We start from the raw sequence: 64,939 nt of genomic DNA, 5'->3' as shown, positions 1-64,939 counted from the left end.
CTATTTGTATGGAATTTTGGTTACTCTCTTGTGTCAAAGCTTCCTTTGCTAGAGCATCATTTAGCTCTTTTGTCACCTGAGCTAAGCTTATCTTTGACAATTTCCCTTCCTTATCAGAGTGCTGTTTTTGGTTATCATTTTGATTTCTGGCTTCTCTCATCACAGTATTGCTTTCATTACCCCCTTTTACAGTAAAAGTGATTTTCAAGAGAGTGTCACCCTCCTTATATGCTTTAAGAGTTCCTACATTCATTGGCTCATATTGGTCTGATCTGCCTTCTCCATTTTTGTCTTGTTGGGATCCTCCTCTTGCAGTACCTTTTGCCTTATCTGTCATTCTTCTATGCCTTTCTTTCATTTGAAGGTGACCCTCTGACCTCTCCTGCCTGTCTATCCCTTGAGCTTGTGTTTGTGGCTCATTGCTTTTTACATGTTTAGGAACCAGTTCCCCATTGCTAAATCCCTAATAGCTTCTCTCAGGATTGCACCTGTTATGTGGTTCTTTTGTGGGGACGCCTTTCCACCATTTGCTCTTAACCATGGACCAAATTGGTTTTCTAACTTCCTTTTGCTTACAAAGATGAAAACTTTACAGTTTCTTTCACTGTGCTCAACTATTCCACATTTGTAGAAAAAATCAGGAGCCCTTTCATATTTAAAGCTCAATAATTTGGTAATTCCATTCATTTTAACAGTTGTTCCCCTCAGTAATGGTTGAGATAAGTCAGCAGTCACTAAAATTTTCAAGTGCCTTCCCTCTTTCCCTCCTACTTGAGGAACAATTACATCTCTAACCTCATGGAACACCTTGCCAATTTTCCTTCTAGCCTCCTTTGATATCCACTACACTAGTAAGTTCCAAATTTGCAGCCACAGTGGTGCCAAGTTAAAGGCTTCTTCATTCTCTTCGACCCTATCATACCAGTCCCTGAGCACTAGTATTTGGTTGTCCAAGACCGAAGGACCATCAGCTAAAATTCTTTCTCTGTCTTCCTCACAAGAGATGTAGAACTGGAAAAGATTTGGACCTAATTCCATTATCCTGATTTCTTGAGGATAACCCCAGGCTGAATTCACAAAATTTTTCACCCCAATAAAGTTCACTATTTTCTCACCTTTAACTTTCCCTACAAGAGTAACTTGACACTCTTTAAGGCCAAAATGTATGTCTCAAATATCCAGGTTAGCACCTCCTAGCTCCTTCTTCGAGAGATCGAATTTTTCCATTATTTCTGCTAGTTCTTCTGCCATTAAGATACCAGAGTCTACTACTAAGGAATACCATACTCAAAAGACAACTAATATGGAATAACACTAAGAACGGGAAAAAAAAAGACACAAGCAAGCTAGTTACAGCACAAAACAATAGAAAGATAAAAAACACGCACTAACACTAAAAATCAGTTACCAGGAAAAAAAAAAAGGCATAAACAGTCAAAGTGGGAGTCAACTTCCTTACTGAGTTGATTTGGAACTTTTCAAACCTGTTCGACTACCTCTAAGCTTACTTTGACAAATATGCTACCTTTCACCTCTCTAGATTATCACCATGGTGCCATTTAGTTTCCTCAGCCCCGCCATTCTTGTCTCAACTGAGCTAATTTGTTCGGTAGAGGAATCCAAATCAGTTTATCTCTTTTACTTGGAGTTGAAACTTGTTTTGCTAAATGCAATCAATGTACAAGCGTCGTAAATGCACTTGCAAGCATAATTGAAGATCTGGTCTTGGTTTGTAAGTTGGGTTTCCGACAGATTTTGTGGGATTTTGAAAAGTTTTGAAAGTTTCAAAGTTTCAAAAATGATTATGCTCTGCTTGGATTTCTCAGCTTTTGAAAAACAAGTTTTTCATATACAATGTTACAATAATACACAAACAAAACAATTCCAAAAACACCAGATCCATACAATATATCAAAAATAACTCCAAATATAAAAAAAAATACACCACCACTACCATCTTACTGCCACTACCCCTAGACTCATGACCCTTCCTCCTCTCTCATTCTCTCTCTCTTTCTCCCCTCTCCCATCTTTCTTCCCTCTCTCCTTCTTTTCCTCCTTGTTTCTCTCATTCTCCTTCTTCCCTTCTCCCTTCCCTTTCGCTGCCCCCCAATTCCCCCATCCCTCCATTGACCATAACCTTCCTAGTTGCAACCAAAAGCCCCAACTCATGATTTCTAGTCGCGACCTTTCTGATAGTGACAAATAAGGTCGCGGCTAAAATGATGACTAGAGTTGCAGCCTCCACCCACGAGTGGAAGAGGGGTTTTGGGTTGGGGGAAAGGAGGGGAGGAAGAGGGTAGTGGTGAATGGTGTAAAATTTTAAAAAAAAACCCCAAAAAAGTTATAAATTATAAAAATACCTCAAAATATATTTTAAACATACTTCTAAAAACAATCTAAAAAACATCTACAGTAAAAGTTTTTCATATGTACAGTTACAGTAAGTTTTTGAAAAATACCTCAAAAATAACTAATTCAAATACGGCCGAGCCGAAGAACTCTCAAAAAGAGAGAAGGCACTCTTACCAAGAGAGAGGGAGACTCTCACACAGGAGGGAAAAAAACTGTTGGTTCCTCTTATGGTTCCGTTGTAGTAACTCTCGCAGTGTGTTGTGTTTGAATTCTGTGGGGGCGGGGGTTTGATCGCTTTGACATATCTATCAACTTGAATGTAAATGAAGATGTTATATTGTGGGAAGAAAAAATTGTTACTCGTGCACCGCTTGCCTATTGGCATTGCAACTCCTCCTCTCTTTGCGACTGTATTTGATTTTTTTTCTTGGGGGTGGGAACGGAAAAGCCAATAAGCTGACAGGGTGGCGGCGTTATAATCCACAAGTACACGTAGGAGAAGACGTGGCTTCCTTCACGTCCATTCTTCTCCTTTCTCATCATTCTCGTCCGTCTGGAAATTGAATCCCAACTCCCAACCAAAAGCAAATCGCTCTTCTTGTAGACATATAACTGAGGAGCATTTTTTTTTCTTTTTTTTTTTTCGAGTTTGCCTTAAAATGAAAATGGCCTCCTCCTCCTCTTCTGTGTTACAACATGCAATCAATTTCAGAATTCAGCAGCAGCAGCTGGAGACCACCAACAATTCCAATTCCAGTTCCAGTAGTAGCAAGGGAGTTATTAGTTCATTGTCCTGGCGCCGCACTTTAGCTAATAATGCTCTGCCTTGCTCTTCTTCTTCTTCCTCTTCTTCCGCTAGAAGACACAGAATTAGAAGAATGACGAGGTGTAACGCTGCGGCGACGGCGGAGGTGGTGAATTTGGGACCCGGTACGCCAGTGAGGCCGACCAGCGTCCTGGTGGTGGGGGCCACGGGGACGCTGGGAAGGCAGATAGTGAGGAGGGCCCTGGACGAGGGTTACGACGTGAGGTGCCTGGTCAGGCCTCGACCTGCCCCTGCTGATTTCCTTCGCGACTGGGGCGCCACCGTCGTCAATGTATTCTTCTTTTTTTAAAAAAAAATTTAAATTTAAATCTCTGTTTCCATTCTTCCCTCTTCTTTCTTTTCCGGCTGATTCATTGTTTTTCCTGAGCAGGCTGACCTGAGCAAACCCGAGACGATTCCTGCAACCTTGGTTGGCATTCACACTGTCATCGACTGTGCTACTGGCCGTCCTGAGGAACCTATCAAAACTGTATCCACTTCTATCCATGCTACTACTGCCCCCCTCCCGGTCCGCGGGCCCGGAGGGAGCCGTTGCCGTTGCTGCTTATTCCAAACCCCCTATTACTACTATATGCTATTACTACTTGGTCCATTCACATACCTGTTCCATTTCTGTTGATTGCTCTTCGATTTTTAACTAGTTCTAGTATTTTACTTCCACCTTCTACATTTTAGGTAGATTGGGAAGGCAAAGTTGCTCTTATCCAGTGTGCAAAAGCCATGGGTATTCAGAAATTTATTTTCTACTCCATCCACAACTGCGACAAGCATCCCGAGGTTCCCCTCATGGAGATTAAATACTGCACTGAGAAATTCCTCAGGGATATTGGCCTCAACCACATTATTATTCGCTTATGTGGTTTCATGCAGGCAGGTTCCTCTACCTATCTTCATTTCAAGCTTCCTCTTTTTTTTTTTTTTTTTTTGCTTTAACTACCTAATTCTCTTACACATTCTGCAATGTTTCCTCTCAATGCTTATAGCCTTTTGCAATAAACTTGTTTTTATGTAAGTGTTTTTTTTTTTTATCGCTTAACTTTGTGATTTTGTTACTCCTCCTTCCGACACCACCAATTTGTTTGAATCTGAATCAAGCCACCAGATGTCGCCACACTGACTATAACATTTTCCTATCCGAGGGCCTTGTTTCTTCTTCTTACATTTGGATCCCCTTCTCATTTCCCCACTTCTTGCTTCCCCCACCTCCACTTCCCCTTCCCTTTCTTAAAAATAAAATAAAATAAAAAATAATACACGTAAAGTGTTTGAATCTAATTACACTAGATATTGCCTTACACATTTCATAAATGCTTGTGGCAGCCAGTATGAAGCAAAGGAAGTTTCGTAAGAATTTTCCGGCAAATTCGATATTGTATTTTCCGCTTCAATTCTTTCTGTGCATTCAAAGCGTCCCGTGTGCTATGTTCCTTTTTTCCCAAAAAACAGAAGAATAATCGAAACACTGATTCCAACAACCTTCACTGACACCTGATTACACATCTCTTTGTCCAGGGCCTGATTGGGCAATATGCTGTCCCCATCTTGGAGGAAAAATCTGTGTGGGGAACTGATGCTCCTACACGAATAGCATATATGGACACACAAGTAAATTTGTATTTCGGTAGGATCGAACATTGTTCGGTTTCTTTAACACTATTGATACCTAAAAATGCGCTTCTGTGTTGCAGGACATTGCTCGATTAACATTTATAGCTCTTCGCAATGAGAACATAAATGGGAAGCTTCTAACATTTGCAGGGCCTCGTGCATGGACGACCCAAGAGGTAAAGATGGATGCTTCAAACCATGAAATTCATTTTGGAAAGTACATGCACGGTTGTGGTTTCTTGTCACTCTTGACGCTTTGACTACCTCCCAAATTAAGTATTTTATTCACCAAGAATCGACTAGTTTAAAAGCTTTCTCCATTCAAATATACTCTGTGTAAATTCCTTCCCAGTTTCCTGTTCTCTTAGCTGAATTCCTGTGTAAGCATGCTTATGGTTTTCAAGAACATGTAGCGTAAAGAACGCCTAAAGCATCTTTGCTGACTCTTGTGAGCTGTATTTCATTTGCTATAAAGTTCACTGCTGAAGTGAGTATTGTACATTTAGATATACTAATATATATATCTGTTAAAATGTATCCAGTTAATTCCATGGGTGTTAAGTTTGTTCTTATGTTAAGGGCTTCTTCTTTAATTACAGGTGATAACATTGTGTGAGAGGCTTGCCGGGCAGGATGCAAATGTGACCACAGTGCCTGTCTCAATCCTGAGATTGACACGCCAGCTGACTCGATTATTTGAGTGGACGAATGATGTGGCTGATAGATTGGCATTTTCAGAGGTAATTTACTTTCTATCCCATTTCGTTTCACTATTTTATGCGCCGAGGATGTTAATCTGCTTTGAAAGGAACGAATCTTATCATGAAAATGAACTTGAGATTGTAACACACTGAAGATTTACTTTGGTTTTTATCTACAAGTATAACCCAAAATTCAATAGAAAATAAAATGGAGAACAAATAGCGCTGTGCTTCTTAGTTTGTATTGTAACTACCAGATTCACACACACAGATACACCCCTTCCTCTGCTAAATTTCACCTTAACATGATGCAGTGAGGTGCTCGCTTTAAAGTGAATTTTTTTTTGTTTTTTTACCGTCAAACATTGGTGAAGATTACTGCATTTCTACATGTCTGTATACCGCTGCTTAGAGAAGAACCTTTTGCCAAACTTCTGTTTAGAAATCAATGCTAATTTTTCCTGTTTTGACATCCCTAGGTACTCACAAGTGATACCATCTTCTCAGTGGCAATGGCCGAGACATATTCACTTCTTGGTGTTGATGCAAAAGACATCATCACACTAGAGAAGTATCTGCAGGATTACTTCGCAAACATACTAAAGAAGCTGAAAGACATTAAAGCACAGTCGAAGCAAACTGACATTTACTTCTGAAATGGAGTTTCTCTGTACAAGTTGTACATGCGAACTGTCAAGATACCTTGAAAACATTGAGCAAGAGGTGCGGTACTCCTTCAGAATTTTCAATTTTACTGGATCACAGTTAACCTCAGAAGACTGCAAGATACTTCTGACAGACATAACCAATGAAAAACAATGGCCCAATTCACAGGATACCTGGAGAGGAAACATGCAAAGATTCTCACGTCTGCCTGTTGTCTAGTCTGTATATAGGGAATTCACTGTATGTTTTACACACCTTGGTGTTGAATTTTCAGATTGGGATGTGTGTCTCTATATATATATACACACACACGTGTGGGTTCAAGGGAATTCTAAGCTTTACAAAAAGAAAGGAGAAAATTTGACAAATTAGGGAACTCATTTTTTTTTAACCCGGAACATGTCTCGATCCGAGCTTTTTGGACCTGAGCCAATACATCAAACTGGAGGGAAACGCTGCGGTTCCACACAACGTTTTTTCGGGCGAGTCACAGGTGCTCCAAAATGCAGTTTCGATCTCAGGACCTTTTATGTTCCAAAGAACCGCTGTTATCATTGGATCAACCTCGTGGGTGCTAGGGAACTCATGTTTAGCTTGAATAATATCCCTACAAGCTGAATTACCCCTTTTTTTTTCCTTTTGCCCCTTTTCAGTTCATGTTGAGAAAGTGTACATTTGATGTCAGGGCCTCAAATTGTTAAATGCGGACCTCATCTTTGCCTGGGAAATGTGGAACTCTACTCTATTCGTTAAATTGGGCCTTGAGTAGTCATTTTCAGAACACTTTCCGAGAGAGAAAGAAACAAGGACAGGAATTATGAAAAGAACTGGCCCAAAAGTTGGATCAATGTTTGTTTCCATGTAACGTGGGCTCATCAGTCTCCTAATTGAGGTGGCTCTGTGGGTTTGGAACTCATGGCCGACTTGTGGCCTCATTATTCTTTCCAGAAAACCGATGTGAAAACAAGAAAAATTCAAACAATCTGGCATCAAAACTCGCCATCGTGTGTATTGATCGTTAAAGAGAAATAAATTTTAAAAAAAAATCCTGAAGGCAAAGGAATTGTTTTGAGCTGCGTTTCTAAACTCGTTCCGAACTGATCAATTTGATCGAAAACTGAAAAGATGTCCCGTTCGAATTTCACAAAAAAAAAATCGAAAAAAAAACCGGATTAGAGCGGGAACCAGAGAAAACCGGGCTTGAGATATAATCTTTGGTAAATCAAATAATATTAAATTAGTGTGTTTAGATAGTAAATTATTTGAGATAATTTTGTGAAAAAATACTGTAACACTTTTTTTATGTGATGTATGTAAGATAAAAAGGTGATTGAAAAATGTGTTAATGACACAAGCAGTTCAGTCAGTGTATGTAAATAAGTAACGTGCATTCCAAACATATACTCCCTCCGTCCGACTTTGATAGTCCTGTAATCCTTTTTCATCTGTCCCAAATTGTAGTCCACTTTCCAATTGAAGAATGTAGTTGTATTTTAATTTTTCTAAAATACCCTTATTCAATGTAAGTAGTTGTTACTATAAACCTACCCCATTTAATGAGAGTTGATTCTTTTTTTACCATCAATTCAAGTTCCCATAAAGTTGTACCATATTTAATGTCAGGGTATTTTAGGAAAATAACAATCTAAATTTACTTTTCCAACAAAGTTAATTATTTTTTCTTAAATTGTGTGGAAAAAAAAACAGGACTATCAAAGTGAGACGGAACAAGTATTATTACTATTTGTAATACCATCTCGATTTCCATATAATTCCATGTAATGATGAAACAATGAGACCGAGAGAGAGAGTGGCGAAATTTGGTGGAATCATTGGTCCTCACATTTTCACAACAATAGATTAAAAAGTTGGACGTGACATAAGTAGGCGGGCCAACACTAAAGACCAAAAAATTCCGTGGGCCCCCTCGTTCGGCCTTTGGGCTGATTGGCGGATCTATTCCTCCCAATTATTACCTTGTAAATACCACTACTTTTACTGTTCCGGGACCATGAATCATGATTGGTTCAAGGATTAATTTAGATTTAATAAATAGGTATGAAATGAATGGTTGAAAAGAAATTGTGGGCACACCACACAAAAAGAAAAGGGAAAATAACCTGCTTTATCTCTCACATTTCGCAAAAATATTCTTTTAATCCCTCATTTTTAAAATGAAGCAAATTCGTCTTTGACATTTAAAAATTAAAACTTTTATATCTTTTCATGCACCGTTAGTATATTCGCTTGCGAATCTGGATATGTATCATAAATATAAAATTTGGTGTTTAAATTTAAATTAAAATGATATGACGGTACATAAAACCGTCAGCGTATACAATTTGGAAAGATTTATCTTTCTTTTTTATGTTATAATTTTTTATTTTTTCTTTTTAGGTTCATTAAATTTCACACGAATACCAAGTTGAGTTAACCAAATGATCTACCAATTACACCCCCAAAATTTGCAATCAGGTTGATTAGTGGTTTGATTGAAATTTGGGTTCGAAAATGTAATAATTTCAGTTTTTAAATGTCAAGGACGAAATTTCTTCATTTTAAAAGTGAGGGACGAAAAGAATATTTTTGTGAAATGTAAATGATGAAACCGATCATTTTCCCAAAAGAAAATGAACAAGTACACATAAAAAAAAAAAATTTTGGGTTGTTGCTATCATTTATGTTCAGGTTCTTCATGAGTGATTATACACATAGCTAGAGAATTTTGTCCTCTCCAAACCAAAACAGCCCAAATTTTACCCTTTAAGCTGTCAAAATTTGACGGAATACTTGACAAGTACTCCACTTTGCACCGAAGCATGAGCTGTGAAACCGAACCGTAAGATGGGATGAATTATAGGGCATTGAAAAATATGTCCAGAAAGGATATAAAAATTTTTTTGTAAAAAATCACAATCCAAACATGATCTTACGCTGAAACGGCGATTGGATGCATAATACACAGCAGCCCTAGAAGTGCCGAAGGGGGGGACGGTGATTGGCCTAATTGGGCGTCCCGTGGCCTAAAATAGTTCTAAGAGATTAATATGAATGCCTGGATCATAAGATGATGGGCAGGAGACAGGATATATACACGCTATCGCAGATTAATAATTAGCCTTCTTGTTAGTAATAATTAGCAGATTATTGTGGGAATGAGGCCAAGCACCGGCCATACCGACCATCGTTCTTTATGAGTGCCCTTTGTACCGCGCACCGACCATATCACCATAGCCACAATATTGCTAAAATCTCAATAAAAAATTAATTAATTAATTAAGGTGCACACAATAAACTAGTAGACTGGCAGCAGTAAGTTAACTAGTATAGAGGGACGGATTAGGTGACACGACGGGAAATCTCGAATTTGAGATTTCGTGCCTAAAAAAACAAAGAAAAGAGTAGTAACTCGAGTTGACAAAGCAGATACTAGTAAATAGTAAGAGAAAAAAGCAGTTTTGGTATTCAAAATTTGACATATGAGCAGTTTTAATCTCTAAATTTTGGACAAAAACAAATTTGTTACCCAAGCTTTCAATTTTTTGAGCACAGTTAGTACCCTTGATGGTTTTTTCCTAAATTATTGTCAGAAAGAGTCACGTAATAGTTACATGTTCGACAATTATTATATAAAAAATGCCAAAAAACGTAAAATATCCTTATGATACTAAGTGTCGGGTAAAATATATTTTTGACACTAATTAAATCCTAAGTGTCAGGTAAAATATCCTTCTGACACTAATTAAATCATTTAAGGACTAATAATTTTATCAAAAGGATATTTTACTTTTTTTGACATTTTTTTTTATATAATAGTTGTCAAACATGTGATTATCACATAACTTTTTTTGGTAGCAATTTGAAAAAATTTGTCAAGGGTATTAAATGTATCCAATAGTTAAAAGATTGGGTACCAGATTTATTTTTGTCCAAAATTTGGGACTAAAACCGTTCACGTGCAAAAATTTTGGTACAAAAACTGCATTTCTCTTTAAATTGTAATCAATCAAGAACAATGGAGGGTGATATGTCATTGTGGGATCGCACGTTGGAGGGTGACATGTCATTGTGGGATCGCCCTGCAGTATATCTGAGACGATCCGGAAGAAGTAGTCATCATTTTCTTGTCCTTAATTATTTATGCTTGGAATGAATGAGAAACAAAACCATCATTTTCATGACGTCGTTACTAATATATTGGTTGGTACTGGAAACTACTTGAGAGAGAGGATCAGTATTTCAAATTACCATCTTCGACGCATAATTTAGTCTGTTTGGATTGTAAGTTATTTGGGATTATTTGGGATATTTTTATTGTAGCACTTTTTGTGATGTGATGTATGTGAGATAAAAAGATATTGAGAAGATAAAAAGGTGTATTGAAAATTGTAAAGATGATGTAAGCAAATAAAATTGGGGAAATATGAAGCAATCCAAACAAACCTCGGCACCATATAATTAATTATTATTCATACTCATCGTGATCGGATCTCACCATTAACTTTTTATGAGTCATAACCATTTTAAAGATGTATGTTGGTGTGGGGCAATGGGCTTGGCCAATCACTTTATGGATGGATACATGTTCTGAAACAGGAGAACTTAACAGGACCAGGGGCAGGAACCGTAGCAGGTGCAATTGTTCCTGGCAATTATATACATTTTGCACGGCGCGTAACTTTATTTTCACACGGCGTAATTTTGTTTGCACAACGTGTAACTTTAGAACAAATTTTTATGGGTCCCATACACGTTGTTAAAAACGAGATACAATAAGTGATTTGGATCATACAAATTTTTTAGACCAAATCTTGGCCATGAACAGCTCAGGGTCCACCTGATGACCGTCCCTGCCTCGTATCCAACTTAACAAAACCAATGGACTAAGAATTGTCCTACGCAATATTTTTTTTTAAATCACCTTTTAAGCTTTCTACTTATATGTTTGTAAATTATGGCCCCGTTTGACAAACGATTTTTTTAAATGTTTATTTAAAACTTTATTGTAAAATACTGTAGAAATAGTAGAAAAAATTTTTAAAATCGAAGACTTTTTTTTTTCTTTTCTTTTTTTCTTTCTTTCTTGTGTTTCTCTTTTCTTTCCTCTCTTATTCTTCTTCCTTCCCCCTTTCCCCTCCCTCCACCACCACCCTTCCCAATCCGAAGGGGCAGGTGCAATTTTATTTTTTTTTTTGCTTTTTCTCTCTTCCTCTCTCCTCCCCTCCCCTTCTCCCTTCCCCCACCACCTCTCTCTCCCTCCGCCAGAAGTGCAGCACCAAAAATAGGGGTTTTTTTTTTTTTTTTGGCTTTTTCTCTCCCTCTCTTCTCCCTTTCCCTCTCCATCTCTCCCTTCCCCGCCATCTCTCCCTCCTTCCGTCGGAAGTTGCAACAATAGAAACGGGAATTTTTTTTCTTTCCCTGTCCTTCCCTGCCACCCTCCCTATTCTCGTGGTTGCGATCTGGTCTCGCGACTAAATTGGGCAGAGGGAGAGGGAGAGAAAAAGCAAAAAAAAAAAAAAAAGTTGCATATGCCAGCGTCGTGCGACCTCTTCAGGCACCAGCATAGGTCGCTGATGCAGGCCAGTCTTGGCCAGTGGGGAAGGTGGTGGTCGGTTGAGGTGGAAGAAAAAATGAGGAAGGAAATTATTTTTTTTTTTTTGTGCGTTTTGGGTAATTTGAAGTATGTAAAAACCTTCCAATGAGATTACTGTAGTTAAAGTTGGTAAAAAACTGGTAGAAGACAAACTTGGATAAAAACCCGTTTGGCAAACAGGCCCTATGTGGAACAAGGATACTTTTACTCGTTCAATACATGTATTAGTGACAATCATGTTTCTAAAATGGCATTAAATTTCACATTACACACCACCTGGTCGTTTGAGAGTGAGCAGGGTGAAATTCATAGACATGCCAATTAAACATTGCACCCCACCGGTAAAGGTTAAAGTCTTCAACTTGGACCATAGATATACCAATTTCCATCAACTACAATTTTGAAGTTAGTACCTACCATACAAGAAGTTGTGTTTTACTAGTATCTAGAATCATCGACTAACAATTTAACGTAGAACATATTTCAGGAGATTTTTGGACCAAAATAGATAGCATGAAGGATGAAAGGAAGAAAACTATTATGGTAATTATACCACTTGAAGATTTGACAACATCATATCATAATGCCAAAATATAATGAGATTTGATAGGATTTTATTTTTTATATATGATTTTGTTAGAATAAATTGTTGATATAATTAGAATAATTGTTTGGCTTGACTAGTAAGTCATTCCTTTTGGTTCTCCAGTAATCAAGTCACAACCCTATACATTTATCAAGTTCTTTGTGAGTTTTTTTCACGATTTCTTAAGGTTCTTTCAATCTTCTTTTAGGTTGTTCGTGAAACACCCTTGATTTCTTTTTTAAAAAAAAAAATTGTTTGTGTAACAATTTGGCATTTCTTGCCTCCGCCATCGCATTCCTGTAGTTTTGCTTTGCTATTCTTTTTGGTGCATTTACCTTATTATTATCATCGGTAAAAGGGGAACAAAGAAGGATCATTGCAAGTGTTTTGCACATAATTTTTTAGCATTTTAAAAGTTTTGAAACATTTTCTTTTGCTTTTTAAGTTTGGCAAACAAGTTCATGTGATAATTTTCCTTTTTCTTTCTAATTCAAGAAAAAGGGAAAAAGTAAGGAAATTGGAACGTTTCAATGGATCGCACAAGCGTTGGAAAACGTAAGATGACTTTGGCAAAGTTGGGGGACAAGGTTTAGAAATGGTTGGCATTGAATTGCGAGTTGTATCATCTACAAATAGCTCTGACCATATGGGGACGAGATTGGGAGCTTGGAACCATTCCCCAAGTTGCCGTTTATCCTCCAAAAAAAAAAAAATTCTTTTATAGACACTTTTACATTTTCATAATATGTTATGAATTACGATGATCTTTATACGGTTTAATAAAGCAAGAATTTAACAGAAAACACATCATCACCATGTGAGGTTGGAGTTTTGAAAAAGGCATATAACAGTAAATAGAATTCATTTTTTTTTGCTTAATTATTTGAAGGGTATTACAAGAAAGTTGAAAATCTTATTTAGAGCTAGAGGTGGCAATTTGTCCCAAGTTCCAATGGGTTACCCATGCCCATAGGGACTTTGGACGGGATGGGTACTGGAATTTGATATTGGGTTTAAAATAGGACAAATCTCAATTTTACCCATTAATTGATGGGAAATTTTGGGAAATACTTGGGTACCCATTGGGCTCAAATAGTAAGGGCTCTGTTTGGATTAGCTATTTTTTGGGATGTTTTTGAAATATTTTTATTTGTTCGGGCACGTGTATACTGAAAATTTTCTCACACTCATAAATTATTTTAATTTTAATATATTGATATATCTAGGTATCGAAAGGTTGTAGATCTTTTTTTTAGTGAGTTATTGTATATTACTGTAATATTGTATTTAAAAAATTTGTTTTCTGAAAATATAGCCAATCCAAACGGAGTCTTAGATTCAAAAATTATCTTTAACAATTTTTATAGTCATACCAGCGAATATAATCTAGCAGTCTTCCTAGTCATTATCCACAAGAATTTCCAGCATTTCAATCAGTTTAGACCTGTCATCCTTGGACAATGATGAGGATAAATATTCAACACCTTAAGTGCCTTGGCCATCTTGATATATGTTGGAATATGGATGTATTATATCTATCTTTTCCTTTATTTGTTAATCTAATTTTTGATGGTAATCCTGAGTATAAAGCACTTGCATGTTTATTTAATAAAACTAGAAGAAATTTAATAAATCAAAAATATTAAAGTTATATAAAAATAAAAAATGAATTAAAGGAAAAAATATATATAGAAAATAGATTTGGGTATTGGACGGGATCAATCTAAACCCATCCCAAAGTGATCCCGCCCAAATTAGTCCCAAAACATATATGGGTAAGATTGGACCCAAACCCATATGACTCGGTTCCATATTAAACCAAGCAAATCCCGCCCATTTTGCTACCTCTATTTAGAGCATACTCATTAGTCGCAAATCAACTCCTAGGCTTGTCAAGTGATTGCTCGATGCCGTCATAAAATTTCTCAACAAAGACAAGACCCCTCAAGTTGCAATGGGAACTGTACCACACAGTTTAATGATTCAAAGAGGATTGATCTGTTGCTTCAGAAGAAAATAAAAAAAAAAAAAAGGGATTGATCTGAAGTTAAATGGATGAGATGAAGAAGATAGATATCATGTGTGATGACAATTGCCAACTTGGTGCCCTTGATCCTCCTCTTTTGATGTTTATCATGTGGGCCAAACACAAATGTCTGATGTGCGCTGTGCTTTGTGGGCTTCCCAAATACAAATTAATTTGCTTGTTTCCATCCCAGAATGGAATAAATGTCTTTTCAGCACCGAGCAGATCAATTCAAAACTTGATGGCTCCTCAGTCACTGCTGACCGCCAGGGATATATATATATCCATATGAAAGGGCAGGAACGGTTGCAGTCAGTTCACGATCAATATTTGGCCAAAAAAAATTATAGAATTCAAATCTTATCTTATATTTCGTTTTTAACAACACGTGTGAAATTCATAAAAAATTTTTCTAAAATTATACGTTGTTAAAAATAAATTATATCATGTTCAAATAAAATTATGTCGTGTGCAGAATACATATAACCGTCAGGAGGAACTGTTGCTCCTGCGACGGTTCCGGTCCCTGGTCCCTTATGATATACTAAACTTTCTTTGTCAGCCGCAGCAGCATTCGTCTCTTGTACTTGTAATTGGAGCCGGAAGGCCTTCACCTTTCAGTCCCCAAATCATCCACTCGAATCAGAGAGGTATCAAATTTTCAGATTTGTGCTTACGAATTTTTAAGAGATTGGTGAAATATACGAAATTTTTAGTTTTACCTCTCCTTGATTCATGTCTTTTAATAATTTTTTTGTGAGAATAAAATTGAAAAAAAAATCACAAATATCACAATCAAACCACTACTATTAAAAAGTTGGATTCTTTAAACGTGCACTAAATAAATGAAACGAAGGGAAGGGAGTAATTTGAATTGGATGGTAAAACCCTTTCTTCTCTTCTCTTCTTTGGTAGAAACTTTGAAAATAAATAAATATACTCTCGAGTCTCGTGAAAAAAAGTCCGGCAGACAGAGGGTACGTGGTGGTTTGGCTTACGTTTTCCTGATTTCTGCCGTTATTGGCAGCTTGTGGAAAGCCTTGTTTGGATTGCCGGTTTCCGTCAAAAAATTACGTCGTTTTCCGTGATCACATTTCCCTATCACCTTTTTACCTCACATACATCAAATCGCTACAGTAATTTTTCCATGAAAAAATCACGAAAAATGCAATCCAAACACAATTCATCACATTATTAAAATAGAATAGATGAAAATTACACGCACGTTACGTTATAGTTTGGTTTGGCTCATTTTCGTTTAAGACTCTCACAAGTTAGAATGTAAATTGTGTTAATTCATGCAATTTGAATGTAAATTTAAATTCATCAATTCATACAATTAAATTAAAAATAAATTTTATATACACTGTCACTATATACATTATCACGATTGGATGAATAACATATAAATAAATTTTAAATTTTATATGTGTATCATATATTTAATGATGATTATGTATATATTGATAATGTATATAAAATTAATACTTAAATTAATATAAAATTCATCGTGATATTATTAGAACCATATAAGTTTACACCAAACCAAACGCAATAAAACTCTCTAGGAAAAGGGGAAGTGGTCAATTCCATGTAAAGATCTAAGCACACCTTACATTGCATACGTATAGATCGATACAGACACGTCATTGATAAGCGACGATCCAATGCGCAATTGGAAAACTGGAAAGTGGAGGAGACCTTTTTGACAAAGTCGTCAACCAAGACTTAACCATTTCAAGTTTTCCACGAAACCTCCTACCTTCCTCGTAATTGTCAATCACGTTTTCCATTTTTAATTAATATTCTCATTCTAAAGTTACTCATCTAATTTAATTTAAGTCAACAGGAAATCGAAACAAGAAGAAGAGTCAAGATCCCCTTTCCTGTGGCTAGGAGTGTCGACAGTCGGGTTTGGATTTGGATCGATAATTTTTTTTTTTTAATTTGGATTGAAAAATAATTTCGATACTCGATCTTGGATTTAGACTCGTTTACTCTAACAAAAAAGGGCATTGGATATGGAATATAGGATTCCGACTCATATTCAATTTGGATCCGAACAATATATTAGTAATTATAAAATATAAATATTTCTAAATATATTCTTTTACCAAATTAACAATTTCGTAATGACTTTATAGATTGATTTGTGATTAGTTTTGAATTGACTATTACGAGTTATTTATGATTTAATTTTATAATTTGATTTGTTTAATTTTGGAGATTGAATTTGTGATTGATTTTATATTTAATTTTGAAATATTTAAATTTGGATATTTTAGACCGGGATTCCACTCAAACCTAATTCCGGGACTCTAAGGCCACTATCCGTCGAGTATATAGGTTGGGTCCGGGCCTATTACTTAAAAATGGGTTTGAATTCAAAATTTTCAATTCTGACCCGAACCCAACCCATTAACACCCCTACCTATGACCCTTCCTTCCCTACACCACCCATAGGAATGGCAATGGGGCAGGGGACTCCTTCCCTGTCCCCTGCTCCACTGCCCCCTAGCCTTCCCACCCCTGGTACGTCCTTCTCCCCATCTCTCTCTCTCTCTCCCCTCCCCCTTGACCTGCTCCCGCCTCGCTCTTTGTTTTTTTTTTTTTTTGAAAAAGTGTTATTGTGTTAAGTGTAATTAAAATTTTAGTATAAATGTATCAGTAACTGTAGCATAATTAATTAATAATTTTTATTATTATACATATTTAATTATTAATATAATTGATCATATTAATTATATTATATAATATTTATAACTAATAATATCATAATTATTATAAGTTTATAACTAATTAAATATATATTTAAATTTTTTAACGGTTGGTGGGTCGGCAAATGAGGTAGTGATGCCGCCCCCTTTTTAACGGGAGAAAAATAATCTCCGTGGACATCTTTCCCAATTGCCATCTACACACCCCCACCACCTCAAAAAAAAAAAAAAAAAAAACCCCAACAACAAAAAAGTGGAAAAAAAAGAAAAGAAAAGAAAAGGCAAGAAGTGGGGGTCATACTTTGGTGGGATCATGCATGGCTTTGGAAAATAAAACATTAAATTTGGGTCGTACTGCTTTATGAGACATGCACAAGCATTAATTTGTTCTTTTGTAGCACCTGAATTCTCGTAAAAGCCCCTCTTAAAATGCATAATATTAATATTATTACTACTAATTATTTTGGAAAAGGGGAGGGAGGGCGGGGGAGCCCTTTTGACCTCTGCCCCTTGGGGCCTTCTCTTCAGCTCAGTCCTGCAAGAACCCACGGACCTCACCCTGCAAACAATCATAGATGTTCTAAGCATATCCTTTGGAGTCTTGAATTAGAAAAACAAAAAACGAGTAATAATTGCTTTGGAATACTAATATAAACACGGTTATGTTATGGTTGATTATGAGTTTTAACACATTTTGAACTTTTCGATGGATGTTGTTGCTAAATTGTCAATAGTACGTAGTATACTTGCTCACGGTGCCCCATGCATTTTGGGAGAGGAATTGATGGCAAATGAGTAGTTGTTGTAAGTTACGTAAGCAGTAACAATGGATAAATGGTTCCGGATGCTGATGGGCTGCAAAGTGAGACAAATCCCCAGTTGTTGTTGAATTTTGTCAGCATTCCACTCCACAAGCAGTAGTTGTTGTTGCTGCTGCTGCTGCTCTTCCTCCTCATCATCTTCTTCTTCAAAGGCTGGCAGTACACTTACATAAACAACTTTCTTTTTTTAATGGAAAGCTTTCAAAGTCTTTTCTTTATATATATTTATGGGCAGGGCTGTAACTGTAAGTAAGTAGTAAACTAGTAATGCGTATGGCGTAGGAAGTGTAATGAGGATTGATTAGCAGGTGGTAAAATGGGTTAAATTGTGGAAAGCAAAAAGGTGGCGATGAGATGGTGGCAGCCAGCCTATCTAGAAATCCATCCAATTGGTACCAATGGGGATGTATGGGTACAGCACCACCACCACCAGTGGCACAAGGTCAGTCTTCTCTGTCTCTTACTTTTAGACTTCTATCTTTTTTTTTTTTTTTTTGGATAATCGGTACTAGTCTATTTTACAATTATTCCTACTCTAACATATTTTAGAGAGGATCCAATTAAGTCTACGAGGGGTCGACGAGAACTAAATCACTATCGAACCAAACGGATGCACTACACAGTCGTTTGAATTTGGAGAGCCACTGCTGTGGTAATTCAAACCTTGCCTCCCATTCTACCAAGCCTTAATGGCTTGACGGTGGCCACCAACCAAAGACCAAACTTTCACACTTCTATTTACTCTTGAAAGTTGAAACAAGAATTAGAGTACTAGTAACACTAGTGTAACACACACACAGAGGTACAACTGACACTCCAAAAGATGCAAAAAGGAAAGCAAAACCCAACCCACACCGCTCCCTCTTTTGTTGAGCTTGTCCTGTGTGCTCCTTTTCCCTTCCCAGTCTCTCAACTCGCATCCTGTATTTCCAACCCCACCAACAGCAATGCTCACAGCGCAGAAATACACCATTTATTCACTTCTCAGAAGCCTCATCTTCCTCCAAAGTCTGAACATGTACTTGCTTCCTACTAGGGGACTACTACGTAATCCATCCCACCACAGTCTTTCTACTTCTAGTGGAGCGTCCATCCCACCACCACCACCACCACCACCACTCAGTCTCTATACATCTCCTGCTTAAAAACACACGCACACACACTTACTAGTACAGAAATAGAAGAAGCACTTTTGTCTGCACTTCTACTGTCAAATACACACTTCACAAAACAAACAGTGCACTGCTACTGTTGATTACTGTTGACCATATTCTCAATCACTGACTCTTCAATTTTCTTTGGATTTTTACCCTCTCTAAACTCATACTACTAATCAATCAATGCTGCTACTATTTACTGCTACGCTACTGCTACTACCAATCTACCGTATACCTTCACAAAATTCTCTCTCTCTCTCTCTCCCATACAAACCGACGACACTGCCCCCGCTGGCAAAAAGATTCTCTCTCTCTCTCTCTCTCTCACACCCTTCTGCTCTAGGCCTTCTCTTTTCCTTTTTCATTTCTAGTCCCCCCTCCCAAAAAAAGAAAAGAAATGTAAAAGAAGAAAAAAGGAAGAAAACCCTGCTAAAATTCACCACCATAACCCATGCCTTCTTTTCTCCTCTCCCGCTTGTACTATTACTTTGCCTTCTACTCTCTCAATCTCTAATAGTAGTACCTAGAACTTAAACAAATACCACCAGGGCCGGCCTCTCTATTGAATTCATATACTACTATCTTCTTTTTTTTCTTTTGAAAAAAAAAAGAAAAAAAATAATTTAATGGGGTGCGCCAACTCCAAGCTTGACGACTTGCCGGTGGTGGCTCTGTGCCGGGATCGGTGTGCGTTTCTGGACGAGGCCATCCGGCAGCGCTACATCATCTCCCAGGCTCACCTCCACTACTTCCACTCCCTTAAAACCGTCGGCGCTTCTCTTAACAGATTCTTCGACCACCTTGAAGTCGCCTCCGCTGACCAACCTCCTTCTCCCCTCCTTAATCTTCCCCCTGCTCACCGCAAAGCCCATCCCCCTCAGCCTTCTTCCAAACTCCCCGCCCCTTCTTCTCCCCTCCCCCCAAAAGCCCACCGCCACTCTCACTCTAATTCCGGCTCTCACATAAACTTCCACTCCGACGGCGACGATGACGAGGACGGCGACGACGCCGACCACCACCACCTCCACCACTTCAACGATGACTCCTCTTCTTCTTCCGGCCCCTCCCCTCCCCTTCATGATCCCTACCGTCCCCAACCCGAAGCATACCCACCACCGCCTGACACCCAGCACAGCGTCGACTTTGACTACCAGAGACTCTACCTGTCCTCCTCCGCCTCCCCCTACTATCATGGTGGCGATCTCGGCGGCAACTTTCAGCACATGAATTTCATGAGAAAGCAGTCCACGCCGTCGGTTACTTACCAGCAGCGACCCCTAAGTCCCGAAATTGTACGCATGGGCGGTGGTGTGGCTTCTACCTCTTCTTCCTCCCATTATCCTCCTCCCCCTTATGGCCCCCAACATGTTGATCAAGCAAATCCCAACTTTTACCCTACTTATATCAACTACTCCGATAACCCCGGCGGATCCGCCGGCTTTCTGGGATCGGCGGCTCCCTATTATGCTTCTTCGTCGTCGGCGGCGCTTCCGATTGGGGCCTACTCCTCCTCGGCTTCTACCTCTAAAGAACCACCTCCTCCGCCTTCTCCTCCGAGGGCTTCAGCTTGGGAGTTCTTTAACCTATTTGAGGGTTCCGACAAGTACTATCCCCAGTACACGCCCAGCCGCGATTGGAGGGAGGTCAGGGAAGAGGAGGGCATCCCTGATTTGGAAGAAGAAGATTATCAGCAAGAGGTTGTGAAGGAAGTTCATGGCAATCAGAAGTTTGTCGATGGCGGCCGCGGCGGCGGCGGCAGAATTAGTGGTGGCGGTAAGGCGACCCTGGAGGATGAGGGCGACGGGGAAGGGGAACACTCGGAGGCTCTGTATCGGCCAAGGCCCAGCACTGGTATGGAGAGTGATGCGGCGGAGTATGAGGTGCATGTGGTGGATAAGAAAGTGGTTGATGATGATGAGGAGAGGGCAAATGTCGCTGGCTTCAAGAATCGAGTTGGCGGTCGGTTCAAAGGAGGTTCTGAGGTCGTGAGAGAAATTCAAATCCAATTTGAGAGGGCTTCTGAGTCGGGAAATGAGCTTGCTAAGATACTCGAGGTTGGGAAGCTTCCACATAATCGTAAACATGCTGCTTATCAAGGTAAAGTAACCATCTTTCTTGCTAATTCGTTTTTTACTCGCACTGATTTCTCTTGTCAGAGAGAGTGTTCAATCCGCGATGACTGAATTTTGCTGTGCAGTCAGTTTGCTGAATCCTTTCTTCCCTTCAAGTAAACTAAAAATCGTTTAAAATGCTTTAGTTATCTCAACTTTTAGATTCTTTGATTTAGATTTCTTTTTCAAGTTTCAATTTTTATGTGGTACTTCTTCGGCAGTTCCTTCCAAAATGTTGCACGCAATTGCCCCTTCTCTCTCAGTAGTATCCTCGCAGCCTTCTACTTCAAAAGGTGCTGATAATGAGAATGCTGATTCGACTTCTCTGGATGCTGAAGGGGAACTGAATTTGAAGCCAAAAAATCTTTCTTCTACCCTGCAGAAGCTGTATCTTTGGGAGAAGAAACTCTATGAAGAAGTTAAGGTGTGATCCTATTTTTTTGGTTATCCACTTAATGCTCATTCCTCCTATATTTGATTTTGCCATGTTATCAATCTATCTCTCAGACGGCTGTGGTGGTCTACCATGATCATGATTTTTTTTTCTTTTTTACTACGAATGTATGTGGAAATGGTCCCCTATTGAAACCGAGTGGTTCAGTTTGGTTATACCATGTATGGATGTTGTTTGGGCCAAGGTGATCTACTTGCACCTGCTTTCTCATGCCTCTGTTGGTTGGTGTTCTTTGGCGGGAGTCATTAGTTGTTCATAGTTTCAAGGTGTGATGAGATGTTGGGTCAATCATTTTGTTTACGTGTTTGTTTCTTTGCTGTTCTAACTCTTCAATTTGTATTTGCTATTTCTGGAGATTTAAGTTTTGTCCCTACGTATGAGATGACCTCTAGGCCTTTACCGATATATCTGTTTTGTGATTAATAAACTCAACCGCTCTTGCTAGGAGTTGTTCTATTGGTATCCCTAGTTGCTGCTTTTTGCAAGCACATTTCAGGAACGTAGTTTTTTCAGTTCTTTGGGTGTGGCAAACCCTTAAGATGACTTTACTCCTTTCAATTGATGACGCCATTTTGGTTGAATAGTTAACAATACTTTTATATGATTGAGAATGGCTTGCAGGTTGAAGAAAAAATGAGGATTCTCCATGAAAGGAAGTGTCGGAAACTGAAACGATTAGATGAAAGGGGTGCTGAGGCCCACAAGGTTGATGCAACAAGAGCAATGGTAGAGTCTTTGTCCACAAAAATCAGAATTGCAATCCAGGTTGTTGATAAGATCTCTGTGAAGATAAGTAGATTGAGGGATGAAGAGTTGTGGCCACAACTACATGAGTTAATTCAAGGGTATGTAGCAAGTATAGTCTACATTCCTTGTAACTTATGTTAAACTTTATTGATTTCTGACCCTTTCCCTGCAAACATCTCTTGTACAAAAACTAATGTGATAACAGAAGTTTGTAAAGCTAGTCTCAAGAAAATCCTTCTGTTTATTTTTCGAGTGACAATGCCACGTCTGGTTTCTTGGTTGTGCAATAAGAATGAAGGTAAACCTGTATTTTTTCATTTAGTTTGCCATGGATTTGTTTGTTAGACTGCAATAAAGCTTCAGATTTTGTGAATATTATGATGGTGTCCACGTTTCTCATAAGATTAATTTTTGAGGTATTGATAAATTATGGATCAACATGGCGCAGTTATATGTCTTCTCCAATAAACTTTGATGTTCTTCTTGAACTTTTTGAAGAATCCATTCAGTAAAATCCTGATTATGCTTTACGTTCTTTCTTTGTCATAATCTGCGTCTTTATATAAAATAGTCGACTTGTTAGGACTCGACTAAATCCTAGGCTACATTGTTTCTTCTTCCTTGGAAACCTATTCTGCACTGCATCTTTTAGGAAAGTGATGTTTTAATTTCTTTATACAATGGACATCGCTTTTGCCTTCCTACCTTTTTCGTTGAATTTTGTTATTGTCACTTGTTTCAGGTTGGCAAGAATGTGGAAATCCATGCTTGAGTGCCATCATAACCAATGCCAAGCAATTTTAGAAGCCAAACATTTGGATGGCATTGCATCTCACAAACATTCTAGCGAGGCTCATATTGAAGTTGCTTTGCAGCTTGAACATGAATTTATTAGTTGGGCAGTAGGATTCTCAAAGTGGATTGGTGCCCTGAAGCATTTTGTTAGGGCATTAAATAACTGGCTCATGAAATGTCTTCTATATGTGCCTGAAGAAACGCCTGATGGTATGGTTCCATTTTCTCCTGGTAGGATAGGTGCTCCCCCTGTTTTTGTCATATTTAACCAATGGAATCAAGCATTTGATAGAGTTTCTGAGAAGGAAGTTGTTGGCACTATGAGAGATTTTGCCGCGAGTGTCCATCCCTGGGAATGGGATAAAGTTGAAGTGCGGCAGAGGATGACCGCAAACAAGGAAACAGAGAGGAAAATGAAGAACCTTGAGAGGGATGACCAGAGGTTACAGAAGGAGATGCAGACCTTAGATAAAGTTATGGTTGTTGGAGATGGTAATGGTCTCTCACCAACTGGGCAAGTTGTGTATCAGAGTGACACGAGTAAAAGTAGTAGTCTTCAGGTGGGTCTTCAACGTATTTTCGAGGCCATGGAGAGATTCACGGCTAACTCCTTGAAAGTCCATGAGGAGCTTCTGCAGCGCATTGAAGAGGTTCTTGCTCGAGAGCCTGAGAAAGTTTTGTAGGGGGATGCATGCATAACTTCCTTCCCAAACAAAGAACTCGTTGGGCAATTGGTCATACGGGTTGCCCTCTGGTGAGAGAGAATTGAAGTTTCTGGGCGTTTTGTTGGAGCTTAACTGTCGAGGCTCTCATCCATTTAAGGGCGGGCATGGGTAATGGTATATGAATTTCCAGGAGAGGGGCAAGTTTTTGGCTATATTCCATGGAATAGCATTCCCGGTGCTCTTTTTTTTTTTCTTGGTTAATTTTTCTTTTCAACAAGGAAAGATGAAAGTGGATGCACGAGGCCAACTTGGGTGGTTATGAATCTGCCAAAGCTGGTGCGGCAATGAATAGTAGATACGCATTGAGGAATTGGATAAATAATGAGGATAAGAAATGGGGGGCTTTCCAAGAGGAGTCTGGCAGGCAGACGTGTGTATCTGTCCGGTGACTGCTGTTCTTGTCGGGAGGTCCCTTTCTCTTGATACAATGCCAGCCAAAGGTGGAGGTTTGGTGGCCGGAGCTGCAACCGGAAATTGTTTCATTTGTTGGGAGTTCGGAAAACCTGTAATAATACTTTGAACTTGAAATCAGGATTTGAGGTTGATGCGTGCAGTGGCTGGCTGTTTTGGCGACGCAAGTCATGAAATAATAGCCAGGATACGACGGACAGGTCTTTGTATTATTAAAATTTTTTTTGACATAATAGGTCAGGATCAGGTCATGTATAGTTAGATATGTTCTTGTTTTCTTGACCTTGTCGATGACACCACTATAATTAATTGTTGTACAAAAGCTTCTTTTTTTTTTTTTGGGTTTTGTTTTCTGGTAGGTGATTAGTAAGGCAATCAAGTTTTGTAGTCCTAGTCGAGTTTTTGCGGTCGGGGGGCATAGCTTCTTGTCTTGTTTTGTTTTGAGAAGAATGAGAATATATGTGTCATTGGAAGTAGGGAAGAATTGTACTAATCGTCTCTCATATATCATTGATAATGTGAAAATTTTATCCCTCAAAATAAAAAATGAAAAGGAGCTCCAAATTGTACCAAAGGGGCTCAAAAAATTTCAGGTTCTCGAGCTCTGGCAGCGGCATTCAGGTGACTGATTTTTGAAGTGTATAACCTCGCCTGAGGTTTGCTGATGGTAAAACCTTGTGTTAAAAACAACAAAGTAATTTGCGCGAAATTTCTTTGGATCCAAAGTGTTTGATGAAACATATGATAAAACATGTCTGAGCTAATCATATTGTATATTGATGCCATATAATGGCATAAACATGGATTTGCCGATTTGGTGCTCATCAAACTTTCGTACATTGAGCATATCTACAATTTCGCAAAAGTGTTAAAGTTATAGAAAATGTATCAGTCCTTCCGAATATGTTCTCATAAACTGCTAAAGTTGTTGCATCCATCCTTGGACATTAGCTTAATTAACATCATGCATTGCAATTTCACGTCATAGAAAGGCTCACTTGAAGACCAAAATTGGGCATTATTCTCGGTTCTATTTTTTGTCATTGTTCGAGGATGAGGCCTTCATTATTAAGGCATAAAGTGTAAGCAGCCAAAAGAATCAGGAGCAGAGCTGTGCGGAGAAGCATTGTGGTTCTCTATACTTTTTTGCGCTTTTAATTTTGGTAAAGAGTAGTGGTAGAAAGAGGGAAGTCCTAGGTGGTGGGCGGTGGCAAATGGTGTGGTTGCTGCTTTATTCAGTTGAAGGGGATTGGGGGGAGAAGAAAGGAAGAGGAATGAAGGAACGATCTGCCATATTTACCCTTTAAAAATTGGTCATGTGATGCGCTCGTAACTTATTCCAATCAAAATTGTTTGAAAAAGTGATCAGGGATCAAAAGTGGTTATTTTATTTGTTAGGGACTAAAAATGCTACTTTTCATTTTAAAAGACTAAATTTTCATATCAGTGATGTGTGAGACACGATCTTGCAATTTTTTCTCAAAAATACTAATAATAGGAGTAACTAATAATAAAGAGTTTTTTTTTTTTAAGAAGGAAGAATTACACCAATCATCCTTCATATATCGCTAATGTGCAAATTTAGTCCTCCAAAACAAAGATGATCAATTTTAGTCCCTAACAAATAAAAAATAATCACCTTCAATCCCTTTTCACTTTTTTGAGTGAATTTTGATAGGAACAAATCAAGCCTACATCCCATTGTAGGGGCAGGAATGAAAGACAATCAGTATGGAATCTGGATAAGGGCTGGACATGGGAAAGGCTCTCCACAAAAAAAAGCAATCCACCTCAATTTACAATCCACAGAGACACTACTGGAGGATTCAAAATGATGAGTGGAAGGAAAAGGAAGGGTCAGACATTCAGGAATTGACACAAGAAGGACCTACAATTAACATTCCTGACAAAGGCAAAAGGACAAAGGGTGAAAGAAGAACAGTGATAAGGGGAAAGGAAATCCAAAGAGATCAAAGAAGGGATGGCAGGGAAGAACCTAGCATTCATACAGTTAGGAAGGCTAACAATGAGGGCAAGGTAGACACAAACAGTGTGACTGCTCAAAATACAAGAAAAACGAGGGGAGAGGGTGAGGGATCCAAAGGAGATGCCTGTGAAGAAGGGGAATATAAGCAGACCAAAGACAACAGAATGGAAGGAGCAGACATAGAGGTGCAGATGATGGAAGAAGAAAATGACAATGTAACTGCACAATACCCTCAGACTGATAAAACTAATGAAGTGGTGACAAAATTGAAAACAATGAACACGAATGGACACATGGAGTTAAAAATGCAAGGGGCTGTAGTAAAACAGAACAGGAGGATCCTGAAATTTTTGAAGTCCCCAAATAAAACGAAGCAACCAGTAAAAGAACTATGTACCAATAACAGCAAGAAAAGGACACAAGGGAAAAGGAAAGTAAACTAGTTGGATGTGGACATGAAGAATGTTGAGGACAAGGTACAAACTGGGAAGAGGAAACAAGAATGCTATGGAAGAGGATTCAATAGAAGCTGAGACAGAGGGGGAGGGGTCCAACCTAATGTGAACCCCTAGAAATAAATGAGAGTCCTGGTGTGAAATTGTCAATGAGTAGGAAGCCTCTTAACAATTCCCCAATTGAGAGAGGTGAATAACCTCTCCTCTCCAAATATGATGTTTCTGTGTGAAATTAAAAATAGAAGTAAGTAAATGGAGAAAGTAAAAGATATCCTCAAATTTGATGAAGCAATTGTCGTTGAGATCATGACTAAAGCAGGTGGAATGGCTCTTTTTTTGGAAGAAAGAAATTAAAGTCAAAAGGGTGTTGATGGCAGCATTCACAATTGAAACTTAAGTGGAAGATCAGGAGAATAAGAGTGAATGGTGGTTTGTGTGAGTATATGCCAGTTGTGATTACTAAATTAGGAAACATCAGTGGAAAGTGATCCTGGCAAGAAAAGGAATAGGGAGAGAAAGATGGTTACCTGCTAGAGACTTCAATGACATAGTGTCAAATGAGGAAAACTACGGAGGAAACTGGGGAGGACAGAGGATCTTTAAGGCTTTCAAAGACTTCATAAATGAAAACCAGTTGATGACATAGGTTTTTAGGACACCCTTGGACCTGGTGCAATAATTGGGAGAGTGAAGGTTAAGTCAGGCAAAGGTTGGACAGAGGGCTATGTAGTTATCCTTGGTATTAGCTTTCTAATAAGGTAAGCTGTAAACATCTCGACACACAACCATAGTATGCTCTTAATTGACACACAACCAGGCCAGGTTAAAAGGAAAAAAAGGTTCCATTTTGATAAAAGGTGGCTCCAAAGAGATGAAATCACTAAGATTGTCAAAAAAGCATGGGATCAAGAGGATGAAGGATCAAGAATGTTCAAAATAACAAAAAAGATCAAAAGATGTAGTGTGACGCCCCGAAAAAAAATGAGTTTGAGAACCCGGAAATTTTCTAATTTTCTAGGGTTTATTTTTTTAACGCCCGCCTTTTCTACATTTTCTTGATTAGAAAATTTTCCAGATAAAGTTTATGAGTAAAAATAGTTTTTAAATGATTTTCTAGTATCGGTTAATTTTTGAGAAATAAAGAGCGTATATCGGACGTGGAACCCGCTAGTGTGGAAATTCGGAAGAAATTCGGCCAATAAGGTTAAGTTTCGGATACTGTGTAAAATTTATCGGATGTTAAGAGATAAGTAGAGAGTGAGATTTGATTGATGTGAAAGAAACAAAAAGATAGGATTGCATTAATGAGGGTGACAAGTGTCACCATTATATTGGATATGACTTATGACAACTATTCACCTTTTGGACTTATTTGTACCCTTAAGTTAAATATCTCAAAAATTGACTAAAAATCACCATTTTTCACTCCTTGTTGGCCGGCCCTCTTAAGCTCAAGAAGGAAGAAGATTTCTTCAATTTTCAAGCTTCCATTTAGCTCAATCTTCCAAACCAATTGCATCAACTAGTTTCTACTCCATAAAATTCTTACATTTGGTGCTAGTGAGTGTTTTGGTGAAGTTTTTTGGAGAAGCTAAGGTGGTCTATAACTTCCTCTCTCTTGTTTACTTGGTAAGTGCTGATTACACTTCCTCCTACACCTAATGATGTTTACTTTGTGCCTAATGGTGGCTATAGTGTTGGAAATTGTGGTTTATTTCTTGGTTTGGAATGAATTGGTGAAGTTTTTATTTTTTTGAGGAATTTTCTGGTTTAATGTGATCATGGTCTTGTGGATGTTTATGATGGTTGGTAATAAGGGGTTATAACTCTAGTAGGTGTGTATGATTGATAATTGCAACCAATTTTGGATTTGGAAGGAAATCTGGAAAATTAGGGTTCTTGGTTCTTCATTCTGTCCGAAATTTTTGGTCCTAGATAGAGGCCGAATTGGCCTTTACTTAAAACATGAAAGTTGTAGGTATTGATGTGTTTGAGATGCCTGTAAAATTTCAGGTCATTTGGAGTAGTGTAGAGTGAGATATGTTGTTTTTACTGTTGCTGATCTGGGTGATCAGAATGTGCGAACTGCGATTGTAATCGTCTATTTTGACTGGAATTGCTTTGGATTTGGATGTTGGTATCTTCTGATGAACTGTAGCTGGATGTCTTAGCTACCGCATGCCTTTGGAATCAATGCATTTGGACGTGTACAGACTGAGTTGTACTGATTACAGCATAGTGTGATTTGTAAACCTGCAATTACGGTTCTGGTTTGGTATTCTGCATATTTGACCTAGTTGTGCTAGGATTTGGACTGAGTGGCCTTCTACATTGTTGTAGCCCTGGTTCTTAGCTTCGAAATGGTGGGTCGTACACCCTAATCCGATAATCGTAGTGCAAGTTGTGCCATTACCGCAAAATGACGTCAAAACTGTTTTTCTGGTTTGAGCTAAACCTTCATTTCCAGATTTTCCCTAGCTTGACTTGTACTAGTACTACTTGGAGCTTGCTGAATGGCTATGGGATGAACTTGTTGTTGTGTGTGTACCTTTGGGACTGATTTGAGGAAGTAATGAAGCCATGATGGCTGGAAAAGTTAACAAATTCAGGGGAAGTGCTGTCCAAACTTTGAAGGAACTTGTTTGCATTGGATTTGTGATTTAAGACTTGGATTTGAGCAAGGCAATGATATTTAATGGATGATTTCTGAGCCATGGAGGTGAGTGACCTCAAACTGTTTCCAAATTTACTGTTGAACCGCTTTCCTGCATTATCTACTTTTGAACGGTTTTCAAAGTTACTTTTGGAACTGTTTTCTTACATATCATGAGTGCTTGCATCTTAGTGTCTTGTTGTTAGTGATTTTGCTTTCAATGATTGTTAAAATGAGTTTTTTAGGCGAGTGTGTACTTTATCGCACTCGACCTAAATATATATGAAAATTTTCAATGATTAGTGATTAAATGCTACTTGCGCATGAATGTAAGTCTTTTGGGCTGAACTGGCCATTGTCCCTTGTTACCGGTCGTCTCGAGCCAGAAGCGGATTCGGTCGGGCGATTAGGGACCTGGGTGAACGTTTGGTATACTCGAGTATTACCTTTGTAGGTTGGTGGAGCCTGGCCAAAAGTCAGGGACGGGGTGAATGAATGCACGAATGAAAATAATGAAATGCAATGAAATGACAGGAGAACGAATGTATCCTTTGCACGAATGTTACTATCGCTTTCCATTGTACATGTTTCTTGAATTATTGATACTCCATATTTAATGTTTTGTAAATGTTGAAATTATTTCTGGACTTATCATGTGATTTATGACATCATTTAAAAGAAATATTGTTAAACCGATTTGATTACCGATTTTACTGGTTACTCGCTGAGTTTCGAGCTCACCCCAAAAATGTTTTATTCCCCTCCACAGGGCTCAAGGCGAAGGAAGGGCTTGTAGTGTTGATTCATGGATTATCTCATGTATGGATTGAACTTGGATTTCCTTTTGTGTAATCATTCATATTGGGATTGTATTGAACGTTTAAGAACGTTTAGAATTAATTGGATGTGTAATAGTCTAGTTTTGGACTTCCTACTGTATACCAATTGTGATCAAAGATCAGAGTGGCGCTGCGGAAGCGTGGACGCTTCGCTTTTGATATGTAAAGTTTGGGAACCTTTGATGTATATTTGATATATATATATCTTGAAATTCAATTGAGGATTGTAGTGAACGACTGAGTCCCGGCGAGAGCTGGGCAAGCGGCCCGCCGAACCCTCTGGTTCGCCTTAGGGGGAGGTGGGGTCGTGACATGTAGACTAAATCTGCTCAAGTGGAAGAACACGATCCAAATCAACTCTAAAGAAAAAATTGACAAGATTAAAAAATAATTGGAACTAATAACATGGAGAACAGGAAAAGCAGGATGAATTATTTGAAAGGCAAACTGAAAGAGGCTTACAAAGAGGAGGGGATTTACTGGTGCTAGAAATCCAGACTGAATTGGCTCAAGGAAGGAGACAAAAACATGAAAGTTTTCCATGCTAGTGTTCAGGGTAGATGAAGAAGAAACAGAATTGCAAATATCTAGAGAAATGATAGAACTTGGATAATAAATGAAGAGGAGTTAAGTTCAGAGATTGCTAAGTACTATAAAGAACTCTTCACAAACACTGAGGGAGGGGACTTAGAAGAGGTACTGGATGGCATACCACACACCATCACAGAGAGCATGAATGATAATCTTATAAAACTTGTGGGAAAGGATGAGATTAAATCTGCTCTCTTCTTTATGAGTGCTGAGAAAGCTCTAGGCATAGATGAGATGCTTCCCATCTTCTCCAAAAGTTCTGGAACATAATATAAAGGGTTAATTCCATTTTGTCCCCCCAAACTTTGGACGATTATCCACTTAAGTCCCTAAACTTCAAAATGGGACACTTAATTCCCTAAACTTATAAATACCTCCCACTTAAGTCCCTGAACTTATAAAATGGGACACTTAAATCCCTAAACCCTTATAAATTGGGACACTTCGACCACCAACGGCATTCAGGATTTGTTAACAATTTTCCTTAAGTGGAAGGTATTTATAAGTTTAGGGAATTAAGTGTCCCATTTTGAAGTTTAGGGACTTAAGTGGATAATCGTCCAAAGTTTGGGGGGACAAAGTGGAATTAACCCTAATATAAAAGGACTTGGTAAATGCAATTCAAACTTTCTTTCACACTGGACACATTTTTAAGTCAGTCAACCACACAGTCATTTCACTTATTCCTAAAATCATAAACCCCACCACTCTCAAAGCACTATAGGTTTATCAGTTTTTACACTACATTGTATACAGGTATTGCTAAAGTGTTAGCTAACAGACTGAAAGAAGTCCTTCATTTCTGCATTTGTAAAAACTAATCTACATTCATTCCTAGTAGGCAAATTTTGGATAATATAACAATTGCTCATGAATTCATGCATTATCTTAAGAATAAAAGGCAAGGCAAAGATGAGTTTATGGTAGTAAAATTAGATATATCTAAAGCCTATGACAAGGTTGAATGGAGGTTCTTGGAAGTAGTGATGCAGAAAATGGGGTTCAATGAGAAGTGTAGGAAGTAGATCCTAGAGTGTATGTCAATAATGTCCTACTCATTCACCATCAATGGAGAGGTTAGGGAATATGTGATAACAAAAAAGGGGATTAGACAAAGGGACCCATTATCGTCTTATCTATTCCTCTCATGCTCAGAAGATTTTTATAATCTACTCAGAAAAGCAGTAGAGGAAAAGAATGTCTTGGCCATGAGAATCAGTAGGTAGGGACCCAGCATGACTCATTTGTTTTTTGCAGATGATTCCTTAATAGTTTGTAAGGCAAGACTGCAGGATGCAACATAACTCATGAGGATACTTAGAGTCTATGAAAGAGGGTCAAGTCATTTCCCAACATATTCTATCCAATTCAAAATCAGCCCAATACTAGATAACTTAGATTATTAATTCGAGAATGACTCAATTCAGGATTAATAATTTGAGAGCGAGTCATCTCATCTCATTCGATTCGTGAACCAAATGGACCCTAAGGTTTGATAACTCTCATTTTAATAGTGAATTCGATTTCATCGGTACAGTACCCAAAAGGAACTGTAGAATTTCCTTAATTTGACTAGTAGCGGGTCGTTAAATAGCTAAAAAGAAAAGAGAGTTGTAAATCATCTTTAGCTAAAGGCTTTGAACTTTCCAAAAACTAGAAAAAGATGAAAGTGAAAAGAAATGAGGCTGAATGGTCTGGGTTGAAAAAAAAAGAAAATTATTTTAACACGTTGCATAAGAATTAAGAAACGAGGTAATAGTTCCATTTATGGATTTTTATCTTTTGAACATTAATAATTCATAAATGTAAAGTAGAATCTCTTAAAGAGAAAAAGTAGAAAGTACTTCAATGCGAATGAACAATATAACTAAGAAAAGGTTGGGGGATGGGGGTATGGAGGGATTGGATGGCACGGGGAGAAGGAGCATAAAAAGGATGTTTGGATTCGAGAATTTTCACTTATATAAAACAATAATAAAATTAGCAGAACTAAGAAGAGATCGAAGACAAAATGCAAAGGGTTAATATGATATAATTAAAATGAGAAGGAAAAAAGTGACAAAATATTTTTTCAAAGATATGTTCTGACACCTTTTTTGAATATTTTTTCATTGTAGGTGGGATTCAAATCCCTAATCTACAATCTAAAAAGGGATTTAATCTCTTTTTTATGGCCACTGCCGGGAAGTTCAGTAATTATATTATAGATAGCTGTCTACCGCTATTGATGTATATAGTAGGGAGTACAACATGGCAACCCTCCCCACGTGGATACTTGAAATCTAAAGTAAAAAATGGTGAAAACTGCAATATAATCCATGACTCTCTCTCTCTCCCCCAAGTGCTAACTTCTGAATTTTGAGACTCATATTTAAAATGTAACCCAATTTTGATATTAAACATCCCATTCAAAATGACTAAAACAATCCCCCGATCCAAATTTATGTTCATACTCATATGTACCGTTACCAGGCAAATACCTAAAATATGTCGCTATGTTGCTGAAAAAACCCATATTTGGAAGTTGCTTTATTAAATGCCAAATGAACAAAAGCTTCTTGAATAAAAACCCATATTTGGAATTTTAATCCCTTATTATTTAACTTCTTCTTCTATTTATTTAGTAATGTGGAGACGTCCATCCATCGTAAGTAGTGAGTTCGCAGGCCGGCATTTGGACAGAAAAATGACAATCTCCTTGTTTTTTTTTTTTTTGTCAAAAAGAACCTCTTTGTTTGGACAGCAATTTTTCGTCTTTTTACCTACGTTTTCCGGTCGTGAAAAATTATTACGTTTTTTGTAAATATATTTTTCAATTAATTTTTTATCTTACATATATTTATCAAATCGCTACAGTAATTTTTCTAAAAATATACAAAAAAATGCAATCGTAACAAGGCCTCAGTGTTTATTTTGAGATCCATCGGAGGGAAACAAAAAAATCCTTACAGCTCTTATCATTGCTTGCCAACTCTCAAAACTACAACACTGCAATAATACATTGAATCTAGTCTCTAGACTCTGAGACCAAGCAGCTTAGCCACCCCCCAAAAAAATCCAAGTTAGTATGTGCTCAGCCTTGCGGTTGCTCACCATTTCCTTTTTCTTTTCTTTGTAGTATTTTATTCTAAAACCTGCACCCAAAAAAAAAAAAAAAAAACTCTATTCTTTGCATCATTATATTGGTTTTCTAAGTTAGCCGTAGTAACTAGCAGCACGTAGTACCAGCAGCAGTAAAAAAAAAAAACAAATGTTGAAATGGTAAAACGTATGCACGTACGACGAAGGATTAATAATATACGAGTGATGAGAGAGGGGTATTAACCGAGTAAAGCCAATACAACAGCTACTAAGTACTTCATTTACAGAATCTGTGCATATGGCCACATGCTCTCTGCCTCCAATCAATTTCCACAAGCAGTATGCTATATATTTTAAGCACCAGTCCTACAGATCTTATAACATAGTCGTCAGAGAGTCAAAAGCTATTCTTCTATCAAGCAAAATTCTTGTACTGCAACCCTTTCCATGCTTGAATTAAAATATGTACTTACTACTACAACAAAGTGTTGTATTCCCTCTGATTTGGGACTCTTTAATCTCTACGCTGACAACCCAAACATGGAATAATACCAAAGGAATACACTCCTGATGGATGATACCTACCTCTCTCTCTATGTATATAAATAATAATAAATTCCATGGGGTTCCAAATAATTCCAGCCATTAGTCAACTCCCTAATTTTATTTTCTTGCACAGATCCACACATTTTCGCAGCCAAAAAAGGAAAATAAGGGTCCATTCCCTCCTCGTCAGGCCATCAAAACACTACTACTTTTGTTTTGCTTGGATTCTTTGTTTCAGTAACCCTCCCTGTAATTCTGCCATCTGTGATAAGAGACTACTGTGTTATCCAAAGGGATAACACCAGATTAGATTAGAATTTAGATTAGATAGATGCCTTTTCTTGGAGCTCAGCGGACGTTAAAATGAGCCACTACTATCGAGTACCGCTTCTCAATCACCCGCTTTGGGTTGGTGCTCACCGCCAATGCATTAAAGTCTGGTGGGGCGATTTGTCACGTTAAAGTGACTTTGCTCAAAAAATTCAGACAGGTATGCAATGCATTCGTCTGATACCGTAGTGGTTTAAGTCTCCTCTAAAATTATCCTGAAATCTCTTCAGGTCCTCTTCTTTCCCTAATGTTCACAAAAAATTCAGGTGAATGCATACCGCTGCTCTTTATTTAAAGCTATATTGCTATCATATTCATACTAGTAATAATTAAATCATTCATTCTTCAATTATCACCCAAATTCACATCCACATCCCCAAATCTGCAGCTTGCTCTTAAATTCTCAACCGTGATTAAGAGTCAACACTAGTAGTGGTGCACTATTCTCTTTTTATCTTCTTCTTTATAAAAAATAAGCCCGGAAAATACAGGATCAAAAGGGCAGGAAGCTGGCTGGCTCTGTAATAAAGCTCTCTTTTATTATTGTCTTCTGTCCCAGTCACAGTGGTGCTGTGTGGTGTGTGCAGCGGTGCGGTATAAAAAGCTTTTGCTCCCTTGGATTGGATGGTAAAGTGTTGTAGCGCAGTTACTACTGTTATCATCCATCCCATCATCAATTATGGTGAAAATCGCAAGTGAGCTCCAAACAAGCGCCCGTGTCCCTGTCCGTGTGTTGGGTTTCGTTTTCACTGCTCATTTCGCTTTTCTTCTTCCTCCTCCTCCTGTTGGCTTCCTCCAAGTATTGCCTGCTCATTCAATCTAGAGAACAAAAAAGAAAGAAATAAACAGTAAAAGAAGGAAAGACAGAGTCTTTTTTTTTTTGGGTCCAGACGGATACACTGCTGCGAGAAACCATCCAGACCAGACTGACCTGACCGCCTACTTCTTCTGCTTCTTCTTCTTAATAACATAACATACAGAGTAATATCGTCATGGGCTGTTGTGAATCCAAATTTCAGTCGGAGACTTACCCAGAGAAGGAGAAGGAGAAGGAGAAGGAAAAGGAAAACAACATCGAGCCCCACAACCACAATCATAAAACCTTGACCACCCCACCCTTCCTCCACCCACCTCCTGCTACTCCTACTGCCGAACCTGTCCCGGGAACCATCGCCGGAGTCCCCTCTTTCTCTGAGTTCCCTTTAGCAGACCTCAAAGCTGCCACCAACAACTTCAGCTCCGACTTCATAGTCTCGGAAAGCGGCGAAAAAGCCCACAATCTTGTGTACAAAGGCCGCCTCCAGAACCGCCGCTGGATCGCCGTCAAGAAGTTCACCAAATTGGCCTGGCCCGACCCCAAACAGTTCGCGGTATGTCAATATTTATACATATACTCCTTTTTGTTTTGGGCGCGGCTATACTTCTTCTAAGGCGTATATATGCATTTTTTTGAATGTTAACTATAACGATGGAAGCTTTCTGTTTCTTTTTCTTTGCCCTTTTTTCTGCTGGTGGGATGGGGGCTTGGTATTGGACTATTGGTGGTTTGAATCTTTGTTGAACTTCCTTAGGAGGAGGCGTGGGGTGTGGGGAAGTTGAGGCATCGGAGGCTGGCTAATTTGATTGGGTATTGCTGTGATGGGGATGAGAGGTTGTTGGTTGCTGAGTACATGCCCAATGATTCTCTTGCTAAGCACTTGTTTCACTGTAAGACCGATACTCCTACTACTACTACTACCTTTGCTTTCCCTTCTTCTTCTTCTTCTTCTTTTTTTTTTTTTTATTGTTTTGGGAAAATTTTCTTTTTCAGACTTGTAATGATGAATCAGAAGTTAGGAAGTGATAAAAATGTCTTCTTTAACATATACCCGAGGTCTTGTTACCTCAATGTGTTACCATAGAGATTGCAGTTACCTCAATGTGTTACTACGGGACATTGCTAGACTGAGGGAGGATTTTGACTCTTGTAGGTTTACTTTTGTTAGGAGACAAGGTAATCTTGTTAGTCATAGTGTGGCAAAATTTGCCTCCAAACTTAAATATGATGTTACATGGGGACATTGCTTCCCTCATGGCTTAACCAAAAATCCAGGGATGATGTAGAGGTAATTGCCCCATAAGTGTAAATCCGTTTGATCTTATAAAATACAAGAGTCTTTTCTGAACAAAAAAAAAACCTGGAATCTAAGTTACTCTATTACTTGGCTTAAGGAAAAACAGGTTGGATTGCAAACATCAGTTTTTTCATACTATATGTTAGGCCCAGCCACAGTCTTGCGACACTGCTTAGCTTATCCTTTTATCCTGGAACTAGAAGCGTTTTCTAAGCGGGTAGCTTAGAAGCTAAATTCTCGTCATGTAAAAAACTTAAGGATGGAAATGTTTCTTATTGCACTGAACAGGACGAGAATAGTACACTTTGTACTTCTCAGAGCAATTTTTCAACCTTTATCTTTCATGTGCTTTGGGTGGATGGCTTCCTGACTCATTGGCATTTATTCATGGGATTTTTCTGTACTTGACTTGACAGGGGAGAGTCAGACCATTGAATGGGCCATGCGTTTGAGAGTAGCACTTCATATAGCTGAAGCCTTAGAGTATTGCAGCAATGAAGGACGTCCATTATATCATGATCTAAATGCTTACAGAGTTCTATTTGATGAGGTATCGTTGAGCCCTATTTTTTTGGTCTTTTGGTTTTGAACGAATGAGCACTAGTTTGACCCTTTTACTATGTTTGCTTGCACACGTCGAATTTTTCTTGCTTGACTTCTAAATGTTACTTAGGGTGAGAGTTGGAATTGGAATTTACTTTGCAGGATGGTGATCCACGGCTGTCATGTTTCGGATTGATGAAGAATAGTAGGGACGGTAAAAGTTATAGCACAAATCTTGCTTATACTCCTCCAGAGTATTTAAGAAATGGTGAATATTTCTCCAGCTTAAGAAAGTTATACATGTTTAGTTATTTATTATTTACCAACTACTGCATTATATTTTTCTCAAGTTTGATTTTTTTCCTGTTTTTTAAGATGGCTTCTATACCTTCTTTCTGTTCAACTGTTCCACTGGTCTTTGGAGCTGTTCATTCTTTTGCTGAATTTAGCGCTTGAGCTATGCTCATTTGTAAACATATGTTCTGCGTGTATAGTGTTGTGCAATATGCTAAAAGGTGGTGGAGAGTTTTGTTCTTATGAGCATACGATGCTATACTTCAATTCTGAACAGTTATGAGGATGCTGTAGCAGCTTGCTCCTTGTTGTCAGAAATCATGCCTCGAGCTTGAGCATAAACTCCATTCATATTGTTGATTTGTATACTCCAAAGGTTCAGTATACGACTTAACTATCTGACTTGGAATTCTACTTATTGCAGTTTCTATTATCTTTTTGCAGGAAGGGTTACAGCAGAGAGTGTTATGTACAGTTTTGGTACTGTTCTTTTGGATTTGCTAAGTGGAAAGCACATCCCTCCAAGCCACGTAATTGCTGTTTCTGTCCCTTTTTTATTGAGGCTCATTAGCAGTATAAGGCTCCTTTAACAATTTTTTCCTAGTAAATCATGCAAATTTCCTTAGAGTTGGTAAGCGCCCCCTTTAGGTATCGTGATTAAAATGCTCTTTCCCCTCAATGGCGTTGAAGAAGGCTTTGCAATGGGTCAAACCCATTGTGAAGGAGGTCTAAAAAGTTTCCATTCATGTAGCTTTGGTAAAGTAATGCAGGGCAGTTATATACCAGAAAGATTTGAAAAGGAAGAACTGAGCTAGATGGTTACACCTTGTCTTCAAGCTAATATGCATGATGAGTCATCTTTACTAGCTAGAATAATTTGAAAAGAAAAGAACAGATACTTGTACTAATCTGGAAATACTTTGCAGTTGGACATTGTAAATTAGTTAGATTCTACTCCTTCCATGCATATCTCAAGTAGCAGATTAGTTGTTTTTCAGAATATTTTACTTATGCCAAATTACACGCATCCTGAAACTCAGTTGCCTGCTCTTTGCCTCTGCCTCTTGCAATTGGGATATTGTGCAGTGCAAAGTATAATTTATTATTAATTGGGATATTTTGTCATTGTGCAGTGCAAAGTAGTATTTGTTAATATTTTGTTATTAATTTGCTAGATTCTGCTCTTTACAGGCTCTTGATATGATACGGGGTAAAAATATCTTTTGTTTAATGGATTCACATCTGGAGGGAAAGTTCTCCACAGAAGAAGCAATTGTAGTTGTCGGTCTAGCCTCTCAATGCTTGCAATCTGAACCTAGGGAACGGCCCAGTACAAAGGACCTAGTTTCTAAACTAGGTCCATTACAGCCCAAATCTGATGTAAGAATTTAAAATTGCAAGCTCTTAAGTTTTTGCCGCAATACAAGCTTCATGTTTCAGTATTCATTTTTGTTTTCCGTGGGTCTTGTTAGCTTCGCTTCTACCAGCTCTCTTGTCCACATCTTGCTCTGTTTTGCCTTGCCACGTTAACTATATTTAAGGTGGTTGAAGGAGGGCATATTCTTTACTCCTCACCCCCCAAAGACCCCCGCAAACTGGCCAACAGGAATGGTAGCAGTTTAGAAAAATAATAGACGTGCTTTGCACGACCTGGTTGTATAGCTATCTTCATCTTTATATGTATTTCGAGTGAGCACCTACATGGAAATGGATATTCTTTTTTTAACCTGTCCCAATAGGTCTTCTTGACAACTAATCCAAAATTTGTAGTTATAAAATTTGCCAGCTTTTAAAAGATTCTATGCCTATAATACATGGTGCTTTTCCAGAATCTGTAACCCATTATCTTTGACCTCCTTCAGCTTGGACGAGTGATATCTAATAGATTAGGTGTAAGATGTGGATTGCGTGTATTCTGCTTAATTAAGATGCAGAATCAGTCACATCTAAGTGGCAACATTATATCAAACTCTGCCGTATTAGTCTCTTGAAGCTCCAATAAGCATCTGTTATTGCTTTAGGCCCCCTTCATAAAATGATCAAGTGAGTCAGGCATCTTCATCTATCCTTTTATATTCTGTAAAAATTGAATTATCCTACGACCAATCTGTATATGAATGAGGCTGGTTTATCAAGTAATCTAATATATCACTTGTACCTGTGGGAATATGACCCATCTCCTCCTTTGTACCATTCCAAATTCTTTTGATATAGAATGACTTGCATCTAAGCCAACTCAAAAATGCCTCCTGCTCTCTGGCACTATTATCTGCTGTCATGGTGACTGGTTTCAATGAGGCTTCATGTCACTCCTCAAATTAGTATGGTTTTTCTAGTTAATGTAAAAGGTTGAAAGCTTCAAAAATATGACACGAATGGTTGAGTTTCAGGTTCCGTCTCATGTCATGCTTGGAATTTCGAAGCATGAGGAAACCCCGTTGACTCCACAACGTCCTCTCTCTCCAATGGGAGAGGCCTGTTCCAGGATGGACCTCACGGCAATCCATCAGACACTGGTCATGACGCACTACCGGGATGATGAAGGAACAAATGAGGTATCTGACCTGTACAGTACTTCCTTCTGTTCCTTGTCTCTTGATTCTGTTCTTAGAAGATGTCTTTTAAATGTTTCAGTTGTCTTTTCAAGAGTGGACCCAGCAAATGAAGGATATGTTGGACGCAAGGAAACGTGGAGACTTTGCTTTCCGTGATAGGGATTTTAAAATTGCCATAGATTGTTATTCACAGGTATGGACGTATGAGAAACTTTGATACAAGTATTGCCACTCAATTGAGACTCTGCTTATTGATTGATGAGGAGACCTATCCTAGCTCCAGACTCTGGAGGTGGTTTTTGCGCAAGCCTGTTGACTGCTGTGATGAGTATGCTTGGGGGACTATTATTATCTGCTTGCATCTGGAAATAGTTTTATTTTATTCAGTGGAACGCAATAATAATAGTATTTGATATCATACTTTGGGGATGCTGTGCCATCATGCTTCTCTTTTAAAGAATGAAAATGCAGTTGCTATGTAGTTGCAGATGCTATATGGTTGTGATGACCATGCTTGCTTTTTTGGGTTTGATTGCAGTTTATAGATGTTGGTACCATGGTGTCTCCAACCGTTTATGCTAGGCGGAGCCTGTGTTATCTGATGTGCGATCAACCGGATGCCGCCCTTAGGGACGCAATGCAAGCTCAGTGTGTGTACCCAGATTGGCCAACAGCTTTCTACATGCAGTCGGTGGCGCTGGCCAAACTGGACATGCACCAGGATGCTGCTGACATGCTGAATGAGGCTGCTGGGCTGGAAGAGAAAAGGCAGAAAGGTGGGAGATCAGGATCATCATGAAAATAAAACCATATCTACAAAGGCATGGCCTCATTGATTTGATCTCGTCTTTTTTTTTTATTCAATCTGTAAAATCGGAATAGAAAGCTGTAGTTATTTCTTTGTCATTTCAATTGTATCATAGAGAATGTGTTCAGGGCTGCATCAGTGGAAAGCTTGTTTAGTCTGGGCTCTCCCGGGTTAATATTTTACGTGCACTGTACAAGTCATAAGCTTTTCATATTTCATAGTTCACACACAAGTCATACCCATACGTGTCTTTTAGTTCATGAATTCATATTGATATTATATACAAACATAAATGATAAATTTAAGTGTCAAAGAAATAAAGAAACCCTAAGTCTCGAATCTCTTTTCAAATTTTCTCATCTGAGGACAATACTTATGTTGGTATGGCTAGTCAAATTATGAAATTGGGTAAAAAGGTAGTTTCAAAAAAATTTTTAAAACTCACCTAGTTCATAAAAAATCACTAGGTGTAGCGGGTCACAGGTTTGGCGGTTCGGGTCAAACGGTTCAAATCAAACTCCGATCCAATTGCTAAATTGGCTCAATTCTATGACCAGTTCAACCGTTGGATCGGATCGAGTTTAACAACTATGCGCCATGTTGATCATTTTTGTTTACTCCTCTTCCAATAGAATGACATTCCTCCAAATTAATCACAATAAATGCTTAGCTACTGAATCACTTGCATTGGTGAGTTAGTGGACATGCAAATGAGAGAAATAATCCATTGCATACAAGGTGCAAGTAAAATTGTCTACGAGTTACTTGAAAGTTAGCTTTTTTTTTTTTTAAGTTGGGGAGGATGGGTCGGGTGGATCGGGAGAAGGAAGAGTAATTCGAACTCTTCCACTTACACTATATGAAAAAAAAGATCTATCTAACGGGTGCCATGATGTATTTTAGGTGTTAGATTTTTAAAAATATAAAATTAATTTAAAAAGTATATAAATGCATGGGGATTAATTAGAGAAAGTGTATAAATGCAAGAGAAAGTAGTAATTGTTAATATGTGCACATACATAGTAGGTTGCGTGAAATGTAGGCGTGTTAACGAGTGAACACCTACTAGAAAAATCCTAAAACAAAAAACAAAAAGATTAGCATTTTTTAATTTTTTTTTATTGGGGGTGAAACTGTAAAAGTAGTATTCCCTCAACTTTTACTGCTTAATTTGAAGCCATTCCAAGGAGAGCAGCATTACCTACCATTGAATGGGCCATTAATTCATTCCAAGATTTAACTAAGCTGTTTTCATCCAATTAATTAATTCTCTTCTCCCCATATTTTTTTTTTTAAATGAGTTGAAACATAAACTACTAGTAGCAACTAGTGTTATTCAATTAGAGTTATTTGGGGGAATCCTCATTAAAGACCCATGCAGAGAGAGAGAGAGAGTTGAGTTAATTAATTGTCCAAACTTACTTTAAAGCGTATTCAATTAATTACCCTACAAAGTACAACACACCCAATATTAATTAAGAGTAATTAACTATCTCAGGCAAATTTTGCCTTTGCTGTCCGCTCTCTTATCTTAGCTTATTATATATAATGCAATACACAAAACCAAAGCTACCATCTTTGTAACACGCAGGAAAGGAAGGAAAGAAAGTGCTTCAGTGGTCCTACTAATTTACGTAGCACATTATGCGATCGAGGCGGAGTAACCAATTTGTGCAAAACATGATTCGTGCTGCTTCTCATCAGGCGCTTTTTCTTCTGCCTCTTGTCCTCACTGGTGCTCTTTTTCCCGCTACCTGCAGCGCAAGGTCGAAGCTTCTGTCCAACTCCCCCGACCCTGTAGAAGACAGCAAGTTCCTGTTCAATGGCGGTGAAGGCTTCGGAGGAGGCGTTAACGGGGGCAGTGGCTTTGGTGGTGGTTTTGGATATGGTGGCGGAGGTGACTCTGGCGGAATTGGAGGCGGAGGTGGGGGTGGGTTTGGTGGTGGCCTAGGTGGCGGAGCTGGTTGGGGTTTTGGTGGGGGTGGTGGGATTGGAATAGGAGGAGTAGGAGGGTTCGGCGGAGGGCTTGGTGGCGGAGGAGGTATCAATGGTGGTTCAGGATTCGGCGGAGGAGCTGGTGGTGGTTTTGGAGGCGGCCACGGGATCCTGCCTTGAGAGTGCACGGACCTCCACTAGTATTACAACTGCTACATATATACTGTACTAGTGCTCTTACGTGCATTACTATCAGACAAATTGCAGGAATCAAAGATCACAAGAAGAACTAGGAACTAGGGAGAAGCTTCCTTCAGTTCCTTGCATGCATAATAAATTCGGCAATAGCATACATAATAAATACCCCACCCCCACTACTACTACTTGTTAAGAAAACTATACACTCACTCCATATATCATTCAATATTAGTACTACATTATAATACTACTATATAGCACTACTAGTATAATACTTCGTATGGATGGGCCAAGAGCGAGGAGGGCTCGTCCACTACTAATCTCTCAGATATAATTAGTAGTAGTAGTATAATTTGAATACTATATTAAAAGCTCTTGCATCGATGTGTACTGCAAAGTATCCTTCATTATGTCAATTGTTCCATCAATTATCGAGTCCTACTGTTACTGCTACTGCAGCTTATATGTATGTCTGTATATATGTGTGTGTGTCTGTATATGTGTGCGTGTATATATATATATATATATATATATATATACATAGGGGTACTATTTCGTAAATAGGAACGACGGGATAGAAAATTGGTAACAAAAGTAATTATATCTATACCTACGTTTTGGTAACTCACCATTATGAGAATTACTCAAGGATAAACCCGATCCGATCTGATCCGAAAAATAGGATATCCGATCCGATTTTTCTTAACGAGTCAGATGCAGGTTGGGTATCCACAAAAAATGGATATGGGTACGGATCAGGAAAATAAAAAATCGCGGGTATCCGACCCGCAGGGTATATTATATAAATATTAAAAAATTAGGGATCATTTTATAATTTTATAATTTTTAATCCTAAGTGTAAGTGAAGTGGCTCACAGCCTCATATTCTAATCTCATATGATCCGCCCCTCCTCATCTAGTCTGAAAAAAACGAATATTCTTAGTGAAGCATGAACCAAATGAACAAAATGAAGAAAAATTTGTGAAACTCTATTATAAAAATTGTTCATCCCTTTCATCCTTTTTCATTTTTATTCTACCTCCATCGATCTTTCCCGCAAATTTTTCATCAATTCAATCAAAGATTTGTGTTTAGAGCTCTAATTTTCTGTTAGCTAGATAATTAAAACATTTGTGTCTTTCATTTATTTATTTATTTTATTGCAATTATGTCTCTTAAATTTGTCTCCTTTATTTGAGTGGGAGAAATTTATTTTTCTTTTTCGTCACCTTTAATGCCATAAGGTCTATTCCAAAGATGTAAGAAAGTTGGGGAAAATTTTTCAAGATTATTTTGGTTATACTTTCTCCAAAAATTATTAGTTCTGCTCAATTCTTTTCCGGACTTGATTCCACAGTCGACTCATTTGGGATGCAGTCTTGTACCATAACATCCTTAAGGAAGTTGAAAAAGTTGCCAATTACTTATTATCCTTGTGTTTGTTATGTTGTAGAAAGATGAAATGCATGAGAATGGTGATGTACTCAAAATTATCATGAAATTTCGTTTTATCTATTAGATATTGTAATTCTAATATGCACTAAATTTATGAGATTGGTTTGATTATTGGATGAAATGTGTGAGAATGGTGATGTATGGATTTTGATTACAGTATCTCTACTAATATTAATTGGAAAGTAGATTTTTTTTGAAAAATATGTTGATATTAAGTGGAAAGCAATTTTTTTATTGGAAAATAGTTTTTTTTTTTTAGGGATGGGTACCCTATGACCCGCCCCTTTTTTTCGGGTACCCGAAGATTTTAGGAGCGGGTTAGGATCGCAAAATAGATGACCCGATATATTAGGGTCGGGTTAGCCAAATCATGTTAGGGGCGAGTACCCGACCCGTGTCCACCCCTAATGAGAATGTTTTTTATAAGGGATAATTTTAGAAACCTCCCTTGAGGTTTCTAACAATTTCACTGACCTCCCATAAGGTTTCGAAAATAACACTGACCTTCCCTCAACTGATTTTGGAGCCTATTGCTAATGTAACTTGGAATGAATTTACTGCTTTGCCCTAATGCATAAAAGGCTGATGAGAAATGAATTTCTAGAAAAATATAATTAGGTCATTAAATAAATGAACTAATTAAATGATATTAACTGTGGTTCTATCTCTAATAAGCCGATGTTATTGCACTTAAGAAATGGCACTAATTGATGCACCAACATGGCGCCATTTTTTGTGATTGGACATGACTTCAAAGTGCAACACAAGGACAGTCTTAGACGAAAACTTGGAGAAGATAGCAAAATGGAGGGAAAAGAAGGAGAAAAGCATGGCTTCTCTCAGGTTAAAATTTGTTGATTTGCATTGAGATTATTCACATGCTACCCACTCTTGCTTTTTGTAAATGGTTGGCATTAGTGACAAATAATCAATGGTCATGAAATTTGGCTTTGCAATCCTCACTGTCTGCTTCATTCATCTGGGGCAAATGCTATTTTGAAACTATCTTGGATTGCAGCAATAGTTAAGTAGTACTACAACTGCTACAATTATAGCAATTTTGAACTAATGTCAAGTGACTTGTGTTGTCTTACTAACTAGTTCAACTAATAAGTTGTTGCTTATTATCTCTTAGTAAAGTTACAGTAGTAGCCATCAAATAAAAGTCATACATTTCTTCCAAATACAATCCAACTGACAAGTACTACTGGTTTTCTTCTTATATAATCAGAAAATACTTAAAATGGTTGGTACAGTATCGTGACACTTTTACATTTGTTATGAGAGTTTATCCAATTGATTTTACAATTTGGATGAATATAAATACAGCACCAGGTGTGATATTTATGATGAGTATCATGTTAACTATGCCCTTTGGTTGTTCCAGTCTTGCCATTTTTTATTACCTCAAAATTAGATAATCACACTAAAAATAAATTATTTCTTGAGTTGCTTGAGCCGCTTATGTGCTTTTGAAAGAAACTAAAAAATATGGCCATTGCACTAGCCATCGGTGCAAACTGAAACTTCAAGTTGTTGCTACTGCACTTTTCCTAATTGCTCTTACACCTACTAGAATTTACTAATTATTTATGTCTTTTAATATTTTTTATTTTTTTACTAATACAAGTTGTGGATAAGAAAAAGGGCATATGTGGAACAACAATATCATCTCACTTCACAAAATACTTTTTTAATGCTCATTTTTTTGACATGGGCTGATCATGTTACTACAACTAAGTTCAGGGGAGGTTTCTGAAATTATCCCTTCTTATAATTCCCTGCTATCGATCGATTAACTCGTGACATCCATTCCATACTCAAGTGTTTGATTACGATTTCCAAATACGAACCAAACACCTCTTAATTTATTGGTATTATTATTTCTTTTAATTCAAGTTTCAGATAAAATCAACCCTACTTTTAGGACACACGCTCAAATCAATTGGAACGTACGAACGGTTCAACATTTAAATTGCATAATGCATGGGGTCCAAAGTCCAAGTACCCGAAAAGATATATTTAACGAGAAAATTTTTTTTTTCCAAAAAAAGGCCGCAGTAGACCCAGTAGTAGAAGCGTGAGATGAATGGACCCCGCATCCATTCCCCATGGGAATTTCTCCGGTCAACGAGTCAAGTCAACCCATGATACTATTATTATTATTATTATTATGTTGGTAAATTTTGATTGGGAGTAATAAATAAAATATTAGTCAACGTTGAGACAAAATTGGGTTTGTTTGGATATTAAAATTATCCCAAATAATATTTTACTTGTATCATAAACACATTTCTCAATCCACATTTTTACATTCCCAACTACCTTTTTATCTCACATACATTATATCACAAAAAATATTACAAATAATATTTCAAATAATACCCTATCCATTATCGGCAAAGTTGCATTAGTGAAATGGAACCCAGCCCCATTTGGAGGCTTCTTTTCATTTTATTTGCTGGCCTACCCTTACCCTTAATTTGTGACATTTTGGTTGAGTCTGGGAGCAGCAGGCTATCGAGACGAGTCTGTTGTTGATCATGATCACCACTAGTAAATTTGTAGCCCCCAAACTATATAAAAATCCAATCCAATCGTCTCAACACCAACCGGCAGGTATTGATCTTCATCTTCAGAAGTTGAGCACATTAGCATGGTAATTAGGGGTGGCCAAGTTGTCAAGCCAGGGGCTACGTAATTGAGCCCAGAAAGGATCCTGCATCCAGTCCATGCTCAATCTGGATGGTACCTGAAGTTCTGCCAACTTGTTTCCAGATTTCCCCGTTGTTGTTGTTGATGGCAACCGTAGATTATTTGTGCAAGTCCTGGACTTGCCCTTGCATTCAAGGGAATCGTGGTCGTCGTCGTCGTCTTCCTCGTCGTCATCAGCAGTACTAGCAGGACTAGCAGGAGTAATAGCAACGTGTTTCTTGTCTAATCCGGATGATAGCTCTTCGTCTTCCTTTTTGAAGGCCAGAGGATGATGATGGTAGGGCATTGGGAGGTCGTGTTGCTGGATATTATTGCAAATTGAGGCAGCGTCGTCTATTAATGGTGGGGATGAGGAGGGATCCCGGCCGGAAGCATAGTAATAATAATCAGTACTACTAGTATGGTGGTGGTGGTGGAGGAGGACGGGGATCGACAACGCCTTGGCTTCTTCTGGTTGTTGTTGATCGACACCAGCTCTCTGCTCCAACACCCTCAGTGAAGTTGCTTTCCTGTATATTTTGCACAAAACCACCGCCTGCTGCAAAAGTATTTTATTACTAGGCCAGGCCATGCCATGCAATTAAATTTCATGTGCTCCTAATGAATTTGTAAGCATATTAAAAAACATGCACAAACTAGAATTCTGGGATTTGCGTACGTTGGGGGTGCCGGAAAGAGAATGGCAAGTGCGATGATCACGATCATGATAATCAGGCAGGCGATACTCGTTCATGACCCAATCAGTCTTGCATCCTCGGGGTGCTCTGCCTGTGTAGAAAACCAGCGTTTTCTTCAGCCCGATCATCTTCTTAGGGTTGGATAAGCTCAGGATTTTACGGTCTGATCCCGTTGCCTTCCAAAATCCCCTTTTGGTGGTCCGATTGGGTCTTCCGCCGCCTCCGCTCCCATGCTTTCTGTCGCGAGGCACGAAAAAGTACCATTCTCTCTCCCCAATTTTCGCCAGCCCTGTTCTTTCAAAGCAGAATGTTCAGCATATGCCTCAGCATTCTAACTAGTAAACGCAGTATCCCATCAGAACAAAACTCCAGGAAACTAAAGAATGGATGAAAGAATCACCCCCACAAGCTAAAACACTAGCTAAGAAACAAAGAATGAAGGAATGACAAATTTAAACGATGACGCTTTTGAGAATTTTTACCTGGCAAGTCCCAGGGATCGTGATCATAGATGTTGAGACGACCAATTATATCGCAGTGCAACTTCTTGCCGAGTACCGTGCTTTTGAGGTAGAAATCAAGAAGCTCCTCCTCCGTTGGGTGGAACCTGAACCCCGGCAGCTCAAGATCACTTGATGTCGTCGAATCATCCATTCTTTCTGCTAATATTTTTATGACTAGCTGAAAACTTCTGTAACTAAACTCAAAAATACACCTTGGCTCAGCTACGTACTACTTATAAGAAAACGCTATGGAACTGCAGTTGGAACTGCGGTGGGAGTGATGAGGCAGGCTTCATTTATATATATATATATATTCCGAAGAATGGTTGGTTGGTTTGTGGAATCCTAATTAATTACTGGAAATTTTCTCCGACAGCAGTTTAGAGAGACAAGACAGTCCACAAGTGAAGTCTGTTAACAGGATTGATTAAACGCGGTTTTGGGAGTGCTGTCCAATTGACCACATTCCCCTCCCCTCTTCTCAACAGAACCAGCCAATAGCCTGCTCATTGTGAACATGGGACGTCTCTTCTTCGTTCGTGTTCTAATTCTTTCTTCAGTTTTTTTGGACTTTTACTCTGAATTTCACTTCTAACTTGCACCACATCATCTTTGAAATTTGGAATCCTTGAACCATTAATTTCAGTCAATTATTTTGATCAAACATGTATTAACATCTTGAATTGGTCGTAGTAACTATTTTCCACACTACGGAACTCTTCCTGGCAATTATAACCAAGAAAATTTGACTTCCAAGTCTTTGAAGCTTTTTCGAGTTTTGATACGAGCTGAAAAGATCATTAGTACCGGAATTTCGATTCTTGTTAATTATAAACGAACTGGAACACCTTGATCGGATCGACAGAGTAGAGAGTAATGGTGTTTCTTTTGCCACCTCGTTTGGATTGCATTTTTTTGGATTTTTTGTAAAAAAAAATACTGTAACGATTTGATGCATGCGAGGAAAAAAGGTAATAGAGAAATGTGATCACGGAAACGACGACGCAATTTTTCGAAAAAAAAAAAGGTTGTCCAAACTGGGTGCTTTCCAAAGAGGTACACCTGTCTGTCTATCAGAGCCCCAAGCATAAAGAAATTCCGCGTAATTTCTTGATGGAAAGAAGAAATGTGTAGGACAAGAAAAGAGAGAGAGAGGGAGACAGAGAGAAACAGACAAATTGACTTGGAAGTCTTCCCGATGATGACCAACTTGGAAATCAATCACAATGCCCGGTCGCAGTCAGTGAACGTTAGGCATCCAGACCAAATTGAGTGACCTTGTGCCTGAAGAGGTCACCCTACTGACTGATTACTAACAATAAGAACTCAATTTGTTTTACTAGTATACAAAAGAAAAGAAAGAGGGGAAATTTCCTTGAATTTTCAAATGTAATTGCCATCATTTTCTCCACCAAAAGAGAGGAATGACGTCGCAATCCTTTAAATTTGCACATTGTGGTTCAAAAATAAAAAAGATATACACGTAATAGTTCTATTTCATAAAATCTGTATCAACGATAGAATCTACAATCGTGGAGTGGAGTGGAGTGGAGTGGAGCTTTTTGAAGGCTGTGATGAACAAAATGGGTTTCAGTGAGATTTGGATTAGTTGGATAATGGAGTGCATCACCACAACTACTTTTTCTTTCAATATAAATGGGGAGTCTAAAGGTTACTTAACACCTTCAAGGGGAATTAGGCAAGGTGATCCGCTGTCACCTTACCTTTTCTTATTAGTATCCGAAGGCTTCTCCAATTTGTTGACTCAAGCAGAGAACAATCACAAGCTATCAGGATTGAAGATAAGTAGAGCTGGACCATCAATCAGTCACCTTTTTTTCGCAGACGATTCTCTCATTTTTTGCAAAGCTGACAAAGATCAAGCTGAAGAAGTGATGAAGATTTTGGCAATGTATGAACAAGGCTCAGGACAATTGATAAATATGGAAAAATCTTCGGTCTTTTTTAGCAAGAATGTGGAACCTGAGGAACAAAAGGAAATATGCAGTAGACTAGGACATATCCAGGTGGTACATCAAGGGAAGTATTTGGGGCTGCCTATGGTCATTACCAAAACAAAGAACCAGATCTTTGGTTTTATCAGAGATAAATGTCAGAAAACGGTTGCTAGTTGGTGCAATAAACAACTCTCCCAAGCAGGCAAAGAGGTTTTAATGAAAGCTATAACTATGGCAATGCCAACCTATGCAATGTCATGTTTTAAGCTTCCAGTCAAGCTTTGTAAAGACATTCAAGCTTTTATGGCAAGGTTCTGGTGGGGAGAGGAAAATGACAAAAGGAAAGTGCATTGGTGTTCATGGCAAAAGCTGGCAAAGGGAAAGCATAACGGTGGCTTAGGCTTTAAAGACTTACAAGGCTTTAATAAAGCATTGTTGGGTAAACAAATATGGAGGCTTCTCACCTGCCCAAACCTGCTGATGAGTAAGGTGATGAAAGCCAAGTATTACCAACATGAGTCACCCCTAAGCTGCGAAGCCAAAGCCAACTCCTCTTGGATATGGAAAAGCATGATGAGCGCAAGAGAGGAGGTAAGAAGAGGAGCAAGGAGGAAGATAGGGAATGGCAGAGGCACTAGAATTTGGGAGGATGCTTGGATCCAGGATGGCAAAGAAGGTAAAGTGGTGTCCACAAAGCCCCCAACTTGTACGATGAGTAAGGTGAGTGACCTGATTTGTAACTTCAGATGGAATGCACCTCTGGTGTTTAGAACTTTCAATCCGACAGAAGCCAGACAGATTCTCAAAATTCCTATTAGTCTTACTAGCAGACCAGACTCCTACTCCTGGAGCCATAGTGAGAATGGACAGTACACAGTGAGTTCAGCATATGACGCAATAACAAGAAGGAAAAATTGGTTGGAAGGCAACGGCAGAGATAAGGGAGAGACAAGCTGGGAGGGAGGGAGCGGGAAAGCTTGGAAACAGCTCTGGAAGATGAAGATCAAACACAAACAAAAGCTGTTTGTATGGAAAATTCTGAACCGAGCCTTGCCATGTAGGGAGGTAGTACATAAACGTACGGGCAAAGGTGATTTAATCTGCAAGCGGTGTGGGGAAAATACTGAAACTGTGGAACATATTTTCTTTCAGTGCAAACAAGCACAAATGATATGGCGGATGGCACCCCTCCAGTGGGATGGACTTAAAGAGCACACACCTGACTTCAGCAGATGGTGGAGTAGTTTAATGGAAGTGCAGGTGCGAAAGGAGGGAAGGGAGCACATAAATTTAACAGTGGAAATACTTTGGCAGATCTGGAAAGCTAGAAATGAAGCTGAATTTGAAGGGAAGGATAGACATCCTATGCAAGTCATTAGGAAAGCCATGAAGGAGTGGGAGGAGTATCAACAATCACAACAGAAACAACATCAGATGAGCATTCTCGAAACAGAAACAGCACAAGATGAGGAGGTATGGATGGGGGATGAGGAGTGCTTGCTGAACATCAGTGTTGAGGTGGGCCAACATGTTGAGGGCCAAAATATGGGAATTGGGGTGACAGCAGAAAACAATCTGAGCCAAAGACGTGATGCTTGGATACTGAGCGAGAGAAGCACTGGTTCAGCAGTGTTGGACAATCTCTTGGCTATCAAACTGACTCTCCAAAAGCTCAAGGACAAAGGTTGGCAGCATGTCAATATTCGAACTCCATGCAGTAAGGTTCTTAATATGATACGCTATCAAGGTTTTGGTAACTTATGGCTGGCAACTCACTTGGACGACATAAAAGACTTTTGCTCAATGTTTAGGAAATGCTCATTTGATAGTTTGCCTGTTGCTATGGATAGACTCAGTACTAAACTGAGTAGATTAGCTATGATTATACTTTGAGGATGAAATTTCAGTTCATCAGTGGCCTAGTCCACTTTTGTAAAGACCAATTTGAGCCCTTGCTCAACCTATGTAATTTTACTTCCTTATTATAATAAAATTCTATCGTTTCAGGAAAAAAAAAAAGATAGAATCTACAATCGATTAGATTTTGTACAAAGTTTGCTGTTATTAGTAGCTTTCTCCGATGGAATTTCTACTCGCATCGGTTCTTCTTTCACTAAATTAGGATAAATTAAGTTACAGGAATGTTACTGGCACGGTAAAAGAAAAATAGTACTATTTATGGTGTGTCCTCTACAAATGAACGATGTGCTGCAGTACTTAGATACGGGAAAGACTCGCAAGTTGCTTTAATTGCACAAAACCTCGTTCATATGCATTTTGATAATTGGCTAAACTAAAAGTTCCGTAACTAACAGGAAAAGGACTCACTCGACCGTTGTCACGGCCGGTCCTTTCCAAGTTATGCCCTCCAATTTTAGCTGGTTACTACCATCTCTACTCACCTTCCTTTTCCGTAACTTGAAAATGATTGCATGTATCCCCCTTTTAAGTCCAGTCCTGTGGCATTGTTGAGTGAGTTCTCGTGATGTTGCTTTGAAATTTTCATTCGGTAGTTGCACAAAATTACTCCTCTAAGTAGGACTATAGAAGCCAACAATCCAAGAGGCTCTTGGTCACCAAAACGTCTTTAAAGTCTTGGTGAACCCTTGACCTCCCACCAACCACTAGTTGTGCCTTTCCCTTATCACTAGATTAGAATAGAATAAGTTATATAAACTATTATCGTTACTAGTAAAAAAAAAACAAAAAATAGGGCTATAGAAGGGCGCTTGTGGCATAAAAAGATTTCCTCTTTCTTAACACTTGTTTTTTTAAAGAAAAAATTTCCCTTTACTTTTTATGACAAGGGTTGAAATGTTACACGAAAGTAGGAATTAGGGGAGGTAGATGATATTTTTAAAAGTTAAGAGGAGGCCGGTAACATTATCAGAAACCTAAGACAAGGGTTCTGAAATTATCCCCATATATTAGTATTCGCATAGCAGTTGCTGCAAATATTCACGAAAATTCAAAATAGACATTCTAACCACAAAAAAAAAAAAAAAAAAATCTCCCACTTGGGAGTTGGGACCGTGTACTCAGCAATGCTGGCCAAAGCTAATTACATGAGCCATGCTATCTTATAGAAAATACACCCTTCACTGCTCACAAGTTTCTATGTCAAAATTCAGTTGAGGCTTTGAGTTGTCCTCGACATATATACAGCAAGCCATGAGAAGTGAGAAGAAAAATTTGCCTGTGAACCAAGTACCCTGTATGTATATTCATTGAGGAATTGGGCATGCAGCCATGCACTACACTACTAGTACAACAGCTAACCAAAAATTTTTTCATGGCATGTTCTGCTTTATTTCATATTTCTGTTCGTCAAGGACTTTTTCCTGAAAACTGCACATCGCAGGAGCTTCTGCTCGAGTAATCTACTTGCGAGAGTCGTATTAGTTCAAAGTAAACACTTGCATCCCATTGGTAAGGACCCCTCTTTTCTTTTCCTTTTTCTTTGTCACTTTTTACTTCCTTTCTAAGTTGAAATTACAGTAAGTAGCAGTGGAAATGAGTCAGCCGGGTTTTATATTATTATTATTGACAACTCAAGCTGGGGAACTGTTTTGCGAGACACCATTTGTATAGTTTGTAGGCCACGCCCGTTAGGATTGCTATTTTAGAAATTTTTGTAGAAAAATATACCATATCAATTTGATGTACGTGAATACTCTACTCATTCGTGCCCTAATCTACACATAGGGCTGTACATAAGTCAAGTCGATTGCGAGTAGTTCGAGTCAAAACTTGATTCAACTTGATCAAGTCAAACTTGAATTAAAAAATACTCAATTTGTTAGTTCGTGAGCTAACTCGATTATATATATATATATTTAATATTAAAATTACATATATATCTCTAATATTTTATTATTTGTGAAGAAAAATTATTATTTCATTTATTTTTTTTAAAAAAAATAATTATTTTTTATTTTTTTAAATTTGAACTTGATCTTGATATGACTCAAATTTGAGTCGAACTCAAACTTAACATTTATATTGAGAGCTCGTCAAGTTCGAGTTTGATAAAATTAACTCAAGACTCGATTCGATTAAATCAAAACTCGATTTATTTGCAACCCTATCTGCACATGACAAATTTTGTGTTTTACTTTATTAGCTTTATTATTGTTTTTGTCGATCTTTATGGTTTTTTTTTTTTTTTTTTGGGTTTTGGCCCCCCTGAAATCCCCCACATTCCCGATAGATTAACTTCCAAAGAATCGCATTTTGTAATGAATAAGAACGGCCTTGAAGTATTCCGCTGTGGCTTATTCCAACCGAGTGTCCTCATAGTCTGTACCAAGTATAAAAAATCATGAACAAGCTCCTATTTACTACTACTTATTATATATTCAAAACAAAAGTTACCACGATGGCATCCTTCTTGTCATTTTTGGTCACCTTCATTATATTCCCACAATTCCTTGCTTTCTTCCCTCCCTTTTTCGCACAATTTTATTGTTCACTTTCCTTTTCGACTTTTTTTACCACACTTTAACTCCTCACCATTCTTTTCCCCATACCTCTAGCTTCCTATTCTTGCCACTCAATTTCCTATCTCTTTCCCCTCATCATTCTTCCAAACACTTGGATAGCTCCCCAACCTCCTCCATTTCCCTTTCCCCTACTTCTCCCTTTTTCTTTTACCTGTCCAATTAGAATAAAGTAATATCATAATTTTTCATTCGATATATATTATACTGTAAAAAATCTATAGTATTCTCTTATATACTTATAAGAATTACATATATACATGTGTATATAATATGCTCTATGTATGTTGGGATTTTCTTTTTTGTAGTAATTGCGATCGGCACTTCTCTCATCTATTAGTCGAAGACTCTTAATTTTTCCAACTTTTATTCATAATATAACTTAACATATTGTCAATATTACACCATTATAAAGTGAATTTGGCGAGTAAAATATAAAAATGAGAATTCAATACAAAAGTATAGAAAAATTAAATTTTCAAAGGAGAATTCAGTTATTTTTTTATATTATTTTTGAACTGAATAATTTTAAATTTTCAAAGGAGAAGTTGAATCCACATTCAACCCTCAAATTGAACAGTTAAAACTTAAAGTAAAAGAAAAAATTCCCATAACTTGCAATTTGGTTTTACACTTAAAATATACTTATATTTGTACTTTCAAAATAAAATTGAATAGATAAATTTTGAAGAAAAAGAAAATCATAACCTGCAATTTGGTTTAACAGTCTTACAATATAGTATCGGTATCTGAAAATGCAAATAAAAAACTAATAATATCTTATAATACCCCTAACTACTACAAAAAAATCTATATAAAAAAATGGCATAGTAGTTAAAAATTTACATATGAAGAAAGTGATAAGAATACATAAAATAATCAATAATACTCAAGGCTATTCTTAGCGTTTGGGCTTTGTAATCTTGTTCAAATTTAATTAGGGTCAAAATTGGATCAGACATACACATATTAAGTAGATATAGTTTAGGGTCAAATCGTATATATTTTTCCCTTAAACTGTATTGTTATTTTTTTAAAATTTTGGGTTGAATTGGTGTTGTTTTTATTAGTATTTTTCATCATAAACAAAGATTTCAAATAAAAATTTCCATATCTAAAGGCTAGTAGTACTTTATTGTTTAGTTAGTGATTGCATAATTTAGGTTTCATGAATGGTACCACCCTTGATTTTTTAAATCCATAACCAATGAATATTATTTCCCTTTATTACTAAGAAGGTAAACTTTAGGTTTTTTAATTTGCTCGTTGAGTGTGTTTGGATAGAGTATTATTTGGAATAATTACTGTAGCATTTTTTGTGATGTGTTGTATGTGAGATAAAAAGGTGTGATGAAAAATATATTTATGATATAAGTGAAATATTATTTAAAATAATTTGCTATCCAAACTATTAACTTTTAGTAGGTTTGATGATGTTTCCTCTTTATTTTTTCTCACATTAATAGATTTCAAACCAAATTTCTATATAAGTAAATCCACTGCTAACTATTTGAATTCAAAGGGGGGCATGAAAGGATATATAAGAATTTTAAAAAAATCAAAATGCTATAAAAGAGTTGAAAGCAGTCTGACTTAACCGTACAGAAAGCCACTCCTCAAATTTATATAGATATAAATTTCAAATACATCCATGTCAAATCCATCGATCCAAACAGATCTTAGGGAAATCATAGTACGTGATTTCATTTTGGATCTTAGGACAATCATAGTGCATGATTTCATTTCAACGTACTATTTTGCGAGAGACTTTCTGGAAAACACATGCTAAAAGGTTCTGCCATCAAATAGGTCAAACAACTTTTCCTTTTCTCCTTTCTTTTTTGTTTTCTTAGACAAGGAACAACCAAATAATAAAAAAAAAAAAAAAAAAAAACCACGCCTGACTGCTACACTAAATTGAAGCCCAATGGCAGAGATGAAATCGGGTATAGACTAAAATGAGTTAATGTTGCAGAACTCGCCCCAAAGATGCACTACACAGTAATGGGCAAGACTCAAAACGATGACCTCTGGATAAAGATCCAATGAAATGAGGCTATCACTGAGCTATCCCGCCTGAAGGCTCGAGACATCGCAGTTGGGAAAATGGCTGTCCATTCATTTAGTACTAGTAAATAAGTGCTAAGGAGTAGAATATAACAATAATAATAAAATCATCGTATCTTGTTAGATATATAGCTACGGACGCATTCAAAATTAGATGGCAATACATACAGAAGCATATTTTCCACACCAAAGAAGGACAAGAAAGAAACTAGCAAATTCTTTCAAAACCCTCTTTGTCCTGTCCGGCAAGAAGATCAGGTTGGAGGCATCTCCACTCCACAAAACCAACCACAGCTACCCTTCAGCTCTCTTTGGGGAGCAGGCCCACTAATCAGTCAATTATATACCAAAATCAGACAAAAAGAAGTGATCCCAAGACACCACTCCCTCTTTTGTTTTGTTTTTGTTTTCTGTTTTTTTGCTTTTCTTTTTTTTTTTACCCTTATCTACAAACCTGTCTCCCTTCCTGAGAACAATCAATTTCTTATCCTGCAAAACATTGAACCCCACTTGGCACTTGCGGGTTTGATGGCTGCTGCTGCTGTTATTGCTGCTGCTGCTGCTGCTGCTGCTCTCCCTCCCACTTCACCTTAGCAATGCTTTCATCGTGCACTGGCACGTATTCCTATAGCACCCCAAAAAGAAAGCAATTACCAGCTTTATCAAATCACCAGAACATGCCAACGCATCCTGCAAATCCCCTGCAACCCCCTTCCCCCACCCCCACAATAGGAAAAAGGAACCAAGAAAAAATGATAGCAAATATAGTAGTTTATCCATAGAAGAGAAGAGAAACTGTTCGAAGATTCTTATTGCTTCATTGACTTCTGTGCATTGGTGAAATATTTCGCTCAGCAAAAAAGAAAAGTGAAAAAAAGGGGAGGGGAACACAGGCCGGCACGCACCTCCAGTTTCTGAACCAAGTCTTTGGCGTTAGGGGCGGAGACGAAGATATGACGCTGAGAAGGCTTGATGAAGCCATCATCCACGGCTTTATCAATGAAGGTGAGGAGGAAGTCGTAATAACCATCAACATTTAGTAATCCCACCTGAAAAACATCGACAAATACACATCGACATATTTCTATTTCTTCAGTTTAGCATTGTAAACTCAGAAAGAATTGAATCATCAATTGTAGATTACCGGCTTATCATGAATACCCAACTGTGCCCATGTGATGACTTCCAATAGCTCTTCCAGAGTGCCGTACCCACCTGAAAGCCAAAAAAAACCGCCACAAAACTCAGTCAATCAAATACCCAGCCTGTGGATGATGAAATTCAGCTGATCAGATTAACAGCAATAAGCGTTGAGCATATATACAACGGTGTATGAAATTTGGGAGTTATATTCCAAAGTAAAATTAAAGTTCCATAAACTAAACAGAGGAGAGGATGGATGAAATCAGAGACAGCCCCAAGAACATAAATGGCAACAACATAAATGCGGAACCTGGTAAGGCTATGAAGCATTCAGAATGGCGGGCCATCTCAGCCTTTCTCTGATGCATACCAGCCACCGGTCTCACTTCTCCAATTGTTTCCCCAGTTTTCTGCGTTGTTAACCCAAGATCAGGATCATAACCAAAAGAAAATGAAAAATCTGCGGAATGCAATTGTTGCATTTTATCAAAGATCAAGGCTTTCCAACGAAAAACAAAAAACAAAAGAATCCAAGAATGAAGGGATCTAAATACCTCTTTGCCCATCAGGGGTTTGGGTATGATCCTGCGGAGCAAGTATTCATTTGCAAAAGTTTTATTAGTCTTCTAGCTAGAAACGAAAGAAGAATGCTGTCACTGTACCATAGTACATACCCGAGAACGTGGCCGCCTCCATTGTGAACAGCTTGTGAAACCAAACCCATTAACCCAATGCTTCCCCCGCCATATACAAGGTCCATTTTTCTTGCCACCTTCATGCAAAAACGCCCCACCCAAACGCACACACAAAAGAGAAGAAAAAGGGCCCGGAGCCCCATTACAATCAATCGCACACATATACTAACAACAATGAAAAATTATCTAAACATAACTAGTACAGTGCTAATAAGGATAACAACTGACTATCGTCGTCTGCCTCCTCTGCGCTCCAAGATTGTTGGGATAGGAAAGTTATTTTTTTTTTTACAAAAAAAAAGGGGGGTAAAAAAGACAGAGTATAAGTAGTAGTGCTACATGGTACATACCAGCTCCTGGCCCAACTCAAGTGCGGCATCTCTATAGCATTCTCTCTTCCCAGAACTGCTCCCACAAAACACACATACTCTCTTGAACCTTGATCTGGCAACAACTTTTTGTTCCATCGTCTCCTTCATTTTCCAGTCACAGAGAGAGAGAGAGAGAGCGCGCGCGCTTGCTTTTATAGTTTCCTGGGCAAAAATCTGTTTCTGTTGTTTCGTGATTGGGCGATGATAAAGCGGCAAAGATATGAAGAACAAAAAATTAAAAGAGCTCTGTACTTTGTAGCATATATTTTTTGTCAACCGGGCTCTCTCCTCTGTTGCCTACCACTTGACATGAAAAGGTTCGGACGCGAATTATATAGAAGATGGAGTCCTGAGGCTTGAGGAAGAATTTTATTATTGTTTAATTTAGTAAAAATCTTTCAAAACACCCATAGCCCTCGTGCCAAATGAATTTTTCCGTCTTTTTAAATGATAACTTCATGTTCATCACAAAATTAAATCCATAAAATTTGGACTTAGCCAAGCTTTTAACCACATTTTTCTTCGAATCTATCACGTAACTCATACATAGTGATTTTTTTAAAGGAGCAAAGAGATTAAATATCATCTGTAATTAAACAAGTGATGGTATCGATTATCATTTTTATCTTTAAAAAAGGTATAATTTAACCCAACCTTATTCACCCAATTCATATTCATTTTTACCACCAGAAAAGTTTGGATGTGCCATTTTTGTACATAAAAAATGAGCGTATGTAAGCCATGTGATGATTTCAGACAAAGAAGCAGCAAACAAATTAGGTTACGACCAAATTTTACTAATGTAAATTTGTGAGAGGTATAAAATTAATATTGTAGAGATGAATGATAAAAAAAATTTTATTTAGTAAAATGTGAGGAGGGTTTTCAACGATTTTTCTCTTAAGGATAAACAAGCATGACAGAAGAAGAAGTACTATAATAGAAGGATCAAAATGAGGACAAAAAGGAGCACTACATAATAGGAAAAAGAGGAGTGTGTGACTTTCTTTCTTTCTTTCTTTGTTTTTTTCTGGTACATTGATTATTGATAAATGCGATTGGGTGAGTCGACATATACTCGATAGCCGGAGCATTTCCTTCTTCAAACCCCGTCATTCCACGTGTTCTTTACCACTCCACATTTAATTCAATATATCATAAAGCATTCTTCTGTGCCTTGTCATATGCCACCATACAAATATTATTATTACACAGTAAATTAATTCGTTCCCATTTCTAGGCACTACCAGAAGCCTCTGCTCATAAATTTTCCACAGATCAAAAGGGTACGAATGTTGCTTCAGCCACTTTATTTTTTTTTGTTTTTGTCGAAACGATAGGATTTCAGCCACTTTATTTAGAGGAGGTTAAATTAATAAATCCATCCTCTCCACATACATTTTTCTTTCTTGCATGTTTAATTGGAGCTTGAGTGGTGAAAATGCTAGAGGGGGCCGATTTCACAAAAGCAATTTGTTTTAGACTGCTTAACTTGTAACCATATAAACTGGACGAGATCCTCTGTTAATTATATTTGTTCAACGCAAAATTACGTAGTTCTATTTATTAATACTACGATGTGGCACGTAACATTGAGTGCATATTTAGGGTCTGTTTGGTAAATGAGTTTCAAATTCAATAATATCCTAATTGTACCCATAGTCTTCTACTTTAGAATTTCATGCCGCATGATTTAGATGAAATTAGGCAAGTATTTGAGGACGAGATCCTTGAGTTTGTCAGAGTTGTAATTACGTGCAATTGTATTGATTCAGAAAATATGCCGTCTATACTAAAATTGAAATTTAAAACCCATTTACCAAACACCTCCTAAATATACATTTAATGTTACGTGCCACATCAGCAATATTAGTTAGTGGAATTACACAGTTTTATATTGAACAGGAAAAATGGACAGAAATAATTGATTGTTTAGAGCCACCGCATCTCAAAAAAATCTGATTTGTTCGCTCGCTCGAGAGACAGAGACAGAGACAGAGACAAGCCAATCACAAAACAAAAATAAATAAATAAAGAGTGGAATAAGCAAGTCTTCTTGTTTCGTTGTTTTCCACTGATTGAGCGGGCATTGGCTTGGCTATATGTATGTAGGCTCTTATTTATTGCCCTACCTGCGTACAATCCTATATTCTGATTGCAAGCAAGCAATCATGGCGACTGGCAATAGCTGCACAGGCACGGTGCAGAGCCTCTTCCTCCATTTACTACACCAATACTGTATCTATATCCCTCACGTTACGCGACTGCAACCTGCGTGCATATTGCTTGTAGCTTAAAATCCTCCGACCCGGAATTACTTCTTTCTGTCCTATCTATTCCGCCGTGCTTATACAATTGTCGTGTGTATTTAAAACATGATATTATTTATCTAATCTATGCGGTGATCGGAACATATTATAGACCACACAAATTGAAAAAAGAAAGGGCTGGCGCTTGGAAAGAGTGGATATGTTGAGTTTGGCGTGAAAGCCTTATTATAAGAAGAAGTATGGCACGTACGAGTAAAAGAACAAAAAGGGGAGAGGGCAGAGGGTCGCGCGTAGGTATGCGGTCGGGGCTAGAGTCCCTGAAGCAAGGTGGTGATGATTGGTGGTATGCTTGAGTCCTGTGCTGCTGTCTGGGACGGTAATATTGAAATCAGAGGAGGAAGAATAGGGCAGGGCTCCTGCTGGCCAGTGCTGGCTGCTAGTCTAGGCTCTGCATGCCTTTCAGCCGCTTACTGTCCCAATAAAATCAAAACCCCCGCCACCATCTCCCCATCCCCCTCTTTTGTTATTCAATTTACAGCAGAAGTTAGACTGGAGGTCTATATATAGCTTTACATTATCCACACGCTCAAGCAAATGCAGTCTTGCAAGCGAATGGCTAAAAATGCCAAAACCCCACCTGATCCACACACACTCAGGCAGTGTGCCTTCGCATCCCTGCTGATTATATTCCACTACTCTCATTTACAAAGCCCTCCGCTTTAATTCTACTCAAGTTAATGGCATGATGCCAGCCTTCATCAGAACTGCTACATCTCCAGCTTTGAGGGGGTATGAGTATGACTTACGATATGTATTTCGTCGATACATATTTATATGGTTATTTACTCAACTTCCTCTTGATGATGAGTGCTCAATTCTAACTCGTACCCTCAAGCAACAGTACTGAGAAAAGCCTTGATTGAATTCATGTACACTAAGAAAGTAGAGAAAACTCTAAGAACCCTCTATTGATCACTGGGTTTGAGTGGAGTTGAAAGTAGCAGGTTAAAGTTTTCATTTCTTAGAGTTGTGCTGGAATTGCAAATTTTCCTCGCAAAATATTCTTCAACATGCGTGCAGTTAAATCTATTTTAAAAAAGGAAAAAATTGAGGAAACATGATTAATAGTGCCCATCGAATAGCTTGCGTCCTACTACTCTGCCTTGATATTGATATTGTAGAGAAATGTGATCACAAAAAACGACGTAATTTTTCGACGAAAAATGACTGTCCAAACGGGAACTAAGTTACATACGCAAAACGAGGGAAGGAAATTCCCATAATGTCTGCATCTATTATATTTCTTAAACTAGGAGTGACACTTACTTTCATAGCATACAAAAGTCATATTTTAGTGAATATCTAGTTTCGCTAATTTATCAGCACACTGCAATCAGAGACAATTGAAGCAGAAAATGCAGAGAAAATCTATCGGAGAGGAGCCAAATCCCAGCTTTTATGCCCTTAATAATTATGATTTCAACTCATCACATCACTGTGGATGAGTCTTGGAACTTGGGAATGGATCCCCTACCAAATCGATTAATATATTACTGGAGTGTTACTTAATTTGATAGCTAGATGTATAGGTCAAGTTAATTATCTGACTCTGCTCCTTAATTCCTTCCTTCACAGTTACTACTCTCTTTTCCCACTAAACACCCTGCTTTTGTTGGCAGATGGTTTTAACAATGAAGGACAAGAAGTCGCATTAATATCCCTGCTGATCCATTTCTAGCACCGCATGCCAATTGCCAAGTGCCAACTCTACTCTTATCTCCTTCTTCTTCTTCTTCTTTTTTTATTTATTTTTTTGGGCCCCAAGATTCGAGTTTCGAGTTTTGACCACAATGGATCGAGGATAAAACATTCGTACTTTAGGACAGGACACCAGTGCAGCGGGATGTGGGAGCTGGCAAGCTCAAAAACACGCCAAATGATTGATTTGGATCTTTGGTTAATTAGTCTTTTTTATTTATCCTATCCTATCGGAACATATATTTCATGCTTTCTTTTGTTCTTTTTCAATTTTAATTTACTGTTCTCATTGTTGTTGATAAATCCTTCTGTGTATATATTTTTTAATAAATGTATCACACAAATTTCATGGATACCCTGATATTTTTTCCACGCCAAAAAGTTCATAGTTAGCTTAATCTTATAGCTAACTATAAATTTCAGAAATGGGTAAGTTTTAAGTAATATGATTGAGGTCTACAATTCAGCCAAAAAAAAAAAAAAAAGAAAGATAGGTTTTCAATTTTTTTATTTTCTAATTTCTCTTTTCTCTCATTTCATCATTTCCTCTCCACTTTTTCTCATCAACTTTCCAGAATGGAAATCCCTCATTTTAACTTTCACAATTTTTATTTTTATGTTTTTCTCGTCAAATCTGCTTTCAATTTGCACGTATATAAAATACTGTTCAATTTTGATTAGCTGACAAATCAAACTCGAACGAACTGTTATCAAACCAGGTCATTTTTCCATTTTCAAATTCATATTCTACAAAAAAGTGTGGTAGATCATGAAACCATTAAAATGTGCCTTTCATAGCTAATATAAATCAATCCAAACAGACATTTTCGGTTATAGTTGAACTTGAAATTCATCCCCGTCACATAAACTAACCTCCTAGTTTATGTATGTCAATAATGCCTATTTGTGAGTTTCAAATCAATTTGGGCGGTCACTTGAGATTCAACTTCACCCATCATTTCTGGAGAAAAAGTACAACGTCATAGTAATGCTAATGGTGAACTCCTTCAATTTCAATGTGAAGGGCATGGTCAGGTTTCAGTATGCTACTGAATTAATGTGGTGGTGGTGGACGACGGTGAATACGAGGGAGGGACGGACAAGTTGAGCCGTTCAGGGACGGAGGCGACGGGAGCCCAAATGCAAAAACATGCAGATGAGCTGAGATTATATGTCCCATACAAGTGTACTACTCTAGTTTATGCTAGTAGTATATGTATACCTATATACAGAGGGAGCGGCACAATCATTTAGCAGCGCCGGCAATCATCCGTATCGCGGGGAAGATGGGGTATTGGTGTCGTCATGGGTCACATATATATTCCCGCTCCCAGCCAGCCTGGGAGACTATTGACTATGGTAATAATGATGAGGTAGTTGTTCAAACATTCCTCCTCTTGTTTGGTTGGGTGGGTTTAGGGCAACTGGACAGACGTCACAGAACTTGAACTAATAGTACGACTACTCTGCTAGCCTACTAGTGCCCAGAGGTATTAAAGAAACCCACCTACTTCAAACTAGGGATAATTGCAGAAAGGGATAATTGCAGAAAGGGATAATTGCAGAAACCTCCCCTGAGATTTCTGACATTTGCACTGA

At 38.0% G+C, this 64,939-nt stretch overlaps 7 protein-coding genes across 8 annotated transcripts; 5 read left to right on the top strand and 2 right to left on the bottom strand.

Annotated features, from left to right (window-relative positions):
• Positions 1–2,826: 2,826 nt before the first annotated feature.
• On the top strand, positions 2,827–6,524 carry LOC113783311 (uncharacterized protein ycf39). The gene is made up of 7 exons (XM_027329405.1): positions 2,827–3,452; positions 3,552–3,650; positions 3,857–4,051; positions 4,694–4,786; positions 4,870–4,965; positions 5,389–5,529; positions 5,970–6,524. Exons 1-7 carry the CDS (start codon positions 3,015–3,017, stop codon positions 6,144–6,146), a joined length of 1,239 nt encoding a protein of 412 aa, XP_027185206.1. The 5' UTR covers positions 2,827–3,014; the 3' UTR covers positions 6,147–6,524.
• Positions 6,525–19,421: 12,897 nt separating this feature from the next.
• LOC113783030 (nitrate regulatory gene2 protein-like) lies at positions 19,422–24,792 on the top strand. The gene is made up of 4 exons (XM_027329039.1): positions 19,422–21,153; positions 21,389–21,591; positions 22,243–22,466; positions 23,111–24,792. The coding sequence occupies exons 1-4, from the start codon at positions 19,683–19,685 to the stop codon at positions 23,844–23,846; spliced, it is 2,634 nt and encodes an 877-aa protein (XP_027184840.1). The 5' UTR covers positions 19,422–19,682; the 3' UTR covers positions 23,847–24,792.
• A 10,614-nt stretch (positions 24,793–35,406) lies between these two features.
• LOC113783499 (serine/threonine-protein kinase BSK1-like) lies at positions 35,407–41,320 on the top strand. Its single transcript, XM_027329648.1, has 9 exons — positions 35,407–36,151; positions 36,353–36,488; positions 37,312–37,445; positions 37,601–37,706; positions 38,177–38,262; positions 38,924–39,112; positions 40,123–40,287; positions 40,367–40,480; positions 40,826–41,320. Exons 1-9 carry the CDS (start codon positions 35,774–35,776, stop codon positions 41,084–41,086), a joined length of 1,569 nt encoding a protein of 522 aa, XP_027185449.1. The 5' UTR covers positions 35,407–35,773; the 3' UTR covers positions 41,087–41,320.
• A 1,455-nt stretch (positions 41,321–42,775) lies between these two features.
• Positions 42,776–43,210, top strand: LOC113782586 (glycine-rich protein 5-like). The gene has a single exon (XM_027328468.1). It carries the CDS (start codon positions 42,776–42,778, stop codon positions 43,208–43,210), a length of 435 nt encoding a protein of 144 aa, XP_027184269.1.
• A 3,796-nt stretch (positions 43,211–47,006) lies between these two features.
• Positions 47,007–48,838, bottom strand: LOC113783355 (NAC domain-containing protein 22-like). Of its 2 annotated transcripts, none has more exons than XM_027329466.1 (3): positions 48,559–48,838; positions 48,058–48,365; positions 47,007–47,937 (listed from the first exon to the last, which is right to left on the bottom strand). In XM_027329466.1, the coding sequence occupies exons 1-3, from the start codon at positions 48,728–48,730 to the stop codon at positions 47,320–47,322; spliced, it is 1,098 nt and encodes a 365-aa protein (XP_027185267.1). In that variant the 5' UTR covers positions 48,731–48,838; the 3' UTR covers positions 47,007–47,319. The 2 variants fall into 2 exon arrangements, with proteins under 2 accessions (XP_027185267.1, XP_027185268.1); XM_027329467.1 differs by having other exon boundaries at positions 47,007–47,934.
• Positions 48,839–50,195: 1,357 nt separating this feature from the next.
• Positions 50,196–52,430, top strand: LOC113782585. The gene has a single exon (XM_027328466.1). It carries the CDS (start codon positions 50,196–50,198, stop codon positions 52,428–52,430), a length of 2,235 nt encoding a protein of 744 aa, XP_027184267.1.
• A 5,217-nt stretch (positions 52,431–57,647) lies between these two features.
• Positions 57,648–59,408, bottom strand: LOC113783831 (cytokinin riboside 5'-monophosphate phosphoribohydrolase LOG5). The gene is made up of 7 exons (XM_027330063.1): positions 59,292–59,408; positions 58,921–59,018; positions 58,801–58,831; positions 58,557–58,656; positions 58,248–58,318; positions 58,009–58,152; positions 57,648–57,728 (listed from the first exon to the last, which is right to left on the bottom strand). The coding sequence occupies exons 1-7, from the start codon at positions 59,406–59,408 to the stop codon at positions 57,648–57,650; spliced, it is 642 nt and encodes a 213-aa protein (XP_027185864.1).
• Between the last annotated feature and the right edge of the window lie 5,531 nt (positions 59,409–64,939).

This window comes from Coffea eugenioides, chromosome 9 (genome assembly GCF_003713205.1).
Source record: "Coffea eugenioides isolate CCC68of chromosome 9, Ceug_1.0, whole genome shotgun sequence".
NCBI lineage: Eukaryota > Viridiplantae > Streptophyta > Magnoliopsida > Gentianales > Rubiaceae > Coffea > Coffea eugenioides.
The sequence above is the reverse complement of the archived record's forward strand: the minus strand, read 5'-3'. Positions and strand labels throughout refer to the sequence as shown.

Coding starts and splice junctions, on each gene's coding strand:
- LOC113783311 (XM_027329405.1), top strand. CDS start 3,015: ATGAAAATGGCCTCCTCCTCCTCTTCTGTGTTACAACATGCAATCAAT. Junction 3,453..3,551: donor GGGGCGCCACCGTCGTCAAT/GTATTCTTCTTT, acceptor TTTCCTGAGCAG/GCTGACCTGAGCAAACCCGA. Junction 4,966..5,388: donor GTGCATGGACGACCCAAGAG/GTAAAGATGGAT, acceptor CTTTAATTACAG/GTGATAACATTGTGTGAGAG.
- LOC113783030 (XM_027329039.1), top strand. CDS start 19,683: ATGGGGTGCGCCAACTCCAAGCTTGACGACTTGCCGGTGGTGGCTCTG. Junction 21,592..22,242: donor AACTCTATGAAGAAGTTAAG/GTGTGATCCTAT, acceptor AATGGCTTGCAG/GTTGAAGAAAAAATGAGGAT. Junction 22,467..23,110: donor CTACATGAGTTAATTCAAGG/GTATGTAGCAAG, acceptor CACTTGTTTCAG/GTTGGCAAGAATGTGGAAAT.
- LOC113783499 (XM_027329648.1), top strand. CDS start 35,774: ATGGGCTGTTGTGAATCCAAATTTCAGTCGGAGACTTACCCAGAGAAG. Junction 36,152..36,352: donor CCGACCCCAAACAGTTCGCG/GTATGTCAATAT, acceptor GAACTTCCTTAG/GAGGAGGCGTGGGGTGTGGG. Junction 40,288..40,366: donor ATGATGAAGGAACAAATGAG/GTATCTGACCTG, acceptor TAAATGTTTCAG/TTGTCTTTTCAAGAGTGGAC.
- LOC113782586 (XM_027328468.1), top strand. CDS start 42,776: ATGATTCGTGCTGCTTCTCATCAGGCGCTTTTTCTTCTGCCTCTTGTC.
- LOC113783355 (XM_027329466.1), bottom strand. CDS start 48,730: ATGGATGATTCGACGACATCAAGTGATCTTGAGCTGCCGGGGTTCAGG. Junction 48,366..48,558: donor CGATCCCTGGGACTTGCCAG/GTAAAAATTCTC, acceptor TTGAAAGAACAG/GGCTGGCGAAAATTGGGGAG. Junction 47,938..48,057: donor CTCTTTCCGGCACCCCCAAC/GTACGCAAATCC, acceptor ATACTTTTGCAG/CAGGCGGTGGTTTTGTGCAA.
- LOC113782585 (XM_027328466.1), top strand. CDS start 50,196: ATGGAGTGCATCACCACAACTACTTTTTCTTTCAATATAAATGGGGAG.
- LOC113783831 (XM_027330063.1), bottom strand. CDS start 59,408: ATGGAACAAAAAGTTGTTGCCAGATCAAGGTTCAAGAGAGTATGTGTG. Junction 58,657..58,800: donor AACCCCTGATGGGCAAAGAG/GTATTTAGATCC, acceptor TTAACAACGCAG/AAAACTGGGGAAACAATTGG. Junction 57,729..58,008: donor ACTTGGTTCAGAAACTGGAG/GTGCGTGCCGGC, acceptor GGGGTGCTATAG/GAATACGTGCCAGTGCACGA.